Here is a 72,089-nt window from a genome sequence, read left to right on the forward strand (position 1 = left end):
TTCCATTTTTTGGAGTGGTCCTAGGAGCAAATGTTTGTATTTTGATTCCTTAGTCATTACAAAACATCTCAAACTCATTTGATGTAAATTCTCCTCCTCTACCAGATCTCAAACATTTCAAACATTTACTTGTTTTTTTCTCAACTCTTGCTAAGTATGACTTAAACATTTGGAAAGCATTAGATTTCTATTTTAGAAATATAACAATCATCAACAAGTAGCATAATTTACTTATCTCCTTTGTAGCTTTGCACTTCAATTCATCCACACAAATGAGTACGAACAATCTCTAATATTTCTTTAGAAGTATGATTCTTATGCTTAAAACTTGAATTTTTCATTTTGTCTAACTAGCATTGTTTGCAAATTATATTGTCAGGTTTCTGCAACTTAGGAAAACCTTTGACTCTTTCCATGTTACTTATACTTACCAAGTTATCAAAATTAACATTACATAACCTTGTGTTCCATAGCCACACATCATTGAATGCTACAATTAAATAAGTAGCATCCTCTATAGTAAGGTAGAATAGATTGCAACAAGTTTGATCACCTTTTTCCAATCAATTTTCCATCAATATCATATATCTTAGAAATCTTGTTTTCAAACTCAACCTTACAAACCAAATTATTTAGTTATGACACACTCAATAGATTATAGTTAAGTCCTTCAACATAGTAAGCATTGTCACATAAAATCTTTTATGTGATCTTGATAGAACCTTTTCCTTTTACTAGACATGGTGCATCATTACCAAACCTTACACTATTTCCATCATAACAATTCAAAGTAATGAACTTACTTTTATCTCTAGTCATGTGATGTGAACATTTATTTTCAATGATCCATCTATCATTCCTGATTCACACAAGAAACTAGTGTAGTTGGCTCATCCTCATCAGATTCATCCTTAACTACAACATAAACCACTTTATCATCATCATCATCGGATCCATCTTTGTTTTCTCTTCAGCAATGAATTAAGAATTCTTGCCTTTGTCTTTGTAATCATTGTTGTCTTCATCTTTTCTAATTTTGTACTTGTCACCACCTTTGTAATTCTTCTTCTCTAGACATCTAGCAGCAATATGACCAACCTCATTGCAATTTAAACACACAATGGATAACTTAACTTTAAACTTGCCTTTGCCTCTATGAAATCTCCTTGCTAGTAGTGCTTCAAGTTTATCTATATCTTCCTCATCTGTATCACTGTCACTAGACACATATTTTGTCTTTTTCTTCTTCTTCTCATTAGGTTCCTTCAATGACAGGTTAGCTTTGAAAGTAGATTCAACATTAATAGGGTTGTAATTATAAAATTAGATAGCTCAAAAGTAGTGAGCCAACCTACCAGAACTTTGAGAGTCAGATCATTCCCTTGCATACATCTTAGTTCTTGTACTATAGAAAATCTAATAGCATAAATGGGCAAAAGTGTTCTCAAAACTTTTCTTAGTATAGTATCATCATCTATTATGTTAATAGCTCCTCTTATTACATTTACAACATCTTTTATCCTGGAGCAATATTGAGTAATACTCTAACCTTCTTGCATTCTCACATCATTAAACTTACATATAAGACTTTTAGCTTTGTCTCTTACAAAATTCTTGTCGCCTCCATAGATGGTGTGTAGAGCATCCCACATTTTCTTTGCACTGCCACAACCTTTGTCTAGTTGTGTTCTTTCTTCTTTTTCAGATCTTCAATAGTTAAGACTCCAGTAGGATCAACATGATCAACAACAATGGTAGATTGTGCATGATCTCCAAGACCTCCTAGGTGTAACTTTATCAAACTTTTCCATGCAAGATAGTTATCTCTATTAAGCTTGGGTACCTCTCTTTTGATATCATGATCTTGTTGCTTTTAGTATCTTCAAACTAGTCCTCTTAAGCAAATGGCTCTCATACCAATTTTTAGAATTCTTTAGAATAACTTAGAGGAAGGGTGAATCAGTTATCCAAGGTCCAAATGTACAATTAAAACTTTTTACAACTTAGTGAACCCATATCCATAAATAAATTCATCGTGCATGCATCCATTAGATTATGCAATCACTTAAATTTGTAGCTTACTGTCAAATCAACTTCATAGAAATGTAAACATGAAACATAAAAAATTCAATAACACATTTGACACAACGATTTAACATAGAAACCCAATTTGGGGAAAACCACCATTAACATGCTACTCATTCTCACTCTTCTGAATTGATGCCATGTGAAAGGCCAACCCTATTCAAGGTTATAATGCACACTGTTAAATGTGATCTAGTTAAAAAAATTTAATCACCCTATTAGGAGTGAGCCTTGTTAGAGGACTTTATATCATTGTTAGAGGACTTTATATCATTCACTTGGAATGTCACCCAATTAAATGATTTCCAAATGACTATTAGCTCAAACTTAAGACAAATTTTTTAACCTAAACTGATACAATGATCATAAAGTAACATTAAGGTGTGATCTGATAACAACTTACAACACACTCATAGATTATAGATCTCTATTTTAGTCTTCCATTATGCTTGGCTTTCACACACTTCAACTTTAATAGCTTGTTTACCCTTCAAGCATCTATACCCTTAATACTTCTTTTGTTGATTGCCAATGCAGTCTCTTCACTTAGGTCACTAAATGAAGCAATACCCTAGACTCCTTGTCTTCCTTAGGTTCTTACACATAACAACCTTACTTCTAACCAGCCATCTCTATAAATAAAGAATTAAGATTTTTTTGTTTATCCTCCATCATCCATTATACGATTAGGTTAGATTAGCTAGGATTCAATAAATCTACCGATCGGGTAAAAGCACAAACCTATGTCAACTTTTATAAAGGAAAAGTGATATTAGAATTTAAACACTTCAACTTTAATGACATAAAAGTGGCATTTGTGTTTAGAATTTGAAGATAATGTATAATAATGAAATTTGTAAAATTGGATGAAGTTTATGTCTGCAATTTTTGAAAAAAAAAAATTATTTATTTTTGAATTTTTAAAGTTTATTTTTTAATTTTTTAAAAATGCTAAAAATATAGAGTTTTTTTCCCATCAAACAAATATATGCAAATATTCATATTTTGGTCTAATTATGGAATATATTAGAGTTGACATGTATACCTAGTGTACTAGAAAATAAAAATTGAAATTCGACTAATATTTTTCAAGTTATAACTTGTCAAAGTCAAAGTTACCAAAAATTGATAGTTTTTTTCTCCCGTCAAACTTTTTCCATCAAATCATTTTATTTTTTTAAATTACATATTCTTGAAGAATACCCCCTCCTCTAGTGCAACATTAAAAAATAATAATTTTTGAACATGAATTACTATTTCTTTTCTATTTTTGAATAGACATCTTCCTAGATCTTAAAATACCTACTTGTAATTGATGTAGGGAGTTCGAAGAGTCATAACTTTTGACTCAAATCTGGCTTTTCTTAGATTTTTTTAGTTTTTTTTCAAAATTTAGAGTTGAGATGGATTCTAATTCAACTAGCTCTATTTGGGCCGATTCAATTATTTTTTCGAGAGCCAGAAATTCCATCTTGACCTCCAAATTTTAATTTTAAAATATCTTAGGTGTTTTATTTTTATTTTTCTACTTTGTAATAACTTCAGAATTTATTTCTGAATTTTAGAGATTAGTTGGCAATTCACCTTTTTGGTTTAAAGGGTAGATTTAGGAAACTTTGAAATTGCTTTCGACGATTTTTTAGAAGTTACCAAACATGGCATATTTTTCCTATTGTCAAAATCTACCAAATTTGAAAATTTCCTATTTTTTGTGGTAGTTGTTATCTAATGGAGTTAGAGATCCATGTAGAGGGAGTTTTGAGAGATGAAGAATTGAGAGTTTGAATTTGTATTGCGTTTTCTTATGAATTTATTAATTTCTTTGAGTTGAGATTGGCCTGCTACATTAGTAATATTTTCAAATTATAACATATTATCCATAATCAAAATAATAAAAAATTTATATGGTCATAATCTTGACTCGAAGACCTACAAAAGTATATTTTTAGTTTTAAAAAAACTTCAATTTAGTAGGTCAAATTGGCCTTTAAAGTGAGATGTTTGTAGAAGTTCTTAATTTTGTTTGTGTGGTTGCCACATAGATAGTTATAGCCGAAACACTTTTGGCCTTAACCCTTTTTGCCAAAAGGGTTTTGGCCAAAACACCTGTCAGTCCATCAAACCGCTAGTGGTTAGTTTGGTTGTTTCATGTATAAAATAAGATTTGTGTTTTCTTTTTTTAATAAATATAGAAAACAGTGAAAAAAAGAAGACAATGATTTTTGAAGCCATTTTCAACAACTATTTCATGGATTTAATCAGAATTACAAAGGATCAAATATTTTTAAGGTGTTTTTTCCTATCTACTTAATTTTATTTGTATGTATTCTAAATTGAAGCATTAGCTAGTATTTAGTGTTCAAAATCTAAATTAATTTGTTTGTTTCTATAGATTAAAGTATTCAATGGGTAGTAAAAGAAAAAGATCAAGGAAATATGATAGAATAAGAGATGACTAAATGAAAGGTCATACAAAACATAACCAAAACTAGCCTACTAAAATTTTTGAATAGGATGAGATTCATGAAGAGAATGAAAGTAATGAAGAGGAAGAAATTGGTAGTTCTACTGATAGAAACAAATTAGAAGGCATGACAAATTTGATGAATTTGGATAAGGAACTACTTTTTAGCCAAATTACATCTAAAGATATGATAAATGATAACAGTGTTAGAAAGCATTGTCAAAACATGTGGGATGAATATTTCAAAGATAAATGTATATTTGGACAAGCACATTTATTTGTCAAGTTATTTAGGAGAAAAGATATGAGACTTGTTTTGGAGTTGTTGGGTGTTGATAATAGGAAAAACCATGCACATAATATTAATAAAACAATAGTTGAAAACTTATAAAATTCTTATAAAATTGACAACACAACTCAAAGAGGTGATTTGAGTAATGCACGTAGAGCATTGATGACTACTATATCTAGTAAAAAATTGACACATAGAAAATAGGTATGTGCAATTTCTAATGTACTACATATATCTAGAAGAACTATTTAGAGATACATCAAGAGGAGAAATATGTTAGATGATAACATTGAGAATAACTAGGTGAATATTTGTAGAGTTCTTAGAAAAGACAAAAATTTTGAAGATGTGAAAAGACAAGTTATTGAATTTTGGACCACACATTCTTGTGTTTCTTCCAATAGACATGATACTATACAAATTAAATATCACGAGACAGGGACCAAAATTGAACATCCAAAACATTTCATAGATACAACTCAAAGTGAATTATTTCAAACATTCAAGCAAGAATTCTCAAATGTTAAAATATGTCAGAGAATGTTTGAGAGTTTGTGTCCTTCCTTTGTATGCATAAATAAGATGCATGAAACTTGTTGTTGTCCAAATCTTGTTGAATTTGGTCTACACTTGCAATCATATAAAAAAGTCATGGCAGTACTTGATCCTAATTTGGTCATCCCTAGTAGTACAACACAATTTGTAAAGTCCATATTATGTGATAAATTAGAAGATTCAGATGAGTTCAAAGTGCAATATATCAAAAATTAGTGTGAAGATTGTGGAGATTTACAGAAATTTTTTGAAATGCAAATTGAGAATATTAATGAATCGACACCAGTTTCATGGATGAGATATGAATATGAGACATACCAAAATAGGACAGGAAATGAATCCAAAATTTTTTTATTGAAGGATGTTAGTTTGTGGTGACTGATCAGGAAAGTATTGTACATACTTCATAAATTCTTTGGGGCTCGAGGCATCACCCTAAAATTAATTTTTTTTGGTACTATTTGTAGATTTTCCATTTGTAGATTCACCACTAAAGTATTGCCTAATGTTCACCAATTTTGGTTGACATGTAGTAACCCTAAAGCGGTTTTTATACTTGTATAAAAGGGCTTAGGGTTAGGGTTGTTATATAGAGTGGTGATTCAAAAGTGGTTCTTGTGGTGGTATTGAGCTATAAGGTATTACAGATTGTAATCAGGTTGTAATCACTAGATCATAAAAATATCAAACTTATTGTTTGGTGGACATAGCCCAGGGATTGGGTGAGCCACGTTAAATCTTGGTGCCTTGTGTTCTTTTCTATGTGATCTATTATTTTAATTTATTCATTATATTTGTATGTAATTTTTATTTTTTATGTCTATGGTTTAATCCTAACAAGTGGTATCAAAGTGAGGTTGTTTTTTTAGTTATCCTCTACAGAAAAATCTCATGGTTGAGTGGGAGTCTCACGGTCAAGTGGGAGCAATAGTAGATGAGGGTAAGATAAGGGTTCATAGGTTCAATGGGTAGAACTTCCTATTATGGAAGATGCAAATGGAAGACTATCTTTATCAAAAGGATCTATGGAAGCTATTAGAAGGAAAAAGCAAGAATCAAGGATCTATGTCAAATGAAAAATTGGTTCTTTTACATAGAAAGGCACTTAGAAGCATTTGATTATACCTAGCACCATCGGTGGCATTTAATATTACAAAAGTGAAGATGACAGAAGAATTGATGAAAACCCTAGTGAAATTGTATGAAAAGCCCTCCACTTCAAACAAGGTATTTCTCATGAAGGCTTTATTTAATATGAAAATGGCAGAAGGTGGATCTATTGCAGATCATTTAAATGAGTTTAATATTATTACTATTCAGTTATATTATGTGGGTATCAATTTTGATGAAGAAATTTGGGCTCTCTTGATTTTGTGTTCTTTGCCTGAAAGCTAGAATGGCTTGGTAATGGCTATGAGTAATTCTATTCCTAGATCTAGTAGCCTAAAATGTGAAGATGTGATTGGTGTTTTTTTGAGTGAGTAAACTCGTAGGAAAACCTCAGGTGGGTCTACATCAAGAAGTTCTTTGAATGCACAAAGTAAGGGTAGAACAATTGAGAGAGGAAGTAATTCCGAAAATAGTGAAAAATCAAGAGGAAATTCAAAAGAGAGGAGGTCTCAATCAAGAGGACCAAACGATTGTTGGTACTATGGGAAACTAAGGCACAAAAAGAAAGATTGTTAGAATCAAAAGAAAAATGAAGGATATAAATCAGATGGAGACAAGGTAGCAAATGTGGTAAGTAAAAACTCTGAAGAGGATGCTTTGCTTCTATCTTTAGAAAGTGTTGATGATTCATGGGTTTTAGATTCTGGTGCTTCTTTTCATGCTACACCTCATAGAGGTTATTTCATTGATTATGTCCAAGGGGATTTTGGGCTTGTTTATTTGGGGGATAATGAACCCTATCAAATTTTTGGAAAGGGAAAAATTAAGATTAAGTTACAGAATGAGAATAATTGGCTACTACATGAAGTAATACATGTTCCAAGGCTGAGTAGGAATTTAATCTCGGTAGGGCAACTCAGTGATGAGGGTTGTGTAGTTACTTTTAATGATAAAAATTGGAAGATTTCAAAAGGTTCCCTTGTAGTAGCAAAAGGTGTGAAAGTAGGCACCTTATATCTTTGTTCAAGTCATATTATTCCTTCTACTTTAATTGTTCTAAAGAAAAAAGAATGTTCAGGAATAATTGTTGCAATTGAGCAGGGAGAAGATGTAGATTCTGTTACACCACTATGGCACAACAGACCTGGGCACATGAGTGAGAAAGGTATGAAAGTAATTGATTCAAATAAAGTTTTACTAGGTCTAAAATGTGTTAATATGGATTTCTATGAAAGTTATGTGTATGGAAAACAAAAAAGAGTGAGTTTTGTGAAGACTGGGAAGGAAAACAAAAAGGAGAAATTAGAGCTTGTGCATACTGATATATGGGGACTAGCTTAGGTATCTTTCCTTGGTGGCTCTCATTATTATGTTACATTTATTGATGATGCAACTAGAAAAGTATGGGTTTATTTCCTTAGATAGAAATCTAATGTATTTCAAAATTTTAAGAAATGGAAATGCTTGGTTAAAAATGAGACTGGTAAGAAATTAAAACGTCTTAGATCTGATAATGGTGGTGAGTATTGTAGTCATGAATTTGAAGATTATTGCTCTACTAATGGTATTTGTAGATAAAAAAAAATTTCAAGGACTCCACGGGAAAATGGAGTGGTTGAATGTATGAATAAGACTACAATGGAGCACACAAGGAGCATGAGGTTGCATGTTGGGTTGCCCTTACATATGTGGGTAGAGATTGTCAATACTACTATATATTTGATTAATAGAGGTCTCTCTACTCCTTTGGACTATGGTATTCTAGAGGAGGCATGGACTAGTAAGAAGGTGAGTTATTCTTTTATCAAAACCTTCAGTTGTGAAGCATTTACTCACATAGATTCTAAAAATAGAACCAAGCTAGAAGCTAAGTTAAAGAAATGTTTATTTTTTGGATATGGCATTAATGAATTTGGTTATAGGCTTTGGGATTTTGAAAATTAGTAAATTGTAAGAAGCAAGGATTTTTATATTCAATGAGAATTTTTTGTACAAAGATCTATTGTAGCAACATGAGAAGAAAGAAGATGATTATGTAGTGCTGGATGATACTCCAAAAGCTAATGTTCTAGCCATTCCTCATGATGTGCAACAAAAAATACCACACACATCAGTGAATGTTAGACAGTCAACAAGGCAAATTAGACCTCCATAAAAATTTTCTCCCTTTTTGTATTCTATTTTACTTACTAATGCTGGTGAACTTGAAAGTTATGATGAAGCTGTGCAGGTGGATACTAAGATTCAATGGGAGTCTACAATGAAAGATGAAATGAACTCTGTGCTAAAGAATAAGACATGGGATTTGTGCAAGTTGCCTTCATGTAAAAAGGCTTTATAGAATAAGTGGGTTTACATGTTGAAAGAAGAGGAAGGAGGTAAGAAAAGATTTAAAGCCAAGTTAGTTGTGAAAGGATTTGCACAGAAAAAATAAATGGATTTTGATGAGATATTTTCTCCTATTGTTAATATGACATCTATCTATACTATTTTAAGTCTTGTGGCTGCTAAAGATTTGCATTCGGAAAAACTTGATGTTAAAATAGCCTTCGTTCATGGTGATTTGGATAAAGAGATATATATAGCTCATGTGAGGCCTCGCCCCGACCCTTCGTAGCCTTAGTTGTTACTTTTCTTTTTGTTGCTCATGATTCAAGATGTCGAGATTTTATCTGATGCCTAGAACATATTATATTATTTCATGTTGTGTGATGATATTTTCAAATTTTTGAGTTCGTCATTTAATGTTTTAGGTATATGTATGTTGATGAATTAAGTAAAATGTAGGATTAACACATTGATTTTGGAATCTTTATGATTAAGAATATAAGTAGGATGAATGAAACCCTGAGTGATGTATGTTCCAATTGAAGTGAAATTCTGATGCATATATACATATGTACATGTGATTTTCAAGACTACTGATGTGTGCAATGAGTGCAGATATTTTAGCCGAGGAAACCGACGGAGGAATAGAACTGATCTCTATGTGTTAATTTTGGAAACCTTGTTGTTCGTAATTCAAGTATTGTATCGTGAGATGTATGTATGTATCTCTTTGTGTTCAGTGAATGTTAATGTTTGTAACTATGTTCTTTTAGTGTCACTTGACACTCATAAATTTTTTATGTTCTTCAACATGCTAGCTAGGGTTAGCTGTGTACCCTTTGGACCTAAGTCGGTTTAAGCTAGTTTCAGTTGCTAATTGGGTTCTTAATCAAGTTTAGTCACCCTAATTTGGATTAGTACTTAATATGCATATTAGAGTTGTTAGTTGGTCCTAATTATTTTCCTAGCCTTTGTTTGGCTCTAAACATATTCCTAAGGCTTCAAAACATGGAATAATTATACCCAAAGGGTATGGGTTAGGGGTCTTTTCCAACCCCTAAGCCCCTTTTATTGACTTTTGAGGTCACTCAAAAAGTCTCTTTTTGCCTTTGTGCAAAAATTGACCATGGTTATCTTGAGTTACCTCACCTCACCTCCATTTAGGGTTTAACCACAGTGTAGGTTGAGTTAGGAGTTTCTAGAATTGCAAGTGGGTGGGGGTAGTTATTGATCCTTTTGGGTGGTTGAGTTTGAGGCTTATTTAGAGGCCTTTCTTGGACTAGTGGAGGCGGTTACCCAATCTCTACATTTAGAGAGGAGTTCTTGAAGATTGAAGCAAGGAAAGGGAAGCTCTACTCAAACTTGTTCATTTCCATTACCTCTTTGTGAAGCTTGGAATTCTCATCTCCCTTGTTCAGATTTTGTTCTTGTTTCATGTTTATGCTACCTTGTTGTTGTTTCAATGTTTGTATGTTTGTGGGTATGTTGGGAAGCTTTGAAAACCATGTTATTTTTGGATGATTTCCTTTCATGTTTATGTTTGAAATTTTGAGATTTTTCTTGCATGGGTGTTTTGGTATTACTCACCCTTGGAGAGGGCAGAAGTGACCAATTTTGGGAAAGGTTTGTTTAGTTGGACTCCAACTAGTGTAGAGTCTCTTCTCAAGATGAGAAGAGGGAGAAAGGGTAGGGTGTTATGGGCCCCTACCTGTCAGCACAAACCTTGTATGATTATGGTATGTTGAAATGGAAGAACGAAAGTTCTTGGTATATAGCCCCGATTGGGCATCTATTTGGTGTTGTGCTTGACTTCTCCTGGTTGGAAGAATCCACCTTTCCCTAGTTTTGATTCATTTTGAATCATGTTGTAATAACCTTGTATGTATATGCATGTTTGAATTGTTCTTGGTCATGCTTTTGGTCATCTAATCAAATTCTGTTCCCTCCACAATTCTCAGAAATGTGATGCAGAAAAAGATAAATACCCCTTGATAAGGGCCATGAAGGAAACTTATTTTGGATTGTTGAAAATTTGGAGATTGGAATCCTATGATTATTGTATTTCAATTTTGTTGTAGTGGCCATGACGCCGGGTTTTCTTCCTAGTTCTTTCCCAGCTGAGCCCTTGAATCAGGTTGATAATAAAATAAGTGATTGAGTAATTTTTGCTTCTCTTGAATTTTTCATATTTTATTTTGTCATATGAATGTATATTAAAGAAAAGATGAAATGAGGATGTTCAATTATGCAAGTTTTCAATTTGAAAATGTATGGTATCTCCTTTGAGTTTGATATGATTTAGTTCATGATTGAATGTGTTGGAAGTAAATTTTCAAGAACTTTGTGTGTTAGATACTCCCTTCAAATGAATAGAACATCATCATCCTGATCTCCTTATTTTCTCAATTGCCTTAAGATTAGTTTAGTCACTATGTTATTTAATTTTTGCTCCATCAGTTATAATAGATAGTTAAATGAATATGTAGATGATTGTTCCTTGTAATGTGGGTATCATTGAAATGCATAGCATCTGAGGTTCATGAAAATTATTAACCAGGAAATCATAAGAGGTTTAAGTAGATTTTGATGATCTTGCAATAGTTTTTTTGTTGAATATGTTGTAAAATAAGATGATTAGTTAATATCATTAATCAATAGAACACCAACCCTTTAAGACTCCATAGTAAGACTCAAACCAATCAAGAAAGTTTCAAAATGCATGTAAAAAGGCATGTAGTAGCACATTATCATTCTGGAAATTGTATGACAAACACAAAATTTAGTGGATGCTATTACAGACTAATAAAATAATAGACCCTCAATGAAATAAAAAACAATACTTTATAAAAATCTTAATATCCAAGCTACTAATGTCTTTTCTTACCATATTAACTTTATGCATTTATTCCTTGCATCCACTTGATGCCAGCTCTTAGGAAGGTTATGATTAGCCTTTTACATGGTAAAAAAATGTCACTCTACGGTGACATCACCTGTACATCACCTCTTGAATTTTTGCAAGGATCGATTCTCTCCCTTGGAGAGTGCGCTAAATTTTCTTGTTTAGTGATTGAATGCATTTTGATGTGTGACCTTTTGTCTTGGGTGTCACCCTCACCTTTTTGTTGTGTCAGGTGCATCTTCCTTGGGTCGACCTATCCTTTCATAGCATTTGCTTGCAGGTTGGGAGCTGATGTGACGTGGGTAGTTGCGTGTGGGTCTTGTTTCAATTTAGTGCTATCTGCCCTCTTTCCTTTTGGTTGCCCATATCCTTTGCAGAGGTTAGCGCTTGGAAAGTGCATGGGCTTGATGGGTTGATGTGACATGTTGGGGTGAGTAGGGTAGGATGTGAGGAGTGTTAGTGTAGGTGCTATAGGGGTTAGGTTATTTAGTGAGTAGGTTAGTTTGTTGTTAGGTTTATTATATGTTAGTTTAATTTAGTTTCTTTTGATTTTGTTTTTTATTAATAAGTTTTAGTTGTTAGTTTTATTGTGTTTAGTTAGGATATGTTTGTTAGTATTAGTATTAAGTTTAGATTTAGTTAGTTTTAGTATTAATTATTTAGTTGTTTAATTATGTTTGTTTAAGTTTTAATATATATTTAATTTAGTAATATTCATTTTAGTATTAGTCATTAAAGTTAGTTATTATTTTAATCTAGTTTTGTTTAACTTTGTTAAGGTAAATTTAGTTATCAAATTAAGTTAGTTTAGTATCAAATTTATATTAAAAGTAATATAGTTTAGGTTTTAATTAGTTAATTTTTTTAAATAGATTTATATTTTAATATAGTTTAGTAGCAATTATAGTTTTAATTTGGCGTTAATTGAATGGTGATCTTATTAGAATTTAAAGGATAAGTTTAATTTTGTTATAAATTATGTATCATGCTAAATTATAGGTTCTATCATCATTTAACTTGTGGAACTATAGTTCTCTTCTAATATGTTTTTTTTAAAACTAGTTTTAATATTGATTTATATTTAGTTAGTACGTATTAGATTTAGTTAGTTGTTAGTAAATAAAATGTAAATTTAGTAAGATTAGATAGTTGAAATGTTTAAAGTTAATAAATTTTAGATATATATATCCAGTTTTAATTTCAGTTAATTGTTTTTCTTTAAAAAGTGACTTTACAATATCTGTTAGATTGTCAATCAATATTTGTCAAAGAGATTTATAGTTTTTTTTTTTTTTAGATATCTTTCACTTAATCTAAATTTTGAATACATTTACATTATCATTTAAATAATTGTTTCATATTGTTGTAAGCTAATAAAATAACGTATCTTATGATCGATATCAATCTTAACGATGTATTCCTCCACTAGAGTATTAAACTTAAGATGAATTGTAGTGAATCTTTACTTATCTTGCAAGAATCAAATTTAAACTTTGAGCACTCTAATTATTATAATTTTTTTTTAAAAAAGTTTGGGTGTTTTTGCCCTCGTAGTTTGGGCATGACAGCTCAGCCATAGGGATTTGCGATCAAATGTAAGGAGAACTTAGTGTGCAAATTGAAGAAAAGTTTATATAGCTTGAAGCAAGCACCTCAGCAATGGTATCTAAAATTTGATAGTTTTATTCATGAGCATGGTTATAGTAGGTGTCATTCAAATCACTATGTCTACTTTTACAGGTTGGATGATTATAGCTACATTATTTTATGTTTATATGTTGATGATATGCTTGTAGTTGGGTCTAACACAGATCACATTAAGGGGCTAAAATGCCAATTAGCACATGCATTTTCTATGAAAGATTTGGGGGCAACAAAACAAATCCCTCATATGAAGATTTGTAGAGATAGGAAGAACAGAGCATTGATGCTATCTCAGGCTGATTATGTTGAGAAGGTGTTGCAACATTTCTCTATGGAGAATGTTGAAGTTGTCAGCACACCTTTACCTAGTCATTTTAAGTTAACTAAGGAGATGTTTCTTAAGACACAAGAAGAGGAGGATAAGATGTCCAAGGTACCCCATGGTTCAGCTATAGGAAGCTTGATGTATGCTATGGTATGTACTAGGCTAGATATTGCACATGCAATGGGAGTCGTTAGCAAGTATATGAGTCATCTAGGAATTGAGCATTGGAATGTTGTCAAATGGATTCTTAGATATTTGAGAGGAACATCGAATAAGTGTTTACACTTTGGGGGCTCTACTACTGATTTATAGGGCTATGTTGACTCAAATTTGGTAGGGGATATTGATACCAGGCAGAATACTATAGGTTATGTCTTTACTATGGTGGGGCAGCTGTGAGCTGGGTTTCTAGGTTACAAAAGGTTAATTCTTTACCCACTATAGAGGCAAAGTATGTAGCTGCCATAGAGGTAGCCAAGGAGATGATATGGCTTCAGTTATTCTTGGAAGAATTGGGACATCCTTAGAAGGAAAATTATTTTTTACAGATAGTCAAAGTGTCATTCATCTTGCAAAGAATTCAGCTCTGCATTCAAAGACCAAACACATACAGTTGTGGTACCATTTCATTCGATCAGCTTTGGAGGATGGACAGTTAAAGTTGGAGAAGATACATACAAATGAAAATCTAGTAGATATGTTGACAAAGGTTGTCACAAGGGAGAAGCTAAAATTGTGACGCCTCACCCAATTCATCATAATACCAATGAGATAATTGCATTATGGTGATTTCAATCCTATGTTTTGATACACTTTTGAGACTGTAGGGTTATGTCATTTTAATATCTGCATTTTGATGATCCACAATTACCTCTGCATATTATGACCTAATTGATGCATTTAATGATTCTATTTCATGTTGTAAGCTATTGACATTGCTTTAGTAGGAATTGAATGGTAGAAATGCTTGTAATATAAGAAGGTTAAGTTGAAGTGGAAATTAGAGTTAAAAGATAAATTTTGTTATGCATTGAGACCTAACCGGCATACCTAGGGATTCAATAGTTATGGATTCAGCATCTTGTCATAGACTATGAAGTTATTCAGAATATTAAATTGACCATGGTATGTTGATAAGTAAAGTTTGATTTTATAGTATTTTGAACATTTTACATGGAAATTTACAAGAAGTAATGCAATTAAAAGGAATGAAGTACAAAACTCAAATGTCGAATATGATATGTAAGTTTTGATATTTTAATATTTTGAAGATTATATTTGAAATGATTAAGAAAGGGAAAGTTAATTTGAGATGATGAAATATATGCAAGTCTAATGTTGAATGAGATAATGATTTATTTTACATATGTTTATATGATTTTCTTGGACTACTGACGCTCGAGTTAAGTGTGCAGGAATTTGACCATGGGTTAAAGGGGAATTAAGGCTCAAACTACTAAAAACATGACATAGCCAAGGTTGAATTAGTGGAAAAGATTCAAACCTCATTGTAATGTGTTTTATTTCGTATATGTGAATTGTATGTGTGCGTAGTAGCCTAGTTCATGTATTATTGTAAAACAAGTCATTTTTAATATAATGTGATATTTTGTGTGTGTCACTTGACACTTGTGTTGTCCATGTGTAGATGCCATGTCATTTAGGGTTTGTCAAGTAGTAAACTAACCTAAACCTAACCCCGATGAAGAACCCAAGTTAACCTCACATAGAAAAATGCCTTGAGGAGTCTCAATCAAAGAAAATTCGAATTTGGACTTGGCTACAATTTTTAGGGGTCATTAGGTGGTCCCAAAGTGTCTTTTATGTGAGATTAAGTTATCCATATGATAGTACAACAAGTTAGAGGCCTAATTTTGATCATGTGAGTGCCTAGACAACCTAGAGGGACCATTTACTCATGCATTCTTCCATCAATTCGAATTTGGGGTTGTCATATCTATGTTCCCACTAAGTCAAATAGAAGAGGTTGGAGGAGACAAGTTGGTAAGAAGGAGAGGCTTTATTAGGGGGTCTTGGCCCAACTAGTGGGGTGTCTACCCACTCTCTAATTTGAGAGACAGTTAGGTTTTGGAGGGAGAGGAGGGGAGCTCTACTGCAACTATCCTTACCCTAGCTTGGACCAATGTTGGTATCTCAAACTTGCTTCCTTTCCATTGCTTTCTTTTAGCATGGTTAAGAAAATCTGCAAGAGTGGAGTTTATCAATGGAGTATGCATTGCATTGTGAAGTAGCATTCATGTGAGTGTTTGAATGGTGTTCATTCCATGTAGATTAGTGTGACACCATTGTGTATCTTGTTGCATTGTGGAGTATTGTGAGTATGAGGTTTGGATTTCCTCCTTTTCCTTGTTGTATTATGGGTGTTGATATTGTGTTGTGATAATGTGATGTGCTCTTGAAAATTTCTTGTTTTATTTCTACTTGGTTTTGTTTTCTTGGTTGTGCTTGAGTGTTGTTATGGGGGTGGGACTTACACTCACCCTTGTGGAAAGGGAAGAGAAGTCCAGGGTGAACGGGCAGTAGTTGGATTGCATAGTTGAGGACCTTGGAGTATGGCTCCATTGTATGCCATTGTCATATTCATATTTTGCCTTGGGGGAGGATAAGAAAAAAAAAGAAATGGTGAGAAAGGAAGTAACTGAAGTATGGGTTTGTAGGAAGCTAAAGCTATTGGTTGTGTGTGGTGGAGGATGTTGTGTTGGTAGTGTGTGTGGTGGAAGATGTTTACGAAGCCCCGAAAGGGCATGGTATTATGAAGCCTCAAAAGGGCCTTGTATTTTATTGATTTAGCCCCAAAAGGACATGATTTTTATGGTAGATATGATATGAAATGGTAAACCTTCTTATGTTTCCACCTTCACCCTATGTTCAAGGTTCCAATGGTGAACCTTTGTGAAATATCCTTGGGATGGGATTTTTTGAAGTTTTGGTATGTGGTGTATATGTTTCTTACAAGTTTGTATGTGAATCCTAGTTTGAGCCTTGTTCCCCTAGTGCAAGGGTGGTCTCTTTGAGGCCTATGGTTGGGTGGAAGGAACCCATGGTCCTTGTTGTTTTGTTGTGATGCATTTGCTGGTTCTTAGAGAAAAGTCTTGGAAACTTGGAGTCCTGGTTATCTTCCATGTGCATAGGAGGAGGAGACAATATTGCATTGAGATGAGATAGAGAGAAAAACTCCATCTTGTTATGTGAGCCTAAATGTATTGTAAGAGAAAGCTACTGTCTTAGTTTGATTGTCAATGGAAAGGTTGTGAGTGCTCATGTGTAGTGAAAGTATTTTCCATTGTGCACATTTTGATATGTTGACTTCACCACCTTTTGTGTATCATGAGAGTATCATTGAAGATTAATTCATTGTAATGATATTGTTGTTTTATTGGATAGTAACACCAATCAGGAATTCAAAAATATTTGATGCTCTTGAGTGGAATGCAAAAGAAATTTGATATCTTAGAAGAGATATATTGATAGGAAGATTATCCTTGTTGAATGTTATCTCAAGTTCTATAGCATATTAGTTGAGTTCTAGTTAAATCTTGCATGAGAATACTCTACTTGCTTGAAGTCTAGTGTTGAGATAGGAGTAGTTATAAAGTTGCAATTGGTAGTAATAGTTTTTGAAGATAGCTTAATTTCATGGAGATTGATGATCTGAAGTATTTGATTATTTGATACAATAAAATTTCTAGAGATCTATTTTGAAATATGATTTCATTAGCAATATGATGGGTTGATTTATAAAATATTATTTATTAATGTCTATGTATGGTGCAATTATAAACCAACACCAATTCAATTTTTAATAGTTATTGAGAATGCATGGAAGAAGCTAGTTAAATAGAAAAGTTTAAACTAAACCTGAAGGTGTATGTTCATATTATGGAAAATGTATGGAAAAACTAAAAAAAAGACTCCTTTGATTACAGACAATAAAAAAATAGAATTGAAATAGAGTAAATTCATTATTTAACCCACCTAACCGTTCACTCCTTTCATCTACCACCAACCAAGACAATGACTAAGACAAGAATATATTAATTTATAAAAAAGAAAAGAAAACCACCTAGGTGATTCAATGCCTTAGAAATATTAACGTATACAACATCTATGCTAAAACCCATCATGATCCTGACATGTGTCAGAAATCATCCACCAAGTGTTAAAGGTGACTTGTCCTCACGCAAATTTCAACATAGTATACTTTACACCTTTTTCCACCCATGATATCTTGCCTAGGAAAAGACCCATCTACAGCAATTAATGGCTTTGGTGGAAATCGACTAGTATGGGTAGTTGGAAAAGTAATTGTTTTTGCACAAAGTACTTGTCTTAATGTTGACTTTGGGTATGGTTACATAAGCTAAAAAAGCTTATTTGTAATCCTATTAACTTCCTTCTGCATGCCTACCAAACATTATGCAAAGAGATTTTGAGAAGTCTTAAACTATCTTGTCTCCCTCCTCATCCACGCTACAAGGCAATGATGTAAGGCACGTGGTTCCATGTTTAGAAAATTGACTTGGGGTTTTGGAAAGATGATGGGGTAAGATCGAATGGGTAGATTTAGATAGAAGGAGTTGGAAAGTTAAGCATAATGTAATTAATGGCAAGGTGATAGAAGTAATGTTATTAAAGTTGATAGAAGTAATGTTATTAATAATAATATTAATAATAGAAAATTAGGAATGTTAATTATAGAAGGTAAAAATAAATAAAAATGTTAATACTAGAAAATTGATAGATGAATATCTCTAAAGTTAAGTAGGGAGGTGGTATACTCTTATTCAATAAGAAGCTATATATAAAATTTGTGAAACAAATGATTAATACTGTATAATAATAATTAATTAAATGGGTAGTCAATTTGAGATAAGGTTAAATGAAGAATAAAGATTGACTTAAATTAGGAGACTAAGTTGGAAGGTGGTGTGAGATGGAGTAAGCCTAGCATAGCATAGGACGGAATAAAAGAAAATCAATAATTGTAAGGGAAGTCTATATGATACATTGTGCTAACTTGAAGTATGAGCATTAATTAAATTATGGATTTTGTAATTAGTTAATATGAGTAAGATTTTAATGATTATGTTTTAAGTTTAGTATAGGATTAGAGTGGATAGGATGTGGTAGTTATTATGATTGTGATCAACAAAATGTTTAGTATTTGTGTTTCTAGGATATAGAAAGTAGAAGATACTTTTTTTGTATATCTTTTAAATATAAATGGGTTATGCCCCCTTAGATATACCTAATGTAAATTAAATTCAATATTGAATAATTTTAGAAGATATCATGTTCATGAGTGTGCCCTAGTATGGATTGTTATGCATAGGAATAATATGTATATTTAAATATGTATTTGTCTTAGTGAATGCTTAAATAGGTAATAACCATGGCTTAGGCTATGAGTTAGATTTGATATTAAAGTTAAGTGATGAATATTTCTATGGAATATGTTCAACTCATAATATTAGATGATTGAAGTTATATTAGAATATAGGTAGTAATGCCGATGGAATTAAGATGGTTAGTTAGGATTTAACACACTTAAATGATAGGTAGTCAAAAAAAAAAAAATTGTTTGCATTTTTGTCCATATATTTTGGGCATGACATTTTGGTATCAGAGCCTAGTTGAAACACTGGACATTGATGGGTCCATAAACAAATGTAAAATTTAAATGTTACCTTTAAAAGAGAAAAACTTCAATTGACTCATCTTTTAAGCTAGTATCTGCTATGAGAGAGTCAACTAAAGCGTAACACCCTTATTGTTCTTGACCTGTTGATAAGATAACCTTTGACCAATTTTTTTTTATAAATGACTTTTAATCATATTAAATAGATTATTCTAAATGATACTAACCAATATAATTCTCCTAGTACTAGGTAACTTTGTTCATCATCGTAATAATAATTTCATTTTGAAAATTAATACTAAATAAAATAATTAACCCTAATAATACATTCACCAAACCCTTCTCTCACTACTTATAGATTTAGTACAAGCCATTGTCATAAAATTACTATAAATAAGGACTTACATATATATCTAAAGAGTTATATAGATAGCATCAAGGAGCTAGCATTTTCCTTATCTCATAGGTGAACAATGATCTATCATTAGTGTCGTTCTCAACTTCAAGATAAGACATATATAAAAACATTTACCTCTAACATTCCTATATGAAGGATCTTTTTGAGGCACTACTAATATCATTATAGTGAAAATAAGAAAAGAAAGAAATCAACAATAAACAAGAATTGAATTTCAATTAAAAGATTAAATTTATTTTATAAGATTTTGTTAGAAAGGTTAATCTTTCCTTGGATATATTTTAATTGGGATATTCCAAGGGTCCCTACATGTAATTTGTCCACTTGTACACATGTGGAGGACATGTCATTATTTGTCCTTTATTCCACATGTAAGGAAAACTCTTGTTTATTTCTTTATTTAGTTTATCCTCCTTAAGAGGATTGTGACACTTTGCACACACCTATTATGAATGTGGCATTCATAGAAATGGGAGTTACAAATGCAACTCCTCTCTCATCTCTATATAAGAGATGCTCCTCCTTCTTTCTTCACAACTACAACTACACACCACTCTAAGCACTTGATGTTATTGTATTGAGCTACCTTTGCTCCAACACTCTCTCTCTCTCTTCTTTAGGCATTTGCCTTCATTCATAATAACTCACAAGGGGTTTTCTTTGCTTTCCCCTTATAAATCCTTGTCTCCATTGTTGAACCATCTTGGTGTATGCTCTTGGAGTTGCTTATCTTATGGTAACATTGTTTCACACTTAACTTACTTGGATTTTTTCTCGTTCCTTGCTCAACATTATTCATTTCTTACATGGTATCAGAGCTTGGTTATCTAATCCTTGTTTTAAGTTTTGTGGTGAAGGTTTCCATTCATTGGAGCACACCTTACTTGGAGACGTTATTGAGAGAAGAATATTGTGTTGTGATCTTAGCTTGTTTTAACTAATCTTGTGCATGCAAGTTTTTTTTTACTAACCCTCTTTGGAAGGCTTGCCGCCAAAGGGTTTTCTTGCAAAGCTTCATTTTTTTTTTACTAACCCTCTTTGGACGGCTTGCCGCCAAAGGGTTTTCTTGCAAAGCTTCATTTTTTTTTTACTAACCCTCTTTGGACGGCTTGCCGCCAAAGGGTTTTCTTGTAAAGCTTCATATTCTTCTCTAACCCTCTTTGGACGGCTTGCCGCAAAAGGGTTTTCTTAGTAATTTTTTTTTGGTTTGTTTTGGACGGCATGCCACCAAAACAAAACATATTACAATAGTGAAGCTTTTTATCTCTTTATTTTTTTCCTCTTACTTTATTTATCAAAAAAAAAAAAATTTTAGGAAAAAAATAATATATTTTACTACTTTTTGTTTTTTTTAAAAAAAACAAAAAAAAAAACATAGTGCAAAGTTTTTATATATATAAAATCAAATAAAAAAATTCTTTTATTTTTTTTATAGGGCGGCCGCGCCACCCGCGCGCCACCCCTTGCCTCAGCGAACCACCGCCGAAGGCACTGTTACCCATCTCTGCTTTTTGGCCCGGGGACCTTCCTTGGCCGCTTCACATTTAACCCGCCGAAGCATTTTCGGCCGCGCAAACATTCGCGCCGCCGCGCAAACATTCTCGCCGCCGCGCAAACAGCCGCCGGTTACAACTTCCGCCGCCGCCGATGCAGCTCGGCACCTCTGTAACCCTTGCCGCGCGCAACCGCCACTCTGTGGTTTTAAAAACCCCCCACAACCGCTTCCTCCGCTCCCACCACGCGGCGACCACCGACGTTGGCCGCTCCCGCCATGCGGCAACCACCGCCCGCGGCTCACCGCTCCCCACACGCGGTGACCACCGACCACGGCCCTTCTTTTGCCACGCGACAGCCACCGCTTGCTCCCCTCCATTTTTTAATTTAAACAAACCGTTTCCCCCTCTTTCTTTTCCAATTTTAATCCAACTTTAATTATTTTTTAATTTTCTCTATCACTATTAGTTAAAATTTTTAAAAAAATCAAAAATTCTTTAAAAAAACAATAATAATAATAACATAAAATAATAAAATATAAAATTTAAAAAAAAAAATTTTGTTCAATTCATAAAATTTTAATTTTTTTTTCCAAATCATTTGTTTAAGGGTAATTTTTTTCAAAAAAAAAAGAAGAAGTGATGTTTTTTCCCAATCATGTCAACATTAATTCCAGAAATCAAACTTAATTATTCAAATTATCATTCTTGGAAAACTCATATCTCATTTATTTTTCGTTTTAAACATCTCTTTGAAATAGCCACTGACCCTTCTCTTGAGCCCGGTTCAGCGGCTAGTCAAGATGAGAAAGATACTTGGAAAGCTAAAAACGAAGAAGCTTTAGGGTTAATTGGTATTTCTATTATTCCAGATTTATATGTCTTAATTGCTCACTGTTCTAAAGCTCATGATGCGTGGTCCATCTTGAAGACCAAGTATGATAGTGGCGATGAATATCGCAAAATACAATTGCAAGATCAACTCGAAGATCTCAGGTATGCAGATTTTAAAGGTATGGATGAATTCCTCTTAAAATTTGATTCTCTTAAAAGTCAAATTATGGCTTTAGGTGTTCAATTAGAGGATATTCGTTTAATCCATCTTATTCTTAAAAAATGTCTTCCAAGACAGTTTCAACAGTTTATAACCAATATTCATGCACAACTTGCTATTCCTACTTTATCTTCTCAGTTAACTTATGTTATTTTTCAAACTTTATTGAGACAGGAAGAAGCTAAGCTAATCCAGTTTGGTACTCTCAAATAAACTGAACATGCATTTGTCTCTAGAAATTCAACTAATAATTTTCGTTCCAATAATCATAATTACAAGCCATCTAATTCAAATAACACTAACAATAAATTTCATCCCAAATATAATAATACCCATCACCCTAATAATACTCGTAATACTAATCAGAGGAACCATTCCAATTCCAAACCTCATTGTTCTTATTGTGGCAAAGATGGTCACCTTGTCAATAATTGTTTTAAAAAACAAAATGATAGAAAACCTATGAATCATAGTACCAATCATCAAACCTCAAACCATAGAAAAGGTAATTCAACTAGTTCTAATTCTCGTCAAGCTTTTACTTGTAGCTTTAATCTTTGTAAACCTCTAGAGTGGATTGTTGATAGTGGTGCATCCCAACATGTCACCTCTCATAAAGAAATTTTTGATTCCTTACAACCTGATATTGCTAACATTCCTATTCAGTTAGCTAATAATCAGACTTGTAAAGTTGAAGGACTAGGTGATGTTACTATTCCTAATGGTAAATTGCATAATGTTTTATATGTCCCTGACTTGAAAACTAATCTAATTTCTGTTTCATAGCTATGTCAGAACTATAAAGTTGAATTCTACAAAGATACATGTTATATTATAGATCCACAAACTCTTAAAGTAATTGCTTATGCTAAAATGGCTAACGACAATTTGTTTAAATTCCATGAATTTGCTAGTTCACGATATTCTTTACATACTTCTATTGATTTCAATATATGGCATGAAAGACTTGGTCATTTAAATTCTAATTATATTACTTTCATGCAAAAGCATAATATGGTTGATGGCTTGCCTAACATTATTCCTTCCAAGATTACCTGTACAGGTTGTATGAGTGGTAAGATGCATAGGGAGCCCTTTCCAAGTGGAAAATCATGGCGAGCAACTCATAAGTTGCATCTTGTCCATAGTGATCTTTTGGGTCCCATGGAGAATACCTCCATCCAAGGTTCTCAGTATGCACTTACCTTTGTTGATGATTTTTCTAGACGAACCTGGATCTATTTTTTGCATAGCAAGGATCAAGTTCTTGATATATTTATTGAATTTCAGTTATATGTTGAAAGGCAATCTGGGTATAAACTTAAAATTCTTAGAACTGATAATGGGAAGGAATATGTGAATAATGCTTTTCATTCTTATTTGAAATCATGTGGAATTAAGCACGAGCTTACTATTCCTTATACACCACAACAAAATGGTGTAGCGGAAAGAAAGCATCGGACCATTGTTGAAATGGCTCGAAGCATGTTGCATGCTAAGAATTTGCATTATAAATTTTGGGCTGAAGCCATGTTTTGTGCAACTTATATTCTTAATCAGACTCCTACCAAAGCTCTCAAAGCTATCACTCCAGAAGAGGCTTGGTTTGGTAGGAAACCAAATTTACATCATTTACGGATATTTGGTTCTACTGCTTATGTCCATACGCCTAAACAGAAAAGGCATAAATTAGATGCTAAGTCATCTCCTTATATGTTTGTTGGCTATGATGAACACACTAAGGGTTATCGTGTTTATGATTCCACTACTAACAAAGTTCAAGTTGCTAGAGATGTTTGTATTGCAGAAACTGGAGTTCATGATTGCTCTACTACAACGGATGAAGAATTCAGTGGCACTAAAATTGTGCTCGTGGAGGACCAACCTCCCTCTCTTAACCCTACTCTTTATTTTAATCAAGTACCATAGGTTATTTCTACTCCTACATCTCATGATACTCAAATAGATACTAATGATACCTTTCTTACTCATGATTCTTCCTCTAGTGATAATTCCATTACAACTAAACGTAAACCTAAATGGGCTCAAAATCTCATCAATGAAGCTGATGATTATATTTCTAAATCTGGTGGAATTAAACATAGAAGGATTAATTATTGTAATTATGCTTTGATGACTACTATTATGAATTCTAACGATCCTAAGTCCTTTGATCAAGCTAACTCTCAACCTCATTGGCAGAAAGCCATGCAAGAGGAATATGATTCGTTACTTGCTAATCACACTTGGGACTTAGTCACATTACCTCCTGGCAAAAATCTAGTTTCATGTAAATGGTTATATAAAACCAAATTGAATACCAATAATGAAATTAGTAAATTTAAAGCTAGACTAGTTGCTAGAGGCTTTTCCCAAATTGAAGGCTTAGACTATAATGAAACCTTTACACCTGTTGCTAAAATGCCTACTATCAAATTAGTTCTTGCTTTAGCCTCTAAACTGAATTGGCCCATTCATCAAATGGATGCTAAAAGTTCCTTTTTAAATGGTGAGTTACATGAAGAAATCTATATGGCTCAACCTCCTGGATTTGTTAAAAAAGGTAGTGAAAATCTAGTTTGCAAATTGAACAAATCTATTTATGGTCTTAAACAATCACCTAGAGAATGGTATTCTCAAATTAATTCTTTCTTCATTTCTCAAGGTTTTACTAGAAGCAAAAATGATCCTAATTTGTTTATTAAACATACTACCGATGATACTATCATTGTTATTGTTTATGTAGATGATTTAATTCTCACTTCTAGTTTAGACATTTTGATTTCTGATATTAAATTCCAACTTAAACAAAAATTTCAAATGACCGACTTAGGTATCTTACATTACTTCTTAGGTATGCAAATTTTTCAAACTCCTAATGGTATCTTTGTTTCTCAAAGCAAGTATGCTTATGATCTTTTAGAAAAATTTAAGATGAATGACTCTAACCATGTTTCAATTCCATGTGAATTAGGAACTAAATTAATGAATGATATGAATACTCCTTTTGTTGATGAAACTTTGTATAGACAGTTAGTAGGAAGTTTAAATTATTTAACTCTTACTAGACCTGATATTGCTTATAGTGTTGGTTTAGTGTCTCGTTTTATGTCTAAACCTCAACAAACTCATTTTAAAGTTGCTAAACGCATCTTAAGGTATATTAAAGGAACTATTAATATAGGCTTATTTTATAATCCAAACTCTGAATTCATTTTACATGGCTATACTGATTCCGATCTAGGTGGAGATCCCAATGATGGGAAATCCACTTGTGGTTATGTTTTCTTTGTTGGTTCAGGTCCAATTTCTTGGAAAAGCAAAAAGGAACACTCTATTTCCCTATGCTCAACGGAAGCTGAATACAAAGGTTGTACCAATGCAGCTAAAGAAGCTTTGTGGATTCGAAGACTTCTTGATGATTTTGGTCTACCTCAACAATCACCTACACCTATACATTGTGACAATCAAAGTGCTATTGCCTTGGCAAAGAATCCAGTATATCATGCTCGCACCAAACATATTTCACTTCAACATCACTTCATTCGAGAACAAGTTGAAGACAATCAAATTATTCTTCTTTATTGTAAAGGAGAAAGATCAAGTGGCTGATATCTTAACCAAACAACTTTCTAAAGAGAGATTTTAGTTCCATTGTAAAAATTTGGGTTTGCAACCCGTTGAAGTAAACTCCCCAAGTAAAGCTTAAGGGGGGGTGTTAGAAAGGTTAATCTTTCCTTGGATATATTTTAATTGGGATATTCCAAGGGTCCCTACATGTAATTTGTCCACTTGTACACATGTGGAGGACATGTCATTATTTGTCCTTTATTCCACATGTAAGGACAACTCTTGTTTATTTCTTTATTTAGTTTATCCTCCTTAAGAGGATTGTGACACTTTGCACACACCTATTATGAATGTGGCATTCATAGAAATGAGAGTTACAAATGCAACTCCTCTCTCATCTCTATATAAGAGATGCTCCTCCTTCTTTCTTCACAACTACAACTACACACCACTCTAAGCACTTGATGTTATTGTATTGAGCTACCTTTGCTCCAACACTCTCTCTCTCTCTTCTTTAGGCATTTGCCTTCTTTCATAATAACTCACAAGGGGTTTTCTTTGCTTTCCCCTTATAAATACTTGTCTCCATTGTTGAACCATCTTGGTGTATGCTCTTGGAGTTGGTTATCTTATGGTAACATTGTTTCACACTTAACTTACTTGGATTGTTTCTCGTTCCTTGCTCAACATTATTCATTTCTTATAGATTTTAATCTTTTAAAAAAAAAAATGAATATAATCTATATAGTTTTTCTTCTAACTAACATTAGCTAAACTTGTATTTCTTTACTCATTCCATTGATAAAGGAATACTAAGTTAATATTATGTGTCAAAAATGTTCCTATATGCATTTCACATTTGTCACTACATGTAAGAGAGCTTAGCGACCATAGGTTGAACTAGAATGAAGGAATTGTAAAGAAAATAAATGCAAGATTTATCTAAGATTTTATATGCAAGTAAATGAATATAAACTAGATGAAATACAAATTTAATCTAAGAGTTAGTAAGAAAACATTGAAGCTAGAACATGTAAAATGAAAGTATTGAATGAGAATGTAATAAACTGTTTTAAAAAGCACAAATGTGGAGTACTCAAGCTGATAGAGTTTATTCATTCACAAATTTCATCCTCTCAAATGAGAGACATAAGTTCCCAATTTATAGAGAAATCCAAAATAAATCAATGGTGTATATCAATTAGATGAATGGTGGAGATTGAATGAATGTTCACTTTTTCCTTGTTCTTTTTAAATTCACTCTATGTTTCCATTTTTTTGTATAAAAACAAATCAAAAGAAGATTTTGGAGATTTTGTTAAAATTATGTCCCATATTTTGAATATTTAAATTCAAATAATAAATATATGTAGATATTTAATTCAAATAAGTAATAAATTCATTTTGCATGTAATTTTAGGAAATATCAAAATTAATATAATCAAAGTATTAGGAAATTTTAATTTAATTAATTGATTTAGTGGGTTTGATAGCCAAGATGTCGATATTCATGAGCTTATTATTTTATTTATATTTATTTCTTTATTAATTCTTATAGTGATTTTTGTAGATTAATGATTTTCTACAATTGATATTTAAATCAAATAGAGTCAATTAGGACTAGAAATGCCTAATAAATTAGGATTTTGTTGATCATTAGAAAGATTAGGAGTAAGTTAGTTTTTGAGACCAATTTGAGGTATTACAAATATAAAAGTACAAGGTATACTATCCATTATATTTAATAGAATATATATATTATGATCCAATTTAATATTATTCCCATAACTAACAACATTAACTATTTATGATTAATTGTACATATATGACAATTATAATTGATTATCATTAATAATAATGTTGAAGGGTCTAGGTGTCATAAAAATATAGCATATAAATTAGGGCAGTGTACATGTTGGATAAGCTGGATAATTATTTATTTAGGCACATCCATTTGGACACAATTCAAATTGGGAATCTAGGTTTCAAAAAGAATTTACATGTTACTTTATAGATATCATGCTTACCCTCAAGGATAGGATGTTAAATTGAATCATTGATAAAGGATATTTCTATAGTAAGGTTATGTAAGCATATGTTGCCTTCTGAGATCAACTATTAGCAGAGTTTAGTTACAACACTAGGTGCCTAATCCATTATGTTTCAACATATGCAATAAATGACAACTTGGTGTAAGATGTATTAGTACACCCAATTAAACCACGAGCTATGGATGAAGCACTTTGAGACATAGGGGATATGAGACTTCTTAGTAAGCTATTAGTTCCATAAAACAACAATGTATCCTCTTCTCCACTAGGGAACCCTGGTATGGCTATGTTATTTCTGTGAGCTTCATATTTGATGTGAATTCTTGTTGGTCAATTGTTCAAACTTTACATTTATATCATCTTTATTTCTACCAATAATTTGACACTTCACATTTCATTAGATTTCTTGAAGTTGGTACCATTGTGCCTTAGGGACACGTCTTGTGTTATTTGAAAATTTACTAATGTGGCCACATACGTATTATTTTCTTGTAAAATATTCCTTTTATTTGTGAGTTTCTTTTGAGGCATTTTCTTGGATTGTATTGAAATGGCCATACCAAGGAGAATCCTTGACAAACCATTTAGGGAATTAATGTACCTATAAACTTTCTAGTTATCCATTGAAAAGTTGCTACACAAGATTTCTAAGACACTAACCCCTTTGTATGTCATAATTATGGAATAAGGACCAACCACTTTTACCATAGGTATGTTATGTATATTAAACTAGTTAAGACCATAGATTCCTATTATGTTGGGGACACTAAGCAAGGATGTAAGAAATTTATCAATTAGACCTTAGTAAAGGAAGGATTGGATTACTTGGCACCAATAGTAGAATACTCAAGTAGGGTCAGCTCTAATAATTACAACCTGGGCAATAACACAACACTGATACCTAGTTGATGAACTCCAGGAGGAGGTTCATGCGTAGGGGGGAGGATGTGAGGCCTCACCCAATTTGTCATAGTACCAATGAGATAATTGCATTATGGTGATTTCAATCCTATGTTTTGATACACTTTTGAGACTGTAGGGTTATGTCATTTTAATATCTGCATTTTGATGATCCGCAATTACCTCTACATATTATGACCTAATTGATGCATTTAATGATTCTATTTCATGTTGTAAGCTATTGACATTGCTTTAATAGGAATTGAATGGTAGAAATGCTTGTAATATAAGAAGGTTAAGTTGAAGTGGAAATTAGAGTTAAAAGATAAATTTTGTTATGCATTGAGACCTAACCCACATACCTAGGGATTAAATAGTTATGGATTCAACATCTTGTTGTAGACTATGAAGTTATTCAGAATATTAAATTGACCATATTATGTTGATAAGTAAAGTTTGATTTTATAGTATTTTGAACATTTTACATGGAAATTATTAGAAGAAGTAATGCAATTAAAAGGAATGAAGTACGAAACTCAAATGTCGACTATGATATGTAAGTTTTGATATTTTAATATTTTGAAGATTATATTTGAAATGATTAAGAAAGGGAAAGTTAATTTGAGATGATGAAATATATGCAAGCCTAATGTTGAATGAGATAATGATTTATTTTACATATGCTTATATGATTTTCTTGGACTACTAACGCTCGAGTTAAGTGTGCAGGAATTTGACCATGGGTTAAAGGGGAATTAAGGCTCAAACTACTACAAACATGACATAGCCAAGGTTGAACCAGTGGAAAAGATTCAAACCTCATTGTAATGTGTTTTATTTCGTATATGTGAATTGTATGTGTGCGTAGTAGCCTAGTTCATGTATTATTGTAAAACAAGTCATTTTTAATATAATGTGATATTTTGTGTGTGTCACTTGACACTTGTGTTGTCCATGTGTAGATGCCATGTCATAAATTATTTAGGGCTCAGGGCATCGCCCCAACATTTATTTATTTTTTGGTACTATTCATAGATTTTCCATTCATAGATTCGCCACTAAAGTAATGGCTAATATTCACCAATTTTTGCTAACATGCAGTAACTCTAAAGTGGTTTAATACTTGTATAAAAGGGCTTAGGGTTAGGGTTTTTATATAGAGTGGTGATTTGAAATTGGTTCTTGTGGTGGTATTGAGCTGTAAGGGATTACAGATTGTATTTGGTGGATGTAGCCTAGGGTTTGGGTGAACCACGTTAAATCTTGGTGCCTTGTGTTCTTTTTTGTGTGATCTATTATTTTCAATTATTGGTTATATTTGCATGTAATTTTTTTTTTTTTCATCTATGGTTTAATCCTAAAAAAGGAGAGTAAATTGCATTATGATGAGTTTATGACCAAGTTCCATCCATTGATATATCCACATATCCAACATTGTCATGGTGCATGATGGCAAGCTAAATAGTTTTGTGATTCCAAAAAAAAAATCCTCCTGTTTGTATACTTTTAGTTGTAGATTTTCCTAAGAATTATACATTTGAACCTCAAACAAAGCTTCAAGGGCAATATTATCATTTTGAACAAGTTATAACATTTGTGCAAGTGACCTATAGACATGCACAATTTGAGGTGGATGAGATAGAAAGGTTGGATGAAAATGAATGCATCATCATCAAAGAGGTTCATTTCTATATTAGTGATGATAGAGTTCATGATAGGAGTTATGTGACTCATTGTTTTGAAATGTTCTCTGAAGATCTTAGAAATCGTGGAATAAATGTTTTAGAGCACTGGATTTGGTCTGATAGATGTGCAGGTTAGTATACATGAACTTAAAAATTTATTTAACTTTATTTTAACTTATATTTATTTGGACATGACTATTTTGATTTGATACATGTACATAGATAATCGTTTCTACTTATCATGTTTCATGTTCACAAGACAATTCAAATTTGTAAAAGCATTTAATTGGTTAGTAATGCAACATGCTAGAACCACTGTTACATTTTAATGGAATTTCTTTGAAAGTGGACACAGAAAAGAGGAGCATGACAGAGTAGGAGCATGTATAAATCATGTGCTTTGACAACATGAACTTGTAGGTAAATATGCATTTAATGTGCATGTTTAATACTAGTAGCATATATTTTTAATTATATATATGCATGTTGTATGTACATACAGGGAATAGGATAGAGAGTGCAAATCAAATTGTTGAATTGGGCAAAGTTCATTTTGCTACTCAAGATACTAAATACAATAAGCATTAATTTTGGGAAGTGAAAGGTGAACTAAGTTCTATTTATTTTTAATGTATTTTTCAAATTCTTGAGTTTTTTTATTAAATATTTATTTTGAAATATGACAATTACTTTTTGTATTTGTAACAGATATAGATCGATCTAATCCTTACAATTGTCAAACCATTCCTAGTATTAGAAGTTTACATCAAGTGATGACTACAAAGAACCATAAACCTCTACTAATTAAAGTAAGAGAGAAAACATGTTTTTGTGATGATTGCATTAAGGACAATCCAGTGAGCGTATGTGAAAATATTGTTAATGGATATGTTTCACATTGGAATTTTGAAGGAGATAGTTAGAAAGCCTCCTTTTGAAGATCCTAACATTGACATTGACATTCATGATCCTGTATATTTAGCTTATTATGAGCGCATTTCTGATTTAGTTATGGCAAGTTTGTGTGCATATATACATATATATAAATTAGTATACATGTATATATTCATTTTAAGAATAATTTATATTTATCTATTTTTATATGCATGCAGGAGATATTTTTGCAGTTTAAGCCTTACCAAATAATGCAAAAAATGTGGACTGTTATCTTTTAAGATGCACAAAAGAAAAACACAAGTTGCTAGAAGGAACTATAGATGTTGATCAACAATCATATCCAATTGGATTAGTTGTTATTAAAGGAACATATTATCAGCAAACAAGGGTAAATGATAGTGGTATTGAATTTATTGAATACAAGCCTAGAGGAAAAGTTTTACATTACAATAACCATGTTATAGCAACAAAGTTACAATTTGAAGCAATACAAAGAAGAGGACATCGTGGAAATCAAAAGTGGAAACTGTCTATTGAAGAACATGAAAAACTTCTAGAGATAATAAAAACTAGAGAGGATCCTAACAATACAATGTTTGTGGAGCTCTAGTTTACCTATGTATTTATTCTGGAGCTCTAGTTCAGCTATGTCCATATAGCTAGATTTTAATACTTTCACACTTAATGTTGACAAGATATTTGTTTTATAAATTTGTATACATTGGATCATTTATCAAGTGGATATGTGAAATTAGACATGTTTTTTTATTTTTATTTAAATTAGACATGGATATCTCATTTAAGACAACCTCTTAGAACCTCCCCTTAAGAAAACCTCTTAAGACCTCCCCTTAGGACTACCTATTACCTAACCTCCCCTTAAGACCACCTATTAGGACATCTCCTTAGTACCACCTTTTAGGACCTCTCCTTAAGACAGCCACTTTAGTAAATTTGTATGTATTTATATACATTTTTTATGTTTTCTTATTGATTGTTAATGCTCTTATGTATTTATGTATATAATCTTTCTGTTCTTATATGATACATGTTTTTTATGTTTGTATCTAATCTTTATGTTCTTATATGTATTAACTTTTATTAATTAAATGTTGTAACATGCATTCTTTAGGTCATACTCTGTATATGTTCTTATGTTCATGTATATGTTATATTCTTACCTGTGCATTAATCTTCATTCTTATAACATATTTAATTTAGGATCTCCCCTTAAGACATGTCATTAAATATAGTTAATTATACTTAAATTAAGGCATTAAAAACAATAACATATGTACATAAACATGAATATTGAAAACATACATGTGTACATTTAACATGAACATATTTACATACATCTATGAAATTAAATATACATTCTTTATGTTTGTATATAATCTAAGTTATGTTCTTATATGTATTAACTTTTATTAATTAAATGTTGTAACATGCATTATTTAGGTCATACTCTTTATATGTTCTTATGTACATGTATATGTTATATTCTTACCTATGCATTAATCTACATTCTTATAACATATTTAATTTAGGATCTCCCCTTAAGACATGTCATTAAATATAGTTAATTATACTTAGATTAATGCATTAAAAACAATAACATATGTACATAAACATGAATATTGAAAACATACATGTGTAAATTTAACATGAACATATTTACATACATCTATGAAATAAAATATACATTCTCTATATTTGTATATATTCTAAGTTATGTTCTTATATGTATTAACTTTTATTAATTAAATGTTGTAACATGCATTCTTTGGGCCATACTCTTTATATGTTCTTATGTACATGTATATGTTATAGTCTTACCTGTGCATTAATCTACATTCTTATAACATATTAAATTTAGGATCTCCACTTAAGACATGTCATTAAATATAGTTAATTATACTTAGATTAAGGCATTAAAAACAATAACATATACATAAACATGAATATTGAAAACATGCATGTACTCTACATTTAACATGAACATATTTACATACATCTATGAAATAAAATATACATTAATCTACATCCTTATGTATAATTTAGGATCTCCCCTTAAGACATGTCATTAAATATAGTCAATTACACTTAGATAAAGACATTAAAATCAATAACATATATATAAAAATGTGAATATTGAAAACATACATGTCTACTTTAAACATGAACATATATACATACATCTATGAAATAAATAATACATTTAAATTAATCTACATTCTTATGTATAATTTAGGATCTCCCTTAAGACATGTCATTAAATATAGTTAATTACACTTAGATTAAGGCATTAAGATGAATAATGTATACATGTAAACTTGAATATTGAAAACATGCATGCACATTCAACATGAACATATGTACATATACATCTATGAAATAACATCTGAGACATGTACATATATATAATAAGATATATATGGAGAATAATGTGCCCATATCAAATGTATAAAAATATCATGTATCAAATGTCTCCAAATAACATACATAAAACATCGAAGTCTCCATATAAACATGTATTTGGAAATAACATATAAAACATCAAAGTGTCCATATAAACATGTAAATCCAAAATACTATATCAAATGTCTCCAAAATAACATGTATAAAATAAGAGGCCATGATCTAATTAGCTACATCCCCCTCCTGATCTTGGATGTCCCCAAAAGGGTCTTTTAATTGTGTCTAAACCCTGTGTCAAATGATAGTGTCAAATAACGTATAGAGAAATTATATCATACATATAAATCAAATATATATTTAAATTGTAACATACCTGAGACTCAAGACATGTAGGATCTATTGGAAATATTTAAGACTAGCTAGGTTACTGAGAGGGGAGGGTGTTGAGATAATGGGTGTTGCACACATTGCATAATATTGTTATTTTATTATTTTATTTTATTATGTAATGTTGTACCTAGATGGACGTGCAACATGTAAAGATTCCCATGGAATATTTTTGGTGAGTTGTATTGTAACATTGTAAAAATATTTCATGTAATTATTTAATATTGGGGAAAAAAGAATTAAATGCCCAATATTAAATGTGGGGTCAGTGGGTTAGGTAGCACATGGTTTTAGCACATGGTTTATGTAATACCACTTGGTGGTTTTGTGGGACTTGCTACTATATAAGCAGCCACAAGGGTAGTTGTTGTATTGTGAGTGACAAGGAGAAGACAAAAGGAAAAAGTTGAGTGGGACAAGGCTTGACAGGTTAGCCAAGGGAGCATTTGTGAAGGTTGAAAGTATGGCATGGGATGTGTGGATTCATGCTTGTTCACATAGTTTGCTCGGTTGTGGCTATGGCCATGAAGGCTTCCATGGTTGTATGGCAATCGTATTTTTGCTGAATAATACATGATGATGGATGCTTTTGGAGGCTGGGTTTTTCCCTCAATGAGGGTTTTCCAGGGTATATCTTGTGTCACATTTTATGGGTATGTTTTCTATTCTCTTGCATGTGGATTTTAATTCCGTGTTTATTTTAGATCTATTCTGGGTTATGTGGAAATGGTTATATTCTTTATTGCCAAGTTTCCTTACAAGTGGTATCAGAGCTATGGTTTTATTATTGTAACCCTAGATTGAATCCATGGGAATGCATGAGAGGATAAAAGAAAGGGCAAGATATATGAATGATTTATTGCAGATCTGAGGGTTTTGGGTTTGCTGTTATGATGGGATGTTAAAAGATTTGGAAATGTGAAATTGTTGGACAAAAGTATTTTTTCAGATGTTTCATTTAAATGAGGGTTTTGGGGGGTAGCATGCATAAATGACCTCCTAGGTAAAAATAGACCTCACCATTGGATTCGAGTTGACATTTTCATAAATTTTGATATATAATATGCCCTAGTTTGGCCATGTTAAGAAGAAATGAAAGAGTTTTTTAGTTTCAGCCTATGATGGCTGTCAAATTTAATCCCTTCGGAATTTTCGTCACTAAAAAAATAAAAAATGAAAAATCGTACTGAAAATGATAAAAAGACTATCTTAGTAAAATGGCCATAACTTTCTCTCAGAATATCAGATTTTAGAGTTCTTATAGGCGTTGGAAAGCTAATTTAGAGCACTAAAACATGGTGTAGGTTTGGTTCTGTGATTTTAAAAAAAAATTAGGTTTTTAGAGCCCTAAAGTCAGATGTTTTTTATTTTGAGCATGGATTAGGGCATAACTTGGGCATACGGAGTCGGATTTTGGACTTTGAGTAGTTAACGGAAAGCTCTTGGAGAGCTCTACACATTGGTTCAAATTTGGTGCAAGTTTGGAATGATTTATTTGATGATATATTGATCTGAATAGTTTATAGGTATATTTTGACCATGGTAACATTGTGAGTTTATGGCATTGGAGATTTAAGATTTGATGTCATTGTATACTCAGTTCATATTTCAGATTGGTCTCATGATGATATGGTTATCAGTGTTTGGATTTGGATATGCATGATGACTTGTTGGGTCTACAAGTTGTGCAGTGTTGTAAGCGGTCTATACTTACAGGTTGCATTTATAGCTTGGTTATGGGTTGTCTTTGCCCATTGATCTTTCATTATTGATGCATATTCAGATTGGTGGCTTGGATTTGGGTTGTCTATGCCCTAAGTCACATGATTTACTTTTTTCTTCATGTAGAAGGGATGAGATGTTGTTACCAGGGATAGTCATGGTGGAGGATTGTGGTTGACTATGCTGACAGGTTGGACATATCAAGAGCCAGATGCTCGGTTCATGGATGTGATCATGGTGTCATGGATTTTGGCATGACATGATTGGTTATACAGGTACATCCTTGATATTCATTAGCTTGGATTTTCTGATTTGGTTATGGTGGTATATCTTCTTGGTTGAGGATCATGGTTATTTGGTTTTCTTTTGAGGAGCTCATGATGTGCACTTTGAATTTTTTGATAGTTTGATGCCTTGGTTGATTCTCATGGTTAGAGGATGGATTTTTTTCATCATATTTCATGGATAGCTTGAATATATAGTTTAGTGGGAGCTTGTGACAATGATGGAGTGACAGTGCAGGATTAGTTCCTGGTTTGGGTTGGATCTTCATATAGAAGATGGATTTTATGATGCCATTGGTGACTTGGTACCATAGTTGAGTGGGAGTTATTGGCATTGATATATTTATTGAGTGTTTGCAGATGTTGGAGGTTTGTCTTAGATCCTGTTGCTGCAAAAGCGTCTTTGACATTTGCATGGTGCACTTGTTATCTTCATGGTTTTTGAAGATTGTTAGATCTTGAGGACTCATGGAGTTCTTGGCTATCTTCATGGTATGTGGAGATGGTTCTTCATGGTATTTGGAGATGGTTTTCTTCATGGTGTGTGGAGATGGTTGCATCTTGAGGACTCACAGGGTTCTTGGCAAAGGTGTGGTTTATGCTTTTATTTGGCATGTTATCCTTGGTGTGAGGATGGTTTCATTATTATGTCATGGTATACTCTTGATACACGTTTAGAGTTGTGACATGTTATGGTGTGTTCATGTGGAGCATGTTATCTCTTTAGTTGAGATGGTAAGATCATGTTGTCATGTTTATGTTCCTGAGGCCATGGTTGGAACTTTGACATTGATCTTGGTTTAGTTTCTTGGTATTGAGTACACTGATCATAAGCTGGATACTTCATGATATTGCTATGTTGCATTTGGAGTTGGCATAGATTGATTGGTTACAAGTGCTCATGGATACTTAGAGATGGTGGTGATGCTGATTTCTCTTGGATTAGAGAAGTATTTGTTGAGATGATTGATGGTTTCAGCAGGAAGTCCAAGGGGCAGTCACCTGATATGGAGTTGAGAGGAGATTGTTCTTAGATGAGTCTTGGTTGGAGACTTGGGTATCTTGATGAGAATTCTCATTCCCCACTCTTGGTCTACTCGGCAGTTTGCTACTTGAGAGGTATAGCCCATTTTTTTCTCTCAGTTGTATTATATTTATGCTTGTCTTTCATGGATATCGATCTTGAGCTATGGTACATGAGTTAGTTCTAGAGGGTTCATTTGAGAGATGGTTTAACATTGGTTATCTCCATGTGCATATGTTGTTATGCTGGTTGAATTTGGGAGATGGTTTTATATTGGGCATTTTCCTTGGATTAGGAATGGTTATTCCTTGGTTTAGGAATGGTTTTATTAAGTTTGATCTTCTTGTGAGAGGCTTACATCCATGATTTGTTATATGGTATGGTTTGGGTGTTGTTGAGGCTTTTTGTTGGGGTTTTATGGAGGAGATCATACTTGCACAGTTTACATCTAGAGGTGTGTGTGGAACGACATGATACAAGTTATGATTTGCATGGTTTCTCTGGTCTTGGTTATCTTCCTGGATGTTTAGTTTTTCCTACATTGGATTTGAGATTGGTTGGAGATTGTGATCACTGGTTTGTGCTCATGTATGTCATGTGAGAGATGACATGGTTATTTCTTTATCTCTTTCCTTTGTTGGTTGTGGAGAATTTGAAAGACTATTGGAGACTTGTTATGAGAGTTGTTCTTACAGGATGTTGGATTACGTATTGTGGATGTCCTTGATACTACATGGATTCACTTCTTTGAGATGTTGTGAGTGGATTGGTTATAGATTTGACATTATCTTTTACAGTGGGAGCTTCTTGGTATATATGTGGCAGGTATTTCTCTTGAGGCTTGTGATTGCAGGTTGCAGATTGGATATGTCGGTGATATGAGATTCACTTGTTATACCTTTGAGGTATGAATAGTTGGATAGGTTTGGCACTTTGCTGTGGGTGCTATTTCAGCTATGGATATTTTGACAACTACGGATACATGTGATGACCTTTGGATCAGGTTATTTTTGCTTGGAATTTCTATTGGTACAGGATTTTATGATCTTCTAATGCGACAGGTTGGGTGGCTTTCTCTTTGGATGGCTTCTATGCATGTCCAGTGGTAGTGGCATAATAGGAGGTGAGATCATTCATGTTCGAGATGCTAGATACTTTGATTTTGTTGCGGGTACCAAGATGGAGCACTCGGTGTATTTTGATCCATGATGGTGGATGTGCTGGGAGGGATTGTTCCCTTGTTCATTTATGTGGCTACGAATTGACCCTATGCAATGTATACAACAAGTGGGAGATTGTTGAGATAATGGGTGTTGCACACATTGCATAATATTGTTATTTTATTATATAATGTTGTACCTAGATGGACGTGCAACATGTAAAGATTCCCATGGAATATTCTTGGTGAGTTGTATTGTAACATTGTAAAAATATTTCATGTAATTATTTAATATTGGGGAAAAAAGAATTAAATGCCCAATATTAAATGTGGGGTCAGTGGGTTAGGTAGCACATGGTTTTAGCACATGGTTTATGTAATACCACTTGGTGGTTTTGTGGGACTTGCTACTATATAAGCAGCCACAAGGGTAGTTGTTGTAGTTTGAGTGACAAAGAGAAGACAAAAGGCAAAAGTCAAGTGGGACAAGGCTTGACAGGTTAGCCAAGGGAGCATTTGTGAAGGTTGAAAGTATGGCATGGGATGTGTGGATTCATGCTTGTTCACATAGTTTGCTCGGTTGTGGCTATGGCCATGAAGGCTTCCATGGTTGTATGGCAATGGTATTTTTGCTAAATAATACATGATGATGGATGCTTTTGGAGGCTGGATTTTTCCCTCAATGAGGGTTTCCCAGGGTATATCTTGTGTCACATTTTATGGGTATGTTTTCTATTCTCTTGCATGTGGATTTTAATTCCGTGTTTATTTTAGATCTATTCTAGGTTATGTGGAAATGGTTATATTCTTTATTGCCAAGTTTTCTTACAGAGGGGTGAATCAGTAACCTCAAAACTTTTAACAATTCCAGAACTTAATAGTATAATCCAATTACTATTAATATATCTAATCTATTGTATGCATGAGAAATTGAAAGCATAAAACACTTTGAACATAATATTTGGTGACCCAGAAACCTTCCAAATAGAGAGTAAAACTGGGGTGGGGATGATACCCACAAAAATTCAATACTGTAGCATAAAGTTGGCCTATTAAGGCTCACAATGATCACTTATGATGATTTTCCTTGTTAGGAGCAATTATGACTGCTAGGTCCACCTTGTTAGAGGTTTTACAAACATAAAATGAAGTATTGAAATGTCCCTTTACTGATTTCTATTGATATTTCCAGCCTCAAATCAGAACTTTAAAATCAAACAGCCAATATTACAAAGATTTGCCAATTTCCCAATAAAACCCAAATCGGGTATGTCCAAATTAGTGCCAAAAACTTCACAACTTCACAAATTATTAATAAATTTGAAAATGGACATTTTTACAGAAATTTCAGCAGCATAACAGCTTACAAAATGACATTTTTATATTTGTATAGCCTTTACACAACAGCTCACAAATGTAGGGCAAAACTATGCTCAATCGGGCTCCCGAAATTAATACAAAAATGCTCAAAAAACCACAAAACACTCATAAACTATCTCATAAGTTTAATCACGACCCAATACATATATTCAGCTCTATTTTAACATCATAAAGTCTGAAATACAGCAACAAACCAAACTGATATGAAACACTCAACTAAAAACCCAAACTCAAACCAAAAACAACCCCGAAAACACCCAAATTGGCACTATTCAGCACAAAGGCAAACTCTGTATGAGCATGCACATGGAATGGATTCAAACTCCCATCCTTAGCCTTCCTGGAAACCTGCAAACTCCCATTCTTGGGTCTCCTTCTCCACAAGTTTGGCAGCCTCTGAAGAACAACAAGAAAATTAGCAAGAATCAAGATGTAGCATGAGCCCAAAATGCCTCCAAACCCCTTTTAAAGAGGGCATAACCCTAACTCACATCCAAGAGGGGTTAATAAAATATAATTTAATAATAATTTTTATTTATTAGTCCATTGGTTTCCAAAGATTAACCCCTTTTTCTAAAATTTCACCTTTTTGGAGCCTGCCTGCCTTAACAAAGTTTTTTTTTTTTTTTTAAATTATTTGAATAGGGGACATGACAAGTCCTCCCCTCCAAAATATTGCTTGTCCTCAAGCAATGAAGGTTGGAATTCTCAAGAATATGTTCTCCTTCCCAAGTTGCATCCTCTAGTGGTAATCCTTTCCATTTGACCAAATGCTCTATGATGCTCCTATTTCTCAACCTTTTCTCTCTTGTATCCAAAATCTCTTTTAGTATCAAAACTAAATTCCCTTCATCATCAAGAGGTGGTAATTCTGTAGATACTATGGTTTTCTGGCCTAGAACCTTTTTTAAGCAAGATACATGAAAAATATTATGTATTTTGTTGTTTGGTGGGAGCTCCAATTCATAAGCTACCTCTCCTACCTTCTTGATGATTTTATAAGGCCCATAGAACCTTGGCTTGAGTTTCTCTGCCCCACTTCTCTTCAAGGTGCTTTGCTTATATGGCTGCAACCTAACAAATACCAAATCTCCCACCTCAAAAGATCTTTCAATCCTTTTCCTGTCAGCATATATCTTTTGTTGGTTTTGTGCATGTTGTAGATTATCCTTGAGGGACCTTATTATGTCTTGGCTTTGCTTGATGAAATCACTTGCTGCGGGTACTCTGCTATCGGAAAGTATTAGATCAACAAAGGAAAGGGCATCATAACCATAAAGAGAACAAAAAGGAGGCATACCAATAGACATGTGATGAGATGTATTGTAACAATACTCCCCTAGGTGTAACCATTTCACCCAAGCATGTTGTTGATTTGAAACATAGTTCCTCAAATATCCTTCTATCCATTTATTAACTATCTCTGTTTGTCCATCTGTTTGAGGGTGATAGCTAGTACTGGGAGTGAGTTCAGTTCTTGCCAAATGAAAGAGCTCCTTCCAAAAAGAGTTGAGGAATCTACTGTCCCGATCACTAACAATGTTTCTAGGCAAACCATGTAATCTAAAAATTTCCTTGAAGAACAATTCGGCCACTTGTGATGCCTTGAAATCAGATGTGATAGGAAATAAATGTGCATACTTAGTTAGTCTATCTACCACCACATATATGCAATCCTTACCTTGAACCTTGGGCAACCCAGTGATGAAATCCATGGAAAAACTTTCCCATTTTTGTTCAGGAATAGGAAGTGGCTGCAACAACCCTACAGGAAAATTTTGCTCACTCTTGCTTTGTTGGCATACCATACATTCCTTAATGTGTTTAAGGACATCCTCTTTCATACCCTTCCATGAAAACCGCTCTCAAATTTTCTTGTATGTCTTGAAGTATCCCTGGTGACCAGCCAAAGGTGTGTCATGAAAGGCCCTCAATATCCTCTCCTTAGTTTTTGACCCTGGCACTAAGAAGATCCTGTTCTTGTAATAAATCAATTCATCAATAACCTTGTACCTATTATCATCCACTAACTTATCCAAAATCTTGGTGGTAAATGAATCTTTAGCATACTCTAAAATTATGGAGACTTTCCAATCAGCAGAGATAGATGATAAGGAACACAAAGTGGGCTTTCTTGAGAGAGCATCAGCAACCACATTATTCTTTCCTTTCATGTATTCAATATCAAAATCATAAGCTTGCAATTTTCTTACCCATTTTTGTTGACAATCATTCAAATCCCTTTGGTTCAAGAAGAATCTGAGGCTATTATGGTCTGTCTTTACAATGAATCTCCCACATACCAAATATTGTCTAAACTTATGAAGTGCATGCATGATTGCCAACATTTCCTTATCATAGATGGAGTACCCTTTTTCTGATTGATTTAATTTTTGACTCTCAAATGCTATTGGATGTCCCCTTTGAGTTAGGACAGCCCCTATACCTTCTCCCGAAGCATCATATTCAACAACAAAAGGTAAAGAGAAATCTGGAATTGCAAGCACAGGGCATGAACTCATTACCTCCTTAAGCTTATCAAATTTTTTTTGTGCCTCTTCTATCCAAACAAAAGCTCCTTTCTTTGTCAAATCAGTCAAGGGGGCAGCAAGCTGAGAAAATCCCTTGGCAAATCTCCTATAGTAGCTACACAACCCGAAGAAACCTCTCAACTGTGTAAGATTAGTGCGTGGAGGCCAATCCAAAATTGCCTAGATTTTTTGTTGATCAACCTGTACTCCTTTAGAGCTTATAATATGTCCCAAATATAGGATCTCTATCAAACCAAACTCACATTTAGATACCTTAGCATAGAAGGATTGCTGCTCCAAGATTCCCAAAACAGTGTCTATGTGCTTTAGATGCTCTTCCCATGTTTTACTGTATATCAAGATATCATCAAAAAATACCAAAACAAATTTTCAAAGATGCTGACTGAATACCTTATTCATACAAGATTGGAATGTTGCAGGTGCATTAGTGAGTCCAAATGGCATAACAAAAAATTCAAAGTGCCCATAGTGACATCTGAAATTAGTCTTTTCCACATCTTCACTCCTCATTCGGATTTGATGGTAGCCTGATCTTAAGTCAATTTTTGAGAAGTATACATCACCATGTAACTCATCAATGAGTTCATCTATGCGTGGTATGGGATACCTATTTTTTATGGTCTTCTTGTTTAGAGCCCTGTAGTCTATACACATTCTCATTGTACCATCCTTTTTCTTGACAAGTACCATAGATGATGCAAATGGGCTAGAGCTAGGCCTTATGAATCCCATGTCCAAGAGTTCTTTAATATTTTTTTCAATTTCTTCCTTATAACCTCTTGGATGGTGGTATGGGGTTGTTATAACTGGTTTGGCACCCTGTTCTAACTCTATAACATGCTCAAAACCTCTATCTAGTGGTAATCCTGGAGGCAAATCATTGAAAACTATACTATGCTTATCAAGAATATTTTGAATTTCAAAATGGAAATTACCTTGATTCTTTGGAGAGCTTGTTGGTTGGATTATGACTCCTGCTGCCCATGTTACTTGTCCTCTTTGAAAAGTCCTCTCCATCCTCTTTGCAGAGACTGCCTTAGGTGCTCCATTCGATAACCCTCTCAATATGACTTCTTTCCCATTGGAATGAAATTTAAACTCCATAGTTTGATGGTTCATGTAATAGCCTCCGATAGAGTGCAACCATTGAACACCCAATACAAGATCTGTCTCCCCAATACCAACCACATAGAAGTCATCACATAACTCATAATCTCCTAAGGTCATCTTGAGTTGTTTCACCACCCGTGTGCAAGGCATAGTGAATCCATCAGCTACAGTAACATTGAATCCCTCAAAATCTTCTGCTTTAAGCCCTCTTTTCATGACAAATCCCTCATCAATAAAATTGTGAGTTGCCCCACTATCAAGAAGAATAGTCAACCTTTGCCCTGCTAGTACCCCTCGAATTCAGAAGGGATGGTATATTGGGACTCCTGATAATGCTGCTAAAGTGCCATCCTTGTTGATTTCTTTTACTTTCTCTTCTTCTACCTCCTCCTTAGTATCATGAAATTCCTCATGCTCATCTGAATCAGATTCTGAAGCAACTTCAATATAGTGCACTTGACCTTTCCCCAAACATCTGTGTCCTGGAACCCATGGTTCTCTACAAGTAAAACAAAGCTTTTTCCTTCGTAATTCACTCCTAGTTTCTTCATCTACCTTCTTTTTTGCCACATTTGTCACATCTTTTGGTGGTAGTGTTGGGCAAGTCTTTTTCTGAGAATTTTCCCTTATGTTGCCAAAGATTTGGGGGTTTTTGATTAGTGATTGATTTCATAGGCACGCAAGTTTCAAGTTGCAAGCTTCTTTTGATAGCTTCCTGTAAGGTTGAGGGTGAGAAAGCCTTAACCAAACCCTTAACAAAATCTTCTAAACCATCAAGAAAAAGATAAACGATCCTCTTTTCACTCATATCAGGTACCATAATAGCCACTTTTTGAAATTCTTCTATATACTCATTAACTGATTTGGTTTGCTTCAACTTTGACAATTCTTTAAAGTACTCTTCATCATCCTTGAGGTCAAATCTATCTATCACCCTTTGACTGAAATCTTCAAATGTAGTTACCTGATCGTGACCTTGAGTAGTCATTCCATGATGCCACCAATCATAGGCTACATCTTCCAAGTGTAGACTTGCAAATTGAATAGCATCACTCTCTTTCATGGGGTTAAGTGTGAAGAAAGTTTGTAATTTTTGTAGCCATGCTCTAGCTGAAATTTTATTTGTTCCATCAAAAGTAGGTGCTGTAAACTTGCTTATTTTATTTTTGAGCTCTCTTCCACTTGTGTCATGCTCCCTCCTGTTCTCTTTCTTGGGCATCAAAGCGTTCATCATATCCACATATTCTCTAAAAGGAACTGAACTACGAAAGTCATCATCTAAGCCATTGTAAGTAGCTCTTAATGTAATCAAATTACCTGTAACCTCTTCCACTGGATTAATGGCTGGATTTGGTACTGGTGGCTCATTTGCAGGCAAGAAAATAGATTTGGTTGATTTAGATGGTGTGGATCTCCCATTTCTCGGCTCCTCTGAAGTGCTCCCTTTGTCATTAATAGATGCAATTCCTTGTAATTTTTTTGTCAATATTCGCAAAGCCTCTCTAGTTTCCGCCAAACCATCCACTGTTTGCTTCTGAGTATTTTGGATGTCTTGGAAGAATTTCTTTGCCATCTCATTTGGATCAGCCATACTTTTTTCTTCCTTAGATTTTGTACTTTTGCTTTCAATTGGGGGTTTGATCAAAATTTCTTTATTCTTTTCTCGCTGCAAATATCTTTTTTCTCTTTCACTTAGTTGCATGCAATCATAAAATATGACATGCAAGATCTGGGTAGTTATCAAAACTTGACATGCAAGATCTGGGTAGTTGTTAAAACTGACATGCAACTTCTACAAACCCTCAGGCTGGCAAGATCACAGCTTTGATACCACTGAAATGTCCCTTTACTGATTTTTATTGATATTTCCAGCCTCAAATCAGAACTTTAAAATCAAACAGCCAATATTACAAAGATCTGCCAATTTCCCAATAAAACCCAAATCGGGTATGTCCAAATTAGTGCCAAAAACTTCACAACTTCACAAATTATTAATAAATTTGAAAATGGACATTTTTATAGAAATTTCAGCAGCATAATATCCTACAAAATGACATTTTTATATTTTTATAGCCTTTACACAACAGCTCACAAATGTAGGGCAAAACTATGCTCAATCGGGCTCCCGAAATTAACACAAAAATGCCCGAAAATACCACAAAACACTCATAAACTATCTCAGAAGTTTAATCACAACCCAATACATATATTCAGCTCTATTTTAACATCATAAATTCTGAAATACAGCAGCAAACCAAACTGATATGAAACACTCAACTGAAAACCCAAACTCAAACCATAAACAACCCCGAAAACACCCAAATCGGCACTATTCAGCACAAAGGCAAACTCTGTATGAGCATGCACATGGAATGGCTTCAAAATCCCATCCTTAGCCTTCCTAGAAACCTGCAAACTCCTGTTCTTGGGTCTCCTTCTCCACAGGTTTGGCAGCCTCTGAAGAACAACAAGAAAATTAGCAAGAATCAAGATGTAGCATGAGCCCAAAATGCCTCCAAACCCCTTTTAAAGAGGGCATAACCCTAACTCACATCCAAGAGGGGTTAATAAAATATAATTTATAAATAATTTTTATTTATTAGTCCATTGGTTTCCAAAGATTAACTCCTTTTTCTGAAATTTCACCTTTTTGGAGCCTGCCTGCCTTAACAAAGTTTATTTTTTTTTTAAATTATTTGAATAGGGGACATGACAAGTATGCACTCTGTAAAGAGATTTAAAGAAAAGATTGTTAAGTCTACCTTGTTAAAGGATTTGAAGCTAATTCACTTGTTAGGATGAAATAGTAGATCTCTGACTTACAACTAAATTTCTAATTTACATCCTTGAAGTACCGATCACCTCTATGTGATAAGCATAACTATGTTGCTCCTAATATGGCCTTGTAATACACTTTGTCCTGCTATTGATTCACATTTGTATGCTTTGCATTTCATTGTCATTATCTCATATTGTTACTCTACTCATTTTGATATGATACAATACAATACATATATATATCAATCCAATTCACATAATTACAAGGTTGGCCATTACACAAGTTAACACCAATATTACAAAGTCGGGCCAAATGTAGATACTCGGGTTCTGAAAATTGACTTGGTGAATTTTTGAAACATGGCATCCACTGTCATTACTCAGCATCATCATGCACTTGGTAGAAGTAGAGGCTCGATTCATACTAATCACTTCAATGTAGTTTCAAACTCAGTGTACACTAGTGATTTAGTAGATATAGTGTCACTTGGTAGAAACTGAATTCCATGTTTATCATGCCTACACTCTGTAAACACTAATCATCTCATCACTTGGTTAACACTAACTTTGCTTCACAAGAACTGATGACTTGGTACACACTACGAAGCTTGGTAACCACTGAATTGCTCGGTAAGAACTACTGGACTTCACACTGCTTGAATTCACTTGGTAACCATTGGAATACTTGGTAAGAACTATAGTACTTGGCAATCACTAAACTAGAAGTTGAATAAGTGTTGTCACTAATAACAAACTTGACTTAATATCAACAATCTTCCCCTTTGGCATTAGTGACAAAAACACTTATTAGCCAAAATTTATGTCCAACATAGTGTGATATTGGCTCAATACTAGAATACTGATTTTTTTGAGATTTTTCAAAATTGGTCTTTGTAACTCTGATATATGTTACATTGTCTTTGCATATATCTCCCCCATACAATATATATATCATGTCACACTAAGTGTATCTCCTAGTATGGTATCTTTCTCTCATGATGTTTACAAATATCTCTCCTCCTTAATTATGTATATGTGTCTCCCCCTTTTTGACAATAATGCCAAATATTTATACACAATCTTACTTATATGGAGACACCAACATGTGAGAGAAGTTTAGAATGTACCTTAAGAAAAAGATTTAAGGTCTTGTCCCAGTTATCTTGCAAAATTTTGTAGGTTTGAAGAGCAACTTGTACTTCTACAGAGAGCTTGGTCATGTGATTTGCAATTGAGAAATTATTGTCATGGATCAATGTTTTGGAATAGGTAATGTGCTTTTGCATTGTATCCATGATGGGAAGGATCATTTTTTGAATGTCTATGAGTGTAGATTTGATCCTTGCTTCCTCTCTCAATAATTCTACCTACATATCTGTTAAGAATCTGATCTTCATATGATGTGCAGAGCTTGAACTGGGGTCAAGTTGCAATTGCTTTGCACTAGCCATAAGATCTTCATCAATTTTATTCAATTTGATCTTTATTTCCTTAGTATACTCAATAGTATCACATAACTTTTCAAAAAGAGATGTTACATTTGTATAAGAAGTTTCAAGATTTGTCAAAATTGTAAAAAGCTCTACCTACTGGATAGCTATTTGCTGAGCAATGTGCTCAAGCACTTTGTTATCAAATATCTTTTCTACTTTCTCGATTAACTTATCTTGGCCATTGGAATATTCATTGAATTTGCTGACTGCCTCTTCTAATTGAAAAAAAATGTGTTGAGAAGTATCAACTTCAACACCTATAGCTTTAGTCAAAATATTTTTTGCATCCTCAATAATCCTGTATTCTTTGTCTCTCTCTTCTCTGAGTTTCTTTTGTATTGCTTTCTTATGGAGGAGTTGACTAGCTAATTACATTTGATTGGCAGTGGCATTATCAAAGTCCCACTTGGGAATTTCAATTTCCTTATCTAGATCTATATCATCATCTATTTCCTTTCCACTAATCAAAAGTCTTGGTTGAGTCTTTCACTCAACTGTCTTTGAAGATAATGTTTTAGGATTCAGAATAGAAACAATAGTGGAAACAATAGGACTAGCAGTGAAAACTTGTACAGTGCCTTCTGGTGGAATACTTACTGGGATACTTACAGAATCCAAAACTGATGTATTTTCCAAACTTCGCAAAATTGAGGTATTCACAAATGAAGTATTGATAGAAGTATTTACAATTGAACCACTTACTGGAGTATCTACAACTGAGGTAGTTAGAACTAAAAAATCCAAAACTACACTTACTGCTAGAGAAATTAAAATTGTGGAACACTTAGTATCCATTGTTGAGGCTAGCTTGATAACTGAACAATGTTGTAGCTTAGTGGAAGAAGTGGTAGACACTTCTATCTATGAGGTGTTGAGCTAAGAGGTATTAGGGAGTGAATGGATATTTGACATTTCAATGGTTGTCACAATCAATTATGCTAAAGCTATCTCTGAGCTTGATGATGTTGTGAGTTTCACTGGAGAGTGAGGAAGTGAAGCTATGATAGCTATAGCTATCTTGAGTATGTCAATCTCTTCTTCTTCTTGTCTGGCTTCCTCTTCAACTTCTTCCTCTTTTTCTTTTTCATCATCCTTCATTAGTTCTTGATATTCTTCTGCATCAATTGTGGCACATGGAGTGGAGTCTTCTTCATTATCTTCATCCTTGTCACTATCATCATCATCATCTTTGATTTTAATAGGATTTTCACTTGTTCTATGAAGATGGAATACATTTTTCCATAGTTTTGTAGCATTCTTCACAACATATTTTATATCTTTCATCAAGAATAGACAAGTGTTGAACTTTAAAGTCATTTTGTTCTCATTGTCTTTTAATGCTTTATTTATCTCTGCATCAGTCAAGTTGGGCACCAATTGTTTTAATGTTTGAGAAAAAAATTTCTTTGACAATTTTTTTGGTATTCTACCATCTAACCTTGACCTTATCCAACAAAATTTCAGGGATCTATGTTGCTAGTTGGTCTAGAGAGAATTTTCATCTACCCAATTTTTCCATGACTAGATCTTCAACTTCTTTTTGTTCTGTTGGAGTCCTCATCTCATACTTAAGTTCTTTAAAGTTATTTATTCAAACACCTTCTCTTAGTATCTTTAGCCTATCTTGAAATGTGAGAGAGGATCAGTTGAAGACAACATCACTATCATCTTTTCCTGCTTTCTTCTTGGATCTCCTTGTAAATACTATAGTGGATGGCTTTGGTGGATTAGTGATGATCAACTTGCCTTTCTTCCTTTTTCTCTCTTCTTCATTTTCCAATTCCTCTTCATTTTCAAGTTCTTCCACATCTTCTCCTTTTCCTTCAGTAATCATAAGAGGGGTGTTTTCTATTTTCAACTTTGATATCCTCCTCCCTTTGTTTACTGCCTATGGAAGCTTGATCTCAAGTTTAATTCTTGCTTTAGCCTCATCATAGGTTCCAAAGAGAGGTGCCTTTAGAATTATAGGTTTATTTAATAAGGCTTCAATTATTTCCTTTGCCTCATCAATGTTAACCTCATATGGAAGAGGTTTTACCCATACAACTCTAGGCCTTACTACCTAGATGTATACTCTATCACTATCCATAAAAAAAACATCATCCTTATAATCTTCAACCAACTTCTTTGGTATCTTCAATGTATTATTCATCTTTTCTTTAAAGGTTTCAAAATAATTATCCATGATACTGTCAAAAAATTTAACCATTTTAGCAATATACTCATTGATCTAATATAAAACTGGTGTGTTTTTTCTCCATATAACTATGCCTTTTGAGGGGGAAAACTTTTGAACATAAAAAAAAACAAACATGTCAACAATGAACCAAATTTGCATTGGTTATTCTTTGAAGTTCTAATGGTTTCCATATTTTTTTTCAACTGCTTCATCAACAAATCTGTTAGGTCATATGACGAATTCTTCTTTACAACCTTATATGCTAAGTCAACTACTTCACACGACATAGTATTGAGTCAACTTGAATTGCAAATCTTGTTTGCTATCACATGAATGCCAAATTTTAGTTTTGTGTTAGTTACATTGCTGATTTTCATTCCTCTATCATCCCACTTGGCTAGGGTTTTCTTTTGCAACTCATCTCGACCTAGGGTTTTGGTGGCTTTAGCTTTGGTAAGCAAGGGAAGACTAGTAATGTGATGTATCATTTTCTTGGTAATTAAAACTAGTTTTTCTAACCATAGTTGACCATTATGAACTTGACTTAGGATATACCTAATCCATTTGATTTGAAAGTTTCAAGGCAGGTGAGGAATATGGGTTGAACCTTTCTCTTTCAAATGTTTGTGCTCAGGTTTGAGAATTCCATTTACATAGAGTTCACTTAGGGCATTATCCATTTCAAGGGTTCCTATCTCCTAAATTGTACATTTAAAATGAGTTTGAATGACATTTATGAGAAGTACCTTAGGTGGTATATGTGACTGAGCTCCATTCAAGTCAAGGATTTCAGCAATCGCTAGCACCAGTTTGAAGTTAGGAGCTTTCCATTCAACACCTTGCACCAACATTTCAAATCCTTTCTTCACCTTGCTACTACTGTTGGATGCCATGATAACTCAGTAAGCTAAGAAAATTCTTCAAAAAAAACTTTTGCTACAAATTCTACTTAAGGTCGTTGGGATGCTCTGCAAATCACTCTGTTCTCAATATATTGAATTCACAATGAGAATGAAGTTGATTTCCTACCTTTTTGATTAAAAAAATCCCATTACTTCTCGGTATAGTGAGATCCATAATGACATTGTGTGTAATAGCCTATCATCCACTATCTGTAAGGATTGCTTTGTGAAAGCTTGTAACTTGGCAATCAAACATAATTATGTTACTCCTGACTTCACTTGGTAGAGTCCATGACCCAACCTTGCTCAGTAGACAATTTAATTTGGTGATAACTATTACCAATCTTGCTGATGAATATTTACTTCCCTTTTAATTGGAACTATTTAAGATGTGACCTTGAAAACATAGTTCCAATTCTTCCTTAAGAACTTAATTGGAAATGGTGGAGTCACCCACTTCTTGAGTGACATGACTATCATCGATTGAACTAGCTTGCTCGATAGATTTAGGAATCTACTATTGCTTTATCTACTTCTTGGTGCTATCTTCTTTTACTTTCTTTTCATCTTCAATTCTACCTATATTTATACAATTCTTAGCTATATGACCAAGTTTAGTACATGTGTAACATCTTATGGTGGTATCCTTTTTTCTCATGTGATGTCTAACACAATTTATGCCAATGTGTCCATATTCTCTGTAGTAATGGCATCTACACCAAGTGTTGTAGTCCCAACTGAATATTACCTTTACAAATTTTTTAGCTAGATTGAATAACTTAGATCTACATTTAGATGCCTTGTGACCTTGTTTTTTGCATTTGTGACACTTGCCCTCAAACTTTAATTTCTCTTTGCATTCATTTGCATTATGACCATGTTGATTGCAATTGTAGCATTTTCCATTGAATTTTTGTTTTCCATTACTCCAACATTTATTTGATGTATGACCTATCTTACCACAGTAATTGTAAGTAGGTCTTTGATTCCTTTGAGCACCTTGTTTGGAGGATTCCCCTTGTTCTTTGTATCCAAGTCCTTCTTTACCTTTTTGCCTATAAAGATTCTACTCACTTTGTTGATTCAATTGATCCATGTCTGCTTGGGATTTCATTATTCTTTCATTGAGTTGCTTCTCAGAATTTAGATCAATTTTCATCCTTTCACTGATTTGTCTTCCAGAGTTTAAGTCATTTCTTAACCTTTCATTTTCAAATCTTAGACTTATGATTTCTTTATTCAAATTAGAAAGCTAATTAATAAGATTTTCTTGCTGAAGGGATTGAATTTGAATTTCATTGTTCCTTACCTCCAAGTCTTCTTTTGCCTTATTTCTTTATTCTGAGATTTCACATGATCTTGTTGACTGAATTTCTTGTTCTCTTTCCAATTTTCTTACTTCTTGTGGGGGACCATTCTTTTTTAGGAGTTCTTTGATTACATCATTTGCTTCATCTGAATTGTTTGAAGGGAGAAAATCCTCAATCTTTTCTTCAACATACTGGTGGTCATTCATCTAATTTGCAAGATCCTTCCTTCTTTATAGGGATTGGGAAAGATGCTCTCTTGCTTTCTTGAGTTGAGCTATGGACATCTCTAGATCTAACCTTTCATTGTCAATAGCTTTATCAAGTCTAAATATCTCCATTGTCCTTGATCTTTGGTCAAGCTATCAAACTTTATCTTGAGAACCACAAAGCTCTGATACTAATTGTTAGAAATATATAAGACTAGCTAAGTTACTAAGAGGGGAGGGGTGAATCAATAACCTCAAAACTTTTAACAATTCCAAAACTTAATAGTATAATCCAATTACCATTAATAGATCTAATCTACTACATGCATGAGAAACTAAAAGTATAAAATACTTTGAACACAATATTTGGTGACCTAGAAACCTCCCAAATAGAAAGTAAAACTAGGGTGGAGATGATACCCACAAAACTTCAATACTATAGCATAAATTTGGCCTGTTAAGGCTTACAATAATCACTTCTGATGATCTACCATGTTAGGAGCAATTATAACTACTAGGTCCACCTTGTTAGAGGTTTTACAAACATATAATGAAGTATGCACTCGATAAAGAGATTTAAAGAAAAGACTATTAAGTCTACCTTGTTAAAGGATTTGAAGCTAATTCACCTATTTGGATGAAATAGTAGATCTTTGAATTACAACTGAATTTTTGATTTAGATCATTGAAGTACTAATCACCTCTATGTGCTAGATGTAACTCTGCTACTCCTGATATGGCCTTGTAATACACTTTTTTCTATTGCTGATTCACATTCATATGCTTTGCATTTCATTCACATTATCCCATATTGTTACTCTACTCATTTGGATATGATACAATACATTACATGTATATCAATCCAATTCACAGAATTATAAGGTTGGCTATTACACAAGTTAACACTAATATTACAAATTTGGCCCAAATGTAAATACTCAAGTTCTAAAAATTGACTTGGTGAATTTCTAATACATGAAATCCACTATCATTACTCAACATCAACATGAACTTGGTAGAATTAGAGGCTTGGTTCATACTAATCACTTCAATATGGTTTCAAACTTGGTGTACACTGATGACTTGGTAGATATAGTGTCACTCGATAGAAACTAAATTCCATGTTTACCATGACTGTACTCAATAAAAAATAATCATCTCATCACTCGGTTAACCCTAACTTTGCTTCATAAGAATCGATGACTCGATAGACACTACGAAGCTTGGTAACCACTAAACTGCTCAGTAAGAACTGCTAAACTTCACACTACCTAAATTTACTTGGCAACCACTGGAATGCTCAGTAAGAACCATAGTACTTGACAATCACTAAACTAGAATATGAATAAGTGTTATCACTAATAAAAAAACTTGAATTAATGTCAACAAGATCTGTCAGTGTCTGTAGATCACCAAAACATTACATACTATCACTTAGACCCTATAACACATACACAAACACACACACATATATATAAATTTAAACACATAGACATATAAATACCATAGCATCATGTAATGCTTTGCCAATCTGACTGATATCTAAATCATGCAATGATAAAACATTATTATCGTCCAAGTTGATAGTGCCATTTGGAAGCATAGAGGTAAATAGACCAAGCTATTGAGTTGTGAAATCTTGAGTTGGGGGGGGGGGGGGGGGAGTGTTTTACGGTCCTAAGTAGCTGGGGCTAGTGTTGTAGGGGCCTATGTAGTAGTAGGAGTAGTAGAAGGTGTAGGAATGTCCTTTTGGCTCTGTGAACCCTCTGATCCTGCTGTACATGACAAAATTTGACTAAATTGAGAGCTAATGTCATGAAGTGGAATCCCTGTGACTATAAATAATGCTTGATATGAATCCAAAAGATTAGATACTAAATAGGATCCCAAATGACACAATGCATCCAAATCTGAGACTGCAGAAACCTCTAGTGGAGAAGGTATGTCTACTACCCCATATGCATCATCAACACCTACACTAGATGATGTAGCTACACTGATACCTCAAGATCATAACATATAACTACCACACCAATCAAAAGAAATCTCATGCAACTGTGTGGCAATAGTGGTGATGCTTGAATAAATCTGTGTCCTAATTGTGTCATCAGGAACACTCTGGCCTATAGCAATAATTTGTGGACCTCTCGGCATAACCAAAAGGTTTGGACCCACCATTTCCCATTGGTTAATAGGTGCAAGAGTGTCTACAGGTCTAAATCTATCTAAAAGTCTCCCCAAACCCTGTCCAACATGACCTGGATAATCTGTGTAATCAACATCGTGGTGTAAATGAAATTCTACAAGCAATTATTTGCATAAATACAGAGGGAACTCATCATTTTGTGGTCATCTATGATGAGTAGCCAACCAATGAGGATGTATGAATGGTGTAATGAGCTCATCAATACACTTCATCACAGAGTAGCCTCTAACTCTAGCTCTATCTATATAAAATGAAAACATGGTCTTCACCATGGTAGTAGAGACCTCAGTGTCAACCTGTCTATACTTCACAGTGCCAATGACACTATGAGATAGAGAAGAATAAAATGTCTCAATACTAATATCATCAAAAGGATTGTATGATTCAATGGTCTGAATCATACAAAACAACTCCTCTTGCATCATTATGATCTTCTCCCTATTAGGGAGGGTGGTACAAGAGAATAGTGAGGATTCCAGAACCCCTATAGCACTAGATAATCTAGAAAGTGTATCTCTAAATAACTACTCTCTATCCTTAGTGGAGGATGTCAATCTACATGCTATGCTAGACTCAGCACTCTGACCCCCTCTATGGATACTAGCATACCCTAAGGATGCAGGACCACGATCCCCAGAACCAGATGCCATAATGTGTGTGTATATATATATGTATGTATGTATGTATGTATGTCTGTATGTAATGTATGAGGATATGAGTGTGAAGCTACAAGACTAATAGATATCTAGAGACCTACACATGCGTGCACACACACACACACATAAACATACAAGCGTATAAATTAAAATAATTAAAAGTTAAATTTAATTTGAAACACATGTACATATAAATACACAACATTAAATGTATGGTGCTATTCAATCATGTAATGTATGTATTTTAAAACAAATTATCTTAGACACCATATCTAATGTATTTTAACGTGTTCATGCAAATGTCAAAAATAAATATTCGTACATGTACATGTATATGTGATAATCTAAAAAATAAAATTTCTTGATTAAATTATAACTAAGTCTACACATGTATATGCGATAAAAAATAAATAAAAAATTCTTGACTAAATTAGATTTTGATTTAACTACAGGGTTAAACAACTTTTCTAAATTTCATATAAATTCATATAAAGTTACACTTTACCTAATGTTTTGCTACATTTTTACCTAATGTTTTTCTACATTTTTTAACTAATTTTTTTTTACATCTTTACCTTATATTTTTCTACATCTTTTAACTAATGTTTTTTGACATTTTTACCTAATGTTTTTCTACATTTTTAACTAATGTTTTTCTACATTTTAACCTAATGTTTGACTACTTTCTTGCTTATGTTTTAAATAATTTACTAACAAATCTAAAAAACAATTTAAATATATTAAAAAATTAACAAATCTAAATAATTCACTCATAAAACACATAAAAAACAATTAATTTGACTACCATTAACATTTATTAATCAAAAAACACTTTAAAAAAAAAATGTAAAAAAAAGCTACTAACCTGTTACGATTGAAACACCTAGACCACTCTCCAAGAAATTTGGAAACTGCTACAGTGAAAATGGTAGCAACAAAGTGTTTTTGGCAATTTTATAAAACTATGGGGTTTTGGTCGAAAGCATTTTGGCTGAAACACTTTCAGCCAAAACATGTGGGCATGCACAACTGCCATGTATGCACGGCTGAAACTATTATGGCCATAATGGTTTCAATTGTAACCCTCTTTGATATGATAGAGGGGGACATAGCTTCATACTTTGACCCCATCATTACATTTCATTTGCTTCTATAAAGTTCTCCTTCAATTCTCTTTGAATTCACTTCAAAACTGTTTACCATGAATTTTGTGCCACCAACTCATCAATCTTATCTTCCACATAGTTTACACAATTCAAGAAATCAAACTTGTTGGCTCAGATTCATCAAATTCTTGATCTTTGTCATAATATTAACACTCAATATTAAGTGGCTTCTGATGCTTGGCATGAACTAAAGTTTAGTGGTGCTCGACATCAACTAAAATTTACTTGGCTTACAATGTTTTACTTGGATTACACTAAAATTGACTTTTCTTGGCTCCAATTTATTTTTTGCTTGATACCTATAGTAAAAAATGTTAAGCTTGGCATACAAACTTCATTTAACTTGTTCTTTTGAGCTTGGTCAATGTAACCAACCTTTGTAATCTTAAGTAGATTATTAATGCACTATGATATCACTATCTTAACTGATTCTTGTACTGGTTTTCAAAATCATAACTCAACCTTTACTCTAGGTGCTATTATTACCTCATTTGATCAAATGCTCTTCATCAATCAAACAAATGATAGTACTTAAATCATATAAGCAATTGTCTTACCAGTAAGTAACAAGTTTGACATCAGTGAAAAAATAATAATTGAAACACATTTATCATACTTGTATCAATATGTTTCAAAAAACTTAACTTTGTTGCATACACATAAAATAAATAGCATGAACACAAGTAACACCAAGTTCTTGGAAACCTAATTTGGGAAAAACCACCAATTGCAACTAGTTACTATTTTCACTCTTTTGAAGTGAGTCTTGTTATGAGCCAACCCTATTAAAGGTTACAAAATAGACTATTCGGAGTAACCCTATTAGAGGATTTAATCACCATGTTAAAAGTGGTCTTGTTAGAGGTCTTCAAGACACTTCAATCTAGAAATGTCACCTTGTTAGAGGATTTACAAATAGCTATTAAGCCAACTCTTTTAAGAGATTTAGATCATTGCTACAATGATTAGAAAGTAACAATGAGATGGCCAAATTTTTGATGCAACTAAATTTCTGATTACAAATCTCAATTCTGGCTTTATTACTTGATCCTTCTTAGTCGAATATATCTTTGCAACTCTATAAGGATATCCTACTTATACTTCAAATTTGCTTCCTCCTAGAATCTTCAAATCTTCTATTTCTTGCACACATTCAATCCTCAACTTGACCTTATATATATATTTTATACATTGTTAAGTCCTTCTAAATACAACTTAGAATACTTAATATTCATCTCTTCGGTCAGCTAGAACCAACAAAAAAATCAATTGAACTCAATATCCCAAAACCAGAAAATCCTTCATTAGTCAATTCTAGTCAATAAACACTAACTAAAATAGATTTTCCTCCATTAACCAAGTGAGCTCAATTAACATTGGTTCTTATGCCAACTTTCTTTGTGACCCGAGTAAATTTTTTCATGCCCTAAATTTAACAAGGAAAAACATAGCCAAATTTTTTTTCTGAAAGGTGAACTAGAAGTAATATGTATCAATCTTTACTTGTTATGAACATTCTATCAAACTATGGAGTGTCTGGAAAACAATTCACATTTTTCTTGAGGGTGTTAGGAAATTACTAACCCAATCATTGAGTTAAGAGATGATAAATTTGGTTGGTGTAAAGAAATTTGTTTTCATTTATGTACATTAGATTTTTACAAGAAGTTGATCATTAAATGAATAACTAGGTATAACATAATAGCTAGGTAATGTTATCATATCAAAATCCACATCCTATCCTTGAAGTGAGACATATGTAAGTATGAAACACAAATTCTATGTCAATGTTTTTATAATGGTTTCATAGTTGCTTTTGGTGAAGATGTTTGATAATTGCCCTATGTAAATGACCTGCACTCATTACATTCTATGTCCCATTTTGATCCTAAATTATTATGGTAGAACTATTTCGATGAAAGTCTTGCACTGTGTCCTATAATCACTCCAATCAACTAGTTGTTTTACCACTAAGTATTTTAAATCATTTATCATTTATGCACTTTCTAATTTCTATAATGTGTAATGATTTAACAATCCTTTATTATTTATTCTTCACCTTTCTATATAGTGATAACTCATTTATCCATAATTAATATTCCTATTCTATTTTACTACTATTATTTTTATCATTTTATTTTATTTTTATTTCATTTTTTATTTTATCATTTGTATCATTTTATTTTCTCATTTAATAAATTAACCATTGATTATACACTCCATTATCATGTGGGATGATTCTTACAAGTCCTATTATCAAATCTTTCATTTAACAATATATTTGTAAAAGAAATCATCCTAATTCTCTACTAATTTCTACAATTCTACTTAACACTCCTAAGTATACATGGGTTTAAAATAATCTTACACCTCACAATTTTTCCACTAAATTTAACCACACCATTATACTTTTCTAACTACTATTTTAATTATTAGACTTACAATAAATTTATTATTACTAACTTAACTATAATTCTAACCTCCTCTTTAGTTAATACTAAGTTTAACTACAATCTAAATCCTTAGTATAGTTGATTACCACCATCATTCTAACTTACCACCTATAATTTTCGTATACCACCTAAGAATTAACCTTTTTTCAAAAGCATGAATACTATCTCCATAACATGTCTTAAACTCCCCTTATCCTAACCACTCACAGATGACTCAATCACAATCTAACCCTAAACATTTTAATAAAAGAAAACCCATTTAATAAAAGAAACACATTCTCTTCCCCTACACATAACATGAAAAAAATGAAACAATAAAATAAACTTACTTTAATGTCCTACTACCTATTTACCCCCTAACATCTATAATCTACTTTTTCTTTAATCTTAACACTACCCTATTATCCCCTAAGTCTACCCCCTTCCCAATGCAACTACTCCCTAGATGGGCATCCTTTTCTCCTTGCCCAAGGTGGGACACCTAGGGATGACTCCTCTAACTTTATGTCTAATGAAAAACATGATTGAAAACCCAAGTACATATGCCTAGTAGAAAGTTTGGACATTTTCAATGTAATGGACATTCTTTTTAAAACAACCAAACCCAAGGCAAGTTTGTATTATTTCAAGATGGAGTCACCTTGGTGGGCAGTCCTGAATTCATATCACTGGGCTAACTTAATTTCCTAGTGCTTCCCATGTGTAAATGGAGATGTAGGCATTAACAAGTGGTGGGGACCCACTATCCTCCAATCTCTTTTTGACTTTTCACTTCATGCATTTTTGAAAGATGGCTGCCTAGGTAACTGTGAGAGAGTTCAGACTAGGGCATGCTTAGCCCATTTTTTAAGGTTCTCTTTTTAATTCATTTGGTGGAGATAAATAAGGTACACCCCCTTTTCACATCACCTAGGTCTAAGGGAAGGGTGGGTGTCTAGGTCCTAACTAATTTATCTTTTAACAACAAAATTTCCCCATTTTTTAAAAAAAGGCCTTGACTTGTGTGTTATCACCTTTTTTCTTATTTAAATGATATATATCTTATTATTATTATTTTGATTCCAAGAATATCCTTTTGAATAATTTATGGGACTGTAATAGGGGAAAATTAATTTTCCATTCTCCATACATTTTCCAAAGAGGAAATGTGTACCTACAACAAGTCTTCTCATAGATTTGGACTATGTGTTTTCTTTTCTCAAGAAATTTTTTTGTTTTATCCTACCATAGAATTTTAGTGATTATGTTGATGATGTGATGGTGTTATCTGGTCTATGGTTTTATTAGAACTTGAAAACCCAAATGAACTAATATATATACATGTACAATGAACTAACAAAATACAATAATTTTCTTCCATTATATTGAATGCATAACATATAACTTTACAATGCAATTATCAATATTAAATCAGTTGTATCAAAAGAAACCTTTCACACAACAACTATGGAATATTCCTACCTAATGATTTACTATTAAAATAATAATAAGAGTCTCATTACATAACTTCTTCATAATACATCAAATCACATATTACGAAACTCACAATGAATATTTCTTACAAAGGCTACTTTGCTCAATTTTCTCAACTTCACATTTTCAACAATATTCAATAATATGGAATTTTCATTTTACATCACAATGAAACACAATGGAGACTTAATATCACAACACATTTTTTCGTAACATAGGAAGATTGGTCTCTCTACACACTTAATTTTGCAACATTGTAAAGGGAGAAATCCTAATATCTTCAAGGAATCCATCTTCACAAAACCTACAAACACACACAAACTAGGAACCATGGAGGCTCACCTCCCATCCTAGGCTTCTATGAAGCTGCCCTCTGAGTAGGGGAACCAAGATCCAAATGGGATACACATATACCACATTTGATAATGCATGAGAAACATACAAGACAACACATAACACTCCTTTCCAAGGTTTACACATTGATTCACCATTGGAATCATTATCACATTATGTGAAGGTGGACTCTTCAAGGACGAGATGTCATAAACAAAACATAAACATCATATTGTAATTGCATTTTTCCTCTCAAGGACATCATAAAAATATCCTCCTTCTTACTAACAAAACCCCTTGTATCTCCCAAAAACAATAAAGGTCTATGGCTTCAATGGAGCCCATACTCTATGAAAGAAAGAACAACTCCTCATCATGAGGTTAATTTTCTCAACTACAATGTTGAGCCCAACTAATCCCTTCACCCAAGGCTTCTCTTCCCTCCCAAGGGTGAGTGAATCCTTTATACCCATGATCACATTCAACATTCAAATCAAAACAAGAAAATTAAGAAAGAAAGCCAAGAAATTTACATGAGCACAATACCCATCCACATTGTCACAACACAATAGCAAAAATTGCAATACAAAGATTCACTATACAATGCGTGACTCCATGAATAATATTCCATGATTGTAGATTAATTATGAAAAACTAAGGGAAAGAAAATGAACATGGTTTGAAACACCAACCTTGGTCCAAGCTAAAGGCAATGATAGTTGCTATAGAGCTCCCTTAATCTCCCTCCAACCCTAACTATCTCTAAACTTAGAGAGTGAGTGAACAACCCACTTATTTCCCCAAGACTCTCTAATAATGCCTTCTCACTAACTACTTTAGCAAAGACACCAAGCCACTTTCTCTTACAAATTTGTCTCCCTCTAAATTTTATATATTTGACTTAGTGGGAACATGGGAGAAAACATATGTGACAACTCTAATTTCGAATTGATAGAATAATGCATGGGTAAAGGGGCCCCTTAGGCTATCTAGACACTAACATGGTCAAAATTAGATCCCTATCATGATATACTATCATATGGGTAACTTATTTTCATATAGGAGAAACTTTGGGACCACCTAATCACCCCTCAAAACCCTAGCCAAGTTCAAACTCGAATTTCCTTTGATTGTGACCCATCCTACCCCTTGTAAAGTGTGTTTACTTACTCATTAACAAGGTAATTATTTTTAGGGTAAAATGCCACAATAACCAAAACCCTAGATGACATTTCATTGCACATAAAATCCACAAGTGTCAAGTGACACATAAAAGCACATTCCACATCATCATGGCATGTCCTTAATGCACCTTTATGATTAAACATTTCCACATACAAGAAAACTTACATTTACTAAATAAAATACATTACAATGAGGCTTTTGAATCTTCCAAAGATTCACCCTGGTTAAACTATGTTCACATAGGTTTGGAACTTGTTTCCATTGAGAATTTCCATGGTTCCACTTCTTGCACATTAAACTCGAGCATCAGTAGTCCAAGGAGGTCATATAAAATATATATCATAGATGCATATACTTTCAAATTTTACAAAATTCCTATTAACATAATTCAGATTAAGTCTCCTTTCCTAATCATTTCAATTAAATCATTCAAGATGTTAGAATATCAAATCTACATATTATAAACCATCATCATCAATTTAACATCCATATACATATAATAAATCATCATAATCAAATTAACATTTTGCATTACATTATAATCTAATACTATCATCTCATAAAACTACATCCATATGTGTTTGATCATTTCATACACAATATCAAGTTCTTAGTGCATAACATAGATGCAAACACTATTGTAATGTCAAAATCAATAGATAAAACAAGCCACTATCTATCTGAGTCTCAAATAACTATCAAAATATCAAAGTCTTGAATATCAAAATGCAAGTAAAATATCTATGCTATGATAGGTCGAGGTGAGGCCCCACATCCTCCCCCCAGGCATGAACTTCCTCCTGGAGTTCACCAAAGAGGTATGGATACTAAGTCTTCATCTGAGCTGCATCCTCCCATGCAGTTGTGACTTCATCATAACAATCCCACTGGACCCTAACCTAGTCCATCTCTCTACCTCAAAGTGTGAGGGTCCATCAAGCCAAAATGTAAATGGGCTCCAATGTTATATGTTCATCTGACTCCACTTGAAAAGCATCCCAATCTATGATGTCAAACTCGTCATAAATATACTTCCTTAATATAGATATATGAAATACATAGTGAATGCATGATAGGCTAGGTGGTAGGGATAAACAAGAATCAAGTGTTCCTATTCGCTCCAAAATCTCAAAGGGACCCACAAAGAGAGGTGCTAACTTAGAGCCTTTTCCAAAATAGATTGGAATTTTATTTGGTCACACTCTTAGAAATACTTGCTCACCAACTATGTACTCTCTATCTACCCTCTTCACATCTACATATTTCTTTTGTCTATTTTGGGCTTCTCTAAGGCATTGTCTAATCAATACCACCTATTGTTCCATATCCTTAACTAATTGTAGCCCTATAGATATTTGGTATTCAATCCTATCCCAACTTAGGGTGTCCTGCAAGGCCTACTATACAAGGCTTTATAGGGTGGCATGCCTATGGAAGTGTGATGCCCATTGTTATAAGAAAATTTTGTAAGATGAAGATATTCTTTCCACTTGGACTAGTGGGCCATCACATACATCTATAACATATCCTGTAGGATCTAGTTAACTCTCTCTATTTTCCTATTTGTCTAAGGATGATAGGATGTGTTAATGTTGAGCTTCGTACCAAGTGATGTCTATAATTCCCTCCAAAAGGATGATGTAAATAAGGAATCTCTATTTGAGATTATCTTACAAGGAATGTCATAAAGTCTGACAATGTCTCACAAGAACACCTATCACTGTGGGTGCTATGAAGGTAGTGTGAATGGGTGAAAAGTGAGCAATTTTGGTCAATGTTTCCACCATCACCATGATGGCATTGTGACGATGAGAAGACATTGAGAGACCAACAATTAAATCCATAGAGATAATGTCCCAGTTCCACTCAAGTATCTTGTGTGGCTACAAAAGTCCACTTGGATGTCCATGTTCTTCCTTAACTCTCTAACACTCTAGGCATTTGGCTATGATGTTAGAAATCTGTATTTACATTTTGGGAAAAAAATATAACTATCTCAAATTTGTATGAAGCTTCTTGACACATGGATGTGTTGCATAAGGTGCTCTATAAGCCTCCAAAATGATGAAATCACGTAAGTCACTTGAGGATGGTATATAAATGCACCCTTTATGGCATAGTAATCCATCCAAACCCAATGAAAAATAGAAAATCTTCCCTCTAGGGGTCTCTAAGAATGGACTAATTGGAAAACTTCTACATAAAATACATCTTCAGAAAGGTGGTACAGTATGTGCTCTCTCAAATCTGTCTCAATGGTCATAGAAGATATCTCATAATGTCTCCTACTCAAGGCATGTATGACCACATTCTCCTTTCCCTCAATATAATGTGCATCAAAATCATATTCACATAAGAAATCCATCCATCTCCTCTATCAGGCATCTAGGTTTGGATGTGTGAAAATAAATTGCAAACTTTGGTGATCCAAATGAAGCTCAAAGTGATGTCCTAGAAGAAAGTGGCACCATCTTGCCAAGGCATGAACCACTACTACAAGCTCTAAATCATGGGTGGGGTAGTTGAGCTCATTAGTCTTAAGTTTCTAGACTCATATGCTATGACATAGCCATCCTGCATGAGAATGGTTCCAATACCATCTAGTGAAGCATCTGTGTATACTACAAAATATGATGAAGGATCAAGTACTACTAGGATTGGTATGCTAGTGAGTGCCCTCTTGAGTTCTTGGTAAACTGCCTATAATAGCTTGTTAATCCCATGAAGCTTCTAACTTCAAAAAAATTAGTCAGTGCTAGCCAATCCATGATGGCATGGATCTTGGATGGATCCACTATAATTCCATCTCCTAATATCACATGACCTAAATAATTTACTTCCTTCCTGAAGAAGGCACACTTGGAAAAACTACCATATAGCTAATTTTCCCTTAAGCATTGCAATACCTACCTCAAGTGTTCTTCATGTTCCTTCTCATCACATGAATATATCAATATATCATCAAGGAACACTACTACAAAATTATCCAAAAATATATGAAACACCCAATTCATAAGGCTCATGAATACAGCTAGGGCATTTGTAAGACCAAATGGTACCATTGTGAACTCATAGTGGCCATACCTTGTATAGAATATGGTCTTATGAATGTCACTTTCCAGAATCTAAAATTGATGATATCCCAACTTCAAATCTATCTTGGAAAATACTTGGGCACCCCACAACTAATCAAATAGATCATTGATTCTAGGGGGCAGTTATAAATTCTTGATTGTTACGTTATTCAATTATCAGTAGTCAACACACAATTTGAGTGATCCATCTTTCTTCTTCACAAAGATCACCAATGCACTCCAAGGTGATACACTAGGATGGATATGTCCCTTCTCCAAGAGTTACTCCAATTGAATCTTAATTTCATTGAGTTCATCTGTAGCCATCCTATATGGAGATCTTGAAATGGGCTTGGCTCCTAGCACCAGATCTATGTGGAAATAAATTTCCCTGGGTGGTGGCATATTCGGAAGCTCTAAGGGAAACACATCCTTAAATTCTTGTATTATTAAGTAGTCATCTAGAGAAGGTTCCCTCTCATCATCTTCCTCCTTATTATTGATAGATACTACAAACAACTGATATCCCTTTTATAGACACCACTTAAGCTGCACGGAGGAGATCATACGAAGAGACATTGGCCTTTGCACCCCTAAAATCACCATAGTAGTACCACAATCATCAAAACATTCAACCTTCTTCTATTTTTAGTCCATCTTAATGTTATGTGCACATAGCCAATCCCTATCAAGGACTACATCATACAATCCTAGGAGGTAACTTGAAGATCTGTGATGATGCTTATGTCTCCAATTTTAATTTGACAATCATGTATATTGGAATTAACTATCACCTTAGGCCTAGATGCCAATTTAACTTCCTAATTATCATTATGCCTAGCTACCACTAGCCCACAATGCTCCACTACAAAAGGAGATACAAAAGAATTGGTGGCTCTAGAATCAAACAATATAGAAACCTTAATACCTTTGATCATAACTATACCCTCAATAATTGTAGCTTGATGCTCAACTTGGTTCTTATCAAATACTGCAAATACCCTATGGGACCTATCCATGCCTCCTATTGTAGGCTCTAAAGTGGTTTTCCATGAACTACTAGCTATGAGTCCCAGATGGTACTCTCTGGCTATATGACCCATACCACTGCAAACATAACAAGGCTCATGAGTCTAAATATGAATGTCCAGTGGCCTAGGATGTTGTTGACCACCTATCCTATTGGATCTACTATAACCTCCACAAGAGGACTTGTAATAATTTTCCTTAGGGAAAAATTCACCCAAGACCAAGAAGCACAATAACTAGCACAAAAGAACAATAGAGTATGATTAGAATAACAATATGATATTCAATTGATTGTATAATTCAATTGATATGAAATTGATATGTACATATACTAGAGGTGCCTATATTTAAAGGCCTCTAAGATGCATCTAGAATGTGTCTAGAATGAATTATGAGATAAGCATGACAACTAAGCACATGTCCCCCATTGTACATGAATATATGTGCATAAATGAGAGGATAAGTATGACAAGGTGTCTCTCATGCAGAGATGTTGTAGACACCATGTGCTTACATTAGATGTTAACTCTTGTGTTGTAGTCACCATGTGCTAATTTAGAGTTGCTTACTCCTATGTTGTCAAAATGACAACTCATATGTGTATGCAAACTCCTAGGTGTCTAACCTAATAAATAATAAAATAATGCATTTATCCTAAGTAAACTTAAGTAAAGTGTAAATAATAATTATTTACACTAACACCTCCCTTAAGTGCAATTTAGGAGAATGCACTTAAGCTCACAAAAGCTATGATGAAATGCATAATGGGTCCTGGCTACTAGGCAATGTTAGGTACCCATGTACAAATGCAATGTTGTACAATGTAAGGAAATCTCTCTACAAATGAAGAAAGAGGGAAAACCTCATGGGACAGAGTAATCAAGACCCCCCATTATGACATACATCTTGCATATACAATAGAGAATTCCTCCATGAAATTCCCCCCTTAGTGAAGGATCTTATAATGATAAGTGCTTGAAGACAAAATAAAATTGAATGTCAATAGACAAAATTTCTCCCTTTAGGAAGAAGAAACACAAAGTATAGGTGCAAATATGCTTCCCACTGCATATAGGAAGATGGAAGAGGAATCTAGATGTAGTATGATGTGGATGCTACCTCTAAAGTCTTCTTAGATTTCAACAAGTCCTTGATGAATGTAGATGCCACCAACCAATTTGGTGAATTCCCACAAGAAGGTGGAAAACAAGGTACCATGTCAATGTGTGAAACTGAATCAAGCTCCAAAGATGATGAAGCATCCTTATAGGAAGATGGAGGAAGAGAAGCAATGTCAGCTCCTCTCAATGATGGATGCACACCCATGATAGAAGTTCCTTGATGACTAAAGAAGATGCACCATGAAAGCTAAATAATTTTCCTCCTTGTAGGAAGAAATGGTGCCATAGGTGTAGTAGAGAACACTCACCAATTTATAAGAAGAATCCTCAAAAAATAGTATGTCTCATGAAACTAGTAGAAAATCTCCAAAGACTAATATGACTCCTCATAAGTGAAAGAGTCCTTCTCCATCTTCTATAAAGAAGGTACAATGATGTCAGAATGATCAAGTGGTTGAGGGTCAAAGTGTTCCCTCGCAACGATTGAAGAAGTCTCCTCAATAAAGAGAAGATTGATGTCATCGATGATGTCTCCCACATCTTCAATGTGAGACTCCATGAATAGCCTTGCAATGTCTAGAAGGAAGTAATCTCATGAAGCTGAAGTAGGAAGACATGGTAAATCCTACTGCACTGAATCAAGAGTATCTATGGCTGGAATAAGATCAGTAGAAGCAGTGAGAGTGTCAAGAGGTGTGATCTCATCTGGAGTTGGAGGAATCATTACTAAAGCAACTAAAGATAGAATTTCCTCCAAAAATGGAGGGACTCATAGATCTCCATATGCTTTCCAAAGATCCATCCAAATATCATAAGGTTCAATGAACTTTCTAATGACATGAAAGCAATCAGAACTGATACTAAAAATAATGATATCCAAAAGTCTATTAATAGGTGTTTGTTCTTTAGTGGAAGAGATCAATTTTTTGGAACATAAATAAGGAAATACTTCCTTATGCTCTCTTCTTAGATGATCAAAGGAGTGAAGCACTCCAATTTTTATAGTTCCTCTTTGCTAACCTTGGTCTAGGACCACCCTGACATGGGGAACAAAACTCCATAAGATTAATGAATGTATGCACCCCCCAAAATGAAAAAATAATCAATCAACACCCCCCCCCCCCCCCCCCACCTCAATGTATGATTTGACACTTTATAGGTAGGGTGTTTAAAATGGGCTACTTGCCAATTTAGGGCCTATTTCTAAAAGTAGTATTTATGTCCATAGAAGCCTATAATCTAATTATAGATCTAGAAAGTAGAAAAAAAAATGCACTTTAAAAAAAATAGAACCTAATTGTGTGTCCAGATGAACTCTTGTTAAGCCTTTGAAGTGGCAAAAATTAAAAATCAGAAATAAGGATCTCAAACATCCTACACCAATGTGTACATCACAAAATTCTACCCCAAAACAAAAAAAAATCTCATAAAAAAAGGATCTGTATGAGGGAGATATTATTGTTTGAAAATCACCACTATTATTATTTTTTGTGAATTGTCCCAATCACACCTCCAAAAATAAAATGAGTTTAGATTTCACCTTAGATGTCTAATTTTGGTGAAATAAAAGTTGATTTGGGAGGTTTTGACCTTCTAAATGTGATACAAATATTTGATTTGAACCAACAAATTTCAACCTTCACTTGCAAAAAATCTCTCCTACTAGCCTAGTGGCTAAATTTTTTTTAGAAAATAATGCAAATATGAAGAAAAAAATAGAGATGCAAATGATAAAAAATATAAAACTAAAAATTAAATATACAAATCTAAAGTATTCATACCAATTTTGAAAATCAGGCCTTTCGGTTATCAGTTTGCAAAAAAAGATGTTGCCTCAATTTTGACTATTGCCCAACATAGGTGAATTTATAGACAATTTTCACCAAATCAATGCTCTGGATGCAATGGTGAGGTCCACTTTGGCTCTACCTGCTCCCAATAGTTGTAGATACTTTAGATTTGGATTGAGGTGTCCTCCAAGAGGTGAAGCAAGATCGGTCTCCAATGGCTATGAAATGATGTTCCTATGGCTCTAATACCATGTAAGGATTTTCCTTAGGGAAAAAATCTCTATTATATATGCTCTGATACCATGTAAGAATTTGGTATAGCTTTGATACCATGTAAGAATTTTTCTTAGTAAAAAATCCACCCAAGACTAAGAAGCACAATAACCAGCACAAAAGACCAATAGAATATGATTAGAATAACAGTATGATATTCAATTGATTGTATAATTCAATTGATATGTACATACACTAGAGGTGCCTATATATAAAGGCCTCTAAGATGCATCTAGAATGTGTCTAGAATGAACTAGAAGATAAGCATGACAACTAAGCACACATCCTCCATTGTGCATAAATATACATGCATCAATGAGAGGATAAGTATGACAAGGTTTCTTTCATGTAGAGATGTTGTAGATATCATGTGCTTAAATTATATGCTAACTCCTATGTTGTAGAAACCATGTGCTAAATTAGAGTTTCTTACTCCTGTGTTTTAAAAATGACAACTCGTATGAGTACACAAACTCCTAGGTGTCTAACCTAATAAATAATAAAATAATGCATTTATCCTAAGTAAACTTAAGTAAAGTTTAAATAGTAATTATTTACACTAATAGGACTCTTGAGTCCTAGCTAGATGTGCATATGGAGCTTGTGGCCTCCGATCTCATTGGGACCTTTGTGATTGCCACTACTTGGGCTTAGAGCCCTGATACCCCTATGCTAACTTATTCCTATTATCTTGTTGTGACTTTTTTTGTGCCTATGGGGCCTTAGAGGACCCTACTGACTGACCCTAATTACCCTTCTATGAGGATTTTTTTAGTCCTAAATGTTGGGAGAAATTGTGGTTGTGAGATCAATCTTGAGATTCCTTTTTGTTACAAAGATCTTCCACAACCAATGCTACCTCAACTACCTCCCTAAAGGTGGTCAAAAAAGCTAGGCATACTGAATTCTAAAGAGACAAGTTAATACCCTTGGTAAATCAATAGATCTATAGCTTCTTGTCCTTCTTGATACCCCTATGCTAACTTCTACCTATTATCCTATTATGACTTTTGTTGTACCTATAGGGCCTTAGAGGACCCTACTGACTGACCCTAATTACCCTTCCATGAGGGTTTCTATATTTTTGAATGTTGGGAGAAGTTTTGATTGTAAGACCAATCTTGGGATTCTTGTTTGTTACGGAGATCTTTTGCCACCAATGTTGTCTCAAATGCCTCCCTAAAGGTGCTCAAAAAAGATAGGCATACTAAATTCTAAAGAGAAAAGTTAAGACCCTTGGTAAACTAATAGATCTATAGCTTCTCATCCTTCATGTACTTTACATAAGGAAGGAGGTCTAGAAATCTTCTCTCATACTATGCTACAATAAGGCCCCTCTACTGGAGGTCATGAAACTCCTCAATTTGACTCTGTCTAAAATTCTCTAAAAGATACCTATCTCTAAATTTGGCAAAAAATGCCTCCTAGATAAGTGTGTCTACTCTCACTCCACCTATGGTCTCCTCATGTTTCCACCAATTGGAAGCATTGTCTTGTAATAAGAGGATACAAGTCGGGCCATCATATTGCTCCCATATGGCCACAATCTGAAGCACCTTTCTAAGCTCTATAGCCATGCCTCTACTTGTATACCATTTATGATTCTAGTGAAAAGAGGTAGTTTGAGTTGGATCAAATCCAAAATCTCATTCTCTATGTGATCCAAGGAAGGATATGGAAAACTAGGGCCAATGGTACACCTAGCTCTCTGAACCACCCTATAAGAGTTAACACAAAGGAAGAAAACACAAAGAACAACAACCAAAGGAGGAAGAAGAGTAAAATAATTTCATTGATTCTTTAAATATTCAACATACATTCCTATCTATAAGGCCTTTTGGGTTATGGCCAGATACAATTACATTCAAATCCAAGATCTAGCTATAAATTCACACTTTCAAGTTCTACTCACAATCCCCCTTCATAACTGCCTCTCAAACTACCCTAACTCTAAGCCTAAACACTCTATTTATACTAGCCAAAATGGCTTATAGATAATTCTATAACATGTAGAATCCACAAGTCAGCTCTCAACAAATATTAAATGAAAACAAACCTAACATTAAATACACAAGTCAGCTTGCATCAACAATTAACTGTCTTGAAATCGATGTTCGAGAAAAATCATGATATCTCCTAGCTTTGATTGAGTTAGAGCTCACTCTTTGAACTATGGGTATATATCTAGGTCCTCTATAGCCTCTTAAGTGTGAAAAGTCTGATTCATCATTTAAAAGCATGCATCCATTCTGAAAGTTAAGCACATAAAACTATTGCGTAGAACTGCTAGAAATCGATGTTCTGGAAGAATTGCCATATCTATCAAATCATAAGGAGTTATGGCTTGAATTTTTTATCATAGATATTCCTATAGGATCTCTTTAATATTTGAAATTTTTAAATACTTTTTCATTATAAAAAATTAGTTACATAGTCTACAATAGACACCTAGAAACTAGAAAATGCAATTTCAACAGAACCTAGTTTCAGCAGCAAGATAAAAACTGAAAACATGCAGGATAGTAGTGTAATCCAAGATGCTCCTGCATCAAAAAACTAGGGTTAGAAGAAATGATTCTCCTAAATCATTTATATATCACAACCCAATATGAATCCAACTCAGATTGAGAAATCCATGAAGCATCTTCCATAGGTTTCTACTTCGCTAGATATTCATAATAATCTTTTCCGCTTGTGTTATTACCAACTTTTTGATCCAATATCTATTCAAATTATTCAATATTCTTCTTAGGATAGTCCTTGAATATAGAAACTTCATCATATAACTCATGATACTTGTAGAAATCAACAATATTGAATATAGGAGATATATCCATGTCATTAGGTAACTCAACTTCATAAGAATTACCACTATCAAACTTCTTCAAGATTTTACAAGGTCCAAAATTCTTCATCTTCAACTTACGATATGGTCCAACTAGAAATCTTCCTTTATAAAGATGAACCATAACATCATCACCAACATGAAAA

Source organism: Cupressus sempervirens, chromosome 10 (assembly GCF_028749045.1).
Source record: "Cupressus sempervirens isolate cs-2001-9-10 chromosome 10, ASM2874904v1, whole genome shotgun sequence".
In the NCBI taxonomy this organism is placed as follows: Eukaryota; Viridiplantae; Streptophyta; class Pinopsida; order Cupressales; family Cupressaceae; genus Cupressus; species Cupressus sempervirens.